The following is a 72,089-nucleotide window of genomic DNA, read 5'->3' as shown; positions in this document are numbered from 1 at the left end:
AAATACAGTGAAGTATTGCATACTTTAAAATATATTTAATAAGTTTTCCAAATTTATTAAATTTGCTGTATTATTTTGGCAATGATACCAATTAGCACGAATGAGAGGACCTTTTTCTTCATTATATAGAATAAAAACCTATATCAAAAGTTTGACATCTTAAAATTGATTGAAATTTTCATTTATGAACGATATTTTGAATAATTTTTTAAATCATTATAAAATGTTTAATTTTATATTTTATTATATAGCTATATAATATGTTTAAACCGTATTATATTTGCCCTTAATATTTTTTATTTTACAATATTTTATTATTTATGTTCAAATTTATCCTACATATATATATATATATAATTGGTTTTAATATATTTTATATGATCGTTATTTAATGCTCCAAAACAAATTACTTCTATATAAAAAAATTATCCCCCCCCCCTCCCCGTAGAAAACTCTTGGCTACGCGCCTGATTTTATCAGTAATTTGACTATTTTACAGTCCAGTTTGTGATCTAATCCAGAAAAAAATTCCTATAATTCCGATATTGTTATATTTATAAACATGCATTGGTTTTTTTAAAAAAAAAAGGTGATGAAAAATCCTACCAATCATACAGGCTCATATAATAAAATAAATGTAAAGTATTCGGACTCAATGTATCTCTCTTCTCCTCCTTCCAGCAGTCAGAATGAGCTAAGGTTTTGGTTTGTCATCATGTCCCAGAGTTATGAATCAAAAGGTTTAGCCTTCATTTCTAGACTTCAAAATTACGCCCTATCAAAGTCGAAATTCAAAATTTATGACCCAGCCATGTAATTAAAAAAAATAAATATATTATTTTATGTATTAAATTTTAATATAATTTAATTTAATAATGTAATCAGGTCATTTGTTTACTCTTTCGAGCCATGGATCATTGTCAAAGAAATCGAAAAGTACCTCGAGGAAGACATAAATTATCAAATGTTTTTGTTAATTCTACCTGATGCCAAGTTATCGATGCTCAGCTCTTTGAAAAATATCACATCTTCCAGTTTAAGTTAATTTATAATAATTATCTATATATAATGATTAAGGTGTCGATTATAAATTTTCTCATTTTTATTTATGCATTCTATTTTTTGATGATTTATTTCAAATTACAAAAATATCTAAATCTCATCAACATGAATGGTAAATTTATTTTTTTTATCTGATGGTCCACATTTAATCATGGACTTTTACACCTCCCAATCCAGTGACAATTTTACCCTTACCCCCCCCCCCCCCTCCTTACCTTAGCAAAAATAAGATACCCAAATTTAGCCCCCCCCCCCAATTTTTTAAAATAATGATAAAGTCATCATCACTATCTACCTCCCTTCATTTTCAATGACCATGTAGCGTGATACCCCCCCCCCCCCTTCCCCACTCCTCGAGTAGAAATTGCATTTAAGATAATAAATAAAAATATATAATATTTAAAAAAAAATAGAGTTATGGGTTATATTATTTTAACAATTTTCAAATATGAAATTTTGTAATTTATATAAATTTTTGAGTAATATCATCTAGATTAATGGAATTTATTATGAAATAGAATAGAATTTACCATACGGACTTCAAACAAAGTATAGGATATTTCTTTAAATAGTAGAGGGTGACCGGTGTTCTAGGGCCACGAGGGTAACATAGTAAACTTAATAATTATACATTGGGAGTCCCCATAATCAAGAGATATTGGCAAAAAAAGTTTTTAATATTTTTTTCGCCTTTTTTAAAAAATTGTATTTCTTTTATAATAAATAAAATCTAAAATTTTGAGACATTTGTCTATACTGCTACTACTACTACATAATAAAAGGGGTCCGAAGTTTCTAGCTCACCTATAAATATTTTGCCTCTCTGCCGGGTATGGGGTTAAATGGAGAATTTGTAATTCTTACATATTTATGACTAATTCCTAAACTATGTTGGTTCTAGCTATCTTAGTTTATTATATATTTATTATATTGCTGGGTGATGAGGCTATCATAGAATATTATTTATAGTTTTAATATAAGTCCACGTTTATATCAAATTGGAAAAATATTGATCAAATGACCTCAACCCATCCTACCCTGGTCATGATATGGAAAATTGTAATTGATTTTGAGTTTTTCGGTGAAATTTATAAAAAAAATGAAATGGTAAAATATATTTCATTTTTTTTTGTTAGGTCCATCTCTTAATTTGTACTCATTCATTTTGCACGTTTGTCTACGACGCATCCTTAAAGAACTCACGTGAATTATGCGTTGCTTCTCTTCGCGTAATCACGCCGGTTTTTATTTCGAGGAAGCCGACAAAACCTTACCCCGAATAAAAATACTAAGAAAGGATTGCATGTTGCTTAATTATATATAAATTGAATATAATATAATATAAAATATAACAAAGTTTAAAAGATTATTATCTATCTCTTTTCCTTGCAATTATTTTATATATTTTCCGATCACATTATTATTACTAAAAAATATATTCTCTGACCTTAAGCTAAATGTTTTTTTTTCATTTTAAAAGACAATTCTTCATCTCTCCTACTTTATTTACTTCCATTAGAAATTTGACATTTATCTACGTAATAATAGCCACCTGAAATTTATAAATTTTATAAAATTAACCTTTTAAGAATCGTATTTTCCTCGTGATAAATTTAATTTAAATTTATCGTAAAAGCAAAATTTTGAAAATAAACTTATACTAACTATTTTAATATTCTGACTAAAATTTATTTTATTTTATTTTTTCTTAAAAAAAAAATAATTTCAATAGTATCATCCCAAATCGTGTTAGAATCGAAAGTGAATATGAATATTTCGCTTCGTAGCTTCGTACCCAACATGATAGAGAAATGTAGAATCAAAATATGTGTAAGTTTATAATATATATAAAAAAAAGAAGGAAGGAAGGAAAGAAAGAAAGATAGATAAATTTTACTATATATTTTTTGCATAACACAACAAATGCTTTTTTTTTAAAATTATTTTATCTGTTCTATCGGTGGACAATGAACTTATTTTCGGAAACTCACATTGAATCGATATTCGGGGAATTTAGGGAGTATAACTATGAATAGTTATAAAACACGCAAGAATTAATTATCTACTGAAATAATACATAAAAATAAAACGTAGTTTAAGTTTAAATCAAAAGATTTCAAGATAACTCTATTGATAAGAGTGCTTGAACGCGCATATAACACTTTCTTTATATATATATTTTTTTTGGGGGGGGGGGGGGGTCAGAAATCTGATCTATGATATTTCTAGATTTTTCCTGAACATTTTCCAAGATATAAGAAAATAATCCCGATATAATAAGTGTCATTGAATAATAGAATTAAAAATTAACAAACTCGGTCCGTTTATTTGGACCACGCTTTACTCCGGTCTTTGTAGGTTAGACTAAAGACCTAACCAGGACTACCTTCATTAATTTATACATTCACGATTAATCACAAAAAAAGGGTAACAAAAAGAACACAAAGGCCGATGTGCTTTCCAGATTACCTTTGAATGAACCAGAAGATCTAATTCGAAAGTGCAAAGTGTACCAAGAGAATATGGTACAAGTGCAAACATTTTTAAATACTCAAAGAGATCAAATAAAATATCTAACCAACCTTGACCCCAGATTAAAAGTAATCAAGCAATACATCGCTGAAGGATGGCCCACGAATCATAATAGCTACCATATAAATATGTATTACACGATGAAGCATGATCTTAGCGTAGATAATGACATTTTATTACTGGGGGAGCGCATAATAATTCCCCACCAATTAAGAGAAATCCTATTGGAGAAAATACATGAGGGGCATCCCGGGTTACCGGGAATGAAAAAAATTGCGCGGACCTATGTGTGGTGGCCAAACATAAATAAGGATCTCGCCATGCTTTGTAAGTGGTGTAGTACTCTTGGAAAACGCGAAATGTTTTTGTCCCACGAACCGGAAATTATTTGGCCCTCAACAAAAATGGTAGGAGAACGAGTTCACTTAAACCTCATTGGACCTTTTTTAGATAAAATATGGCTTATCGCGATTGACTCTTACTCAAGATGGCCAGAGGTAGTTGGCATTTCATCCACTGATTCTCAAGCCATCATCAACGCACTTCGAGACATCTTTGTAAACCTAGGATACCCCAAAACATTAGTCACAGACGATGGACCTCGATTTAAGAGCGTAGAATTTTTGGAATATTGTATCCGACACGGAATAAAACATCTACCAACCTCATCCCACTCTCCTCAAAGCGATGGGTTATCGGAGAGTTTTCTTAGAACCTTCAAGAATGCGCTACAGGACTCGTCTCCTTCCCGCATAAAAGAAGACCTCGTTAATTTCCTTCTAACATATCGCAATACTCCTCACGAGACGACGAATCAAACCCCTTCTAACATATACCTAGGCCGGACGCTAAGGCGACCCTCAATTGAAACCAATTCCTCCCTAACGACCAATGAAAATATTTTTCGGCCACTTTTTGAACATGGCGATCATCAAATATTGTTAACATGCAATACTTCTCATCCCATTACAAGCCAAACCTTTTCTAACAAATACATAGGGACAACGAGAAGACGAACCTTAAATACCTCAATTGAAACTAATTCCTTGCCATCGACCAACCAAAATATTCCTCAGACACTCTTTGAACGTGAATATGATCGTCGCCCCACGACGAGTCAAATCTCTTATAACAAATACAATGGGGAATCGATAAGACAACCTTTAAATACTGGAATTGAATCTAATTCCTTCACAACAACCAACCAAAATATTCCTCAGACACCTTTTGAACGTGGAGATGATCATCGCGCCACGACGAGCCAAATCTCTTATAACAAATACAAATGGGCAACGATAAGACAACCTTTAAATACTGGAATTGAATCTAATTCCTTCACAACGACCAACCAAAATATTCCTCAGACACCTTTTGAACGTGAATATGATCATCGCGACACGGTGAGCCAAATCTCTTATAACAAATACAACGGAGCTACAAGACAACCTTTAAATACTGGAATTGAAACTAATTCCTTCCCAACGACCAACCAAAATATTCCTCAGACACCTTTTGAACGTGAATATGATCATCGCGAAACGGCTAGCCAAATCTCTTATAACAAATACAAGAGGGAAACGTTAAATCAACCTTTAAATACCCGAATTGAAACTAATTCCTTCCCAGCTACCAACCAAAATATTCCTCAGACACCTTTTGAACGTGAATATGATCATCGCGACACGGCGAGCCAAATCTCTTATAACAAATACAACGGAGCTGCAAGACAACCTTTAAATACTGGAATTGAAACTAATTCCTACCCAACGACCAATCAAAATATTCCTCAGACACCTTTTGAACGTGAATATGATCATCGCAAAACGGCTAGCCAAATCTTTTATAACAAATACAACGGGGAAAAGTTAAATCAACCTTTAAATACCCGAATTGAAACTAATTTCTTCCCAACGACCAACCAAACTATTTCGCGGCCACTTTTTGAACGTGGACATGATCGTCACGCTACGGCGAGTCAAATTTCTTATAACAAATACCGAAGGATGTCGCCAAGTCAATCCCTAAAAAGACTTAGACCAATTGAAACCAATCCTGAACGAACGACAAGTAAAAGTATTCCGCAGGCACTTTTTGAACACGAGGACGGTCAAGTATGGGTAACAAGCTATCCTCGTCAAGTCACGCTTAGACGACCTTTGGATACCATAGAAACCAATCCCGCATCAACGAATCACGGAAATATTCCGCGACCAGATTTTGAACACGGAGATGATCAAATTTGGGTAACACATAACACCCCTCATGCCAGGAGTCATACCCCTTCTAACATATACCTAAGGAGAACGAGTAAACGACCTTTGGATACTCTAGGTAATACCAATCCGCCGTCAAGGACAAACGAAAACATTTTACGATCATATTTCGAACACGGAGTTGATCAAATACGGGTAACATGCAATACCACTAATGCTACGACTAGTCAAATACCTTCTAACATATACCCAAGGAGGACGCGTAAAACCAATACCGCACCACAGTCTAACGGAAATATTCCGCGGCACATTTATGAACGCGAAAATGATGGAGTATGGGCGCAAACGACCAGACAAACTCCCAGAAGTTCACATTGGAAAACGGGCCAAGTACAAACCAAGGCGGGAAAAGTAATATTATATGACATAAAGCAGAACCGTCGAATTAGATCAAATTCATCCACACGGAGAATAAAGAGGGGCAGAGATGTTCGATGACTTCCGAGAACGACGACAAAACGGCCAACATTGAATAAACATTTTTGCAACATGATAAAAAAATATATATTTCCTTTCTCATAAAATCTTTTACATAATCTCACTGTTGTTTTGATTTTTTTTTGATATATTGGTAGGCCAAAATTTTAGCTTAATCGGTTAATAGTTTTATTTAAATTTTGAACATAATAATTATTTTTGGATTTAGGAAACTATCGAATTTACCAACACAATCTAAATGAAACTCTTTATTTTTCTTTTCTAACTGAGGACGGGGCATCTTTAATTTTAATTTTTACTATTAACTGTTATAAAAGATGAAATTTTTTTTTTCAAGAAAAATAATAAAATATTATTCAAATTATTTTAGTAACATTAAAAATTAAAATATTATTAATAATATTTACTCTTTTTTATATTATATTTTTGTGTTAATAAAATGAATAAAATTTTTTTTTATCCTTGTAGTTATTTTAGGTTGTTAAATTTCGTCCTTCATCTGTTTCGCATTAAAAAGGACGATATGGAAACCCATACATCCACTGAGAACCACTAACCCGGTTTCTAAATGTGGGTAGAATACCATACCAATGGTAAATTCCACAAGACTCTCGGAGCCTCTAATCAGTCCTCTGAGACCTACTAAAAACACTAAATTACCTATCGATTAATTCATTAGTAATTTATTATTCGAAATGTACTAATTGAAAATATCTATCATATCGGAATATCGAACTGATTGACATTGGCAGACTGCCCTTAAGACCAAGTGGGCATTTTGCCCTACTAGGCTACGAGAAAATCTCGATTTTGAGGCCGATAAGGATAAAATATAATATATGTTTATTGTGGATTGTTTTCTTTTATTATTTTAACACCAAATTCCATTCCATAATGATTTGAAAATAATGTATAAAAATGTTTAAATTAATCGAAATTTAACTTTCGCTTGAAATTTTTTTTATTGAAAAAGAAAAAGAAAGTATAGAAATATCTAATTGATAATCCTCAAGGAAAGCATTAACATTCTAAATGTTAAAATGCTTAATATAATTAAAAATAACAAACAAGATTAGATAAATATCGGATTAGCTCACATGATAATTTTAAGATAATAAAGTTTTTAGTACACGAAAACTTTTTTTACAGAAAATTAGGCACCATTAAAGAACTCGGCAATTTTGGAAAAATTCACAGAATATGGATACGAATTATATCCAAAAAGAAAATCCATACTCAAGAGACCACTTAGAGAAGAGCAAACCCAGAAAAGAAAAACCGCAATTTTCCGATAAAAAAAATCCTAGGGAACGAATTCTCTAGTAACTTTTTTATCAAAGATAACCGTTGATAAAGTTTTTAATGCTTCTTGTTAAAGTTTGGAATTTCACATTTTTAAAAAGGGGAGATGGGTTGAGCAAATGGATAGGAAACAAGACATCTACGTTTATAAATCATGTAAAAGAAAGGATTACAGTGACGGGTACAAGAAGAAGATGAGAAAAAAAAGAAAGCTTAGATGATTATATGGGGAAGAGAAATTAATCCCGATCTCAATAAGTGTGTCATATTGAAATCGTTTGAGGCGAAAACCTCACCAGTATCTCATGTTTGAATATAGAAATCTATGCAAATCTAAAACGTTAAATACGGCTCAAATTGTTATGGAAATTTTTGAAAAGGGTAGAAGTCGCTTATTATATTTTCAAACTAAAATATTGGATATTTTACTAGTTTGGGAAATGTAAAAGAATGGCTACAGATCAGAATTAAAAGAATTGTCGCGATTCATAGCTGACAGATAACATCTGGATAGAAAATGGAGTGACAAAAAAATATAAGTCGAACAAGGAGGTCGTACGGGGACGAATGTAAAGATGGACCTTAGCAAGATGCGGTTGGTCTCTATAGGGCTAAAACATTTCGCTCTACAATTGTTGACATTATAAACAGTTTGTCTCCGGCATTTTGATGAAATAAATTACCAAGGTATTTCTGAACGGGCCTTGGAGAAAGCTTCACGTATGGCAAATTTATCCAGCATCAAATTACGGCATAAATTGTCTTCATTTGCCCGTATTTACAAAATATATAATATTCGAGATTAATGAAAATGCCGACGATATAATTTGTGTTGAGTCTCTTAATAAAAATAAAATTATAATACTAATTCCAAGTGCAATAGCAAGTATAATTAATTATTAATTTAATATCTATAAAATTCTACGGGTACTATTGCCCGTGGAATATTTTTTTAATATTATCATTTACGCAAATGAATTGTGTTTGGTGTAATAACGGGGAATTAAAAATTATATTATAGAAAATAGTCTGAGGGAAAGTATGATGGGACATAATAAACGGAATGATGTCCTTTGAAAGAGAATTGTTGAAGTAGAACTATAAAAAAATTTATTTGAGCCAAAGTTCAAAGTAAATGCTAGAGATTTATTAAAAAATGATATAATGTTTGTTAATGCATTTATTTAAATTCTTCATATGATGAATATACCTGATTTTAAAATGTGCAATGAGTCTTATATTTCCTTTCCAATATGATGTAATGTATTATTTATATTTTATAATGCAATAATATTCTATATATGTGTTACAGGCAGTTCGCATTATCAATCAATAAATAAAGTATCGGCTGATTAATATTTCAGCTAATTGCGTATCACCAGTATATAAATTGAATTGATTAAATAGTTTTATTGTCAAATAGTCTAAATTATTAGCGCGTTTTTTTATATTTAAGAAAATCTGGTTTTGCCCGAAATTCATTCCAGTATGCGTAGAATATCTATCCTATAAATTTCTCAGACGATTATATAAAAAATATTACACATATTAAGTATATAAGTATGTTTTTATTAGAGATCTGCAAAAATTAAGAATTTTTGCGCAGGTTTCTGGTCCCTAAAAATTTTACGAAAAGTTTGCCCCGGCACATTAAATATTTTGCGCGAATTTTCTGGTCATCACATTTTCATTTTTTAATATTTATATTTTATACCCCACTGTCAATTGAGACTCTTATATTTCTTTTCTATGTCAATCTATTTCTACCACAACCGTTTTATAAATCAAATTTGTTTTGATATCTATGTTTGTATATTTGTAACTGATATCATAAATAAGTTGTTGAATTTTTTGTGAATTTACTATAATAAAAGTTGTAGTATTTTAGTTAATACAAAGAAATAAGCATATTGTAATTTATTTTCAAATAATAGTAATCAAAATAATAGCTTAATTCAAAAAAATGTATATCATAATTTTAAAATCCCCGCTGGCTTATTAAAATTTTTACAAAAAATCAGATTTGCGAGGCACTGCCTGATATTTTATTACAAATTATCCGGACCGGCTTAAAAAAAATTTATATGTGAATTGCCTGACCAGGTTTTGGGCATGTTTTTCTAAAAAAAATAGGAAATAATAAAAACCATGAAATAAGAATTAAAGAACCGCAAAATGAAGAATACGGAAACACGAAGCCATTGGGAAAAAAATATCCAGCCACATTATCGCCAGTTCGATCCTGCTGATTGATAAAGGTAACAAACTAATAGTTGCTATAAAGAAATAAATATATTGAAAGAATTGATATAATAAGATTAAATTCCAAATATTAATAATGTTAAAGGCTTTAATTTTGTATATTGATGTGTTCGACAGCCTATCAAAATATGTCATCTTAGTTGCTTATTTTAATAATTTGAAAGAAAAAAAACTGGAACTGAAGGGGAAAAAAGAAATGATTAAATTCGCTAAGCTAAGGAGCAGCGACTTATAAATGACGTAGCTGAGTCATGCGCCAAAAATAATAGGCTTAACTAAAATAATTATATTTAAAAAATGTTTCATTTTCCAATTTTTATTATTTAATTTGTTATAATGTAAAATACGACACAACTACCACGCTCTACATAAAATTCCTCTTCTAGGTTATATATAGAGATTTTAAATTCAGAAATAAAATTTTTTCCTAGCTAAAAACTTTTTTTGTATTTTTAAAAAGCCAAGGCTAGTATCCTGTTGAATAGGTATATTTAGGCATTCGGGACCAACAAATGTTAGTAAAATAATTGTTGTGTTTAATCTCAAAAAGTTTTCAATTACTTTGCATATTTTCAGGATATAAATAGTGACCTTTTTGGGATTTCATTTACGTTAGGACAATTCAATAGAATCATAAAGCTACAAATACATTAAGGATTGGATTGCTATATTTTGTTTTTTTTCAATTACTTTGCATATTTTCAGGATATAAATAGTGACCTTTTTGGGATTTTATTTACGTTAGGACAATTCAATAGAATCATAAAGCTACAAATACATTAAGGATTGGATTGCTATATTTTGTTTTTAATGTAGAACATTTCACTTTATAACCTCCCATTTTCATTTTTTAATTTAACAGATAATCTCATACCTTGGAACAATTAGGTGATAATGATAACATCTGCGCCATCTTTTAAATTAAGTAAAGGTTCTTTATTTTGAATCTGATAGTTTTTTGGTATATTTATATATATATTTATGATGTATTATGGAATGCATATATAATCAATAGTCCTTGATATTATATATATGTAATTAATTTTAAATGTGCTACGCCTTGAATATTTTTCAAATTTGGAAACCAAAAGGGCTCACCAGATGACTTATATTCAACGACACTTGAAAATGCATTTAATGAGTATCGTTTAGGTATTTTATATGTCATTGGGTATTGCATGCACCGTCTACTTGACTGACCAATTATTTACTTATGCACGAATGAGATTATGCCAATGTTTACTTGCTTTAAAATATAAATAAAATTCTTATGTTTTCAAATTTGATTCACTGTTTGATTATTACTGAAATAAAACATTGTTACTTTTTGCTATTTAACTATGCTATTGCAATCAGAATGGCGATGTTATATTATGAGTAGAAGTAGTATATTATTATTGTCGTTTAGGAAATAAATTTACAATCAAGCTCCAATTAAAAATCTTGGGAGTTATAATCTAGGAACTAGTCAAATAGTAAAAGATGGATGTTGCACGATTTAAACGAATTTGCTTAATAATTTCATAAACTATTATGTTTGAATAAATTAATTATAATGTTATTCAATCTTAAAAAAAAGAAATAAATTTTAATTTTATAGCTATGAATTGATATATTAAAAAATTATATTAAAATAAAAATACAATTTCACAATTGTGTTCCCCAAAAGGAACTATAATTATATCTAAAAAAATTTATTTGAATTTTTTGACAATATATATATATAAATTCTTTGGTATCGTTTGTAAAATACCGAATTTTGCTGCCAAAACTTTAAAAAACTTATAGGTTATTGGCGAAAAATAGCCGTTTGAAATTTATCCTCTAAGATATATTTTTAACTAATTTAATAAATTAGAAAAGAAAAAGATTAGAAAAACATTGATAATAGTTTTTTAAAAAATAATAATCATTTTTATACCTTTTTTTCCATTATAATTTAATTAATGTAATATTGAAATGATAGAGCTCCAAAAGTTTATAATTCGGACAACACTGAGGGGTGTTCACAACTGACAAATGATACCGCAATCTTAAGGTATTTATCCTGGAAGAATTTATTATCTCCTTGTGCATTGCTCGCTCTTTTATGTTGCGACACCAGAAGCTACGTTTGATTCTTCTCATGCCCATCAAACTGGGAAAATTTTTTATGGTTTTAATTTAAATGAGAAAGAATCATCCGCCAATTTTTGAGCAGGCTATTAAATGCATGCACAGTGAAACGGACTCCATGCGTAAACACTTGTGGGCGATAAAAAGATAGGTAAAATGTCTATTCCCTATTAATAATGTTTTGATTATATCGGTATTTGCTTAGGTTTATTTAGCATTTTGATGTAGAAACTAGTACCTGGTATAAAAAAAATGGTTAAGCAATATCAAAACGACAAATATAATTTTTCTCATTAAAATTAGGCAAAAAATAGGAATTTAAATTTTCATCTGATGTATATTATGTGTTAAAGTATGGAAATAAAAATAAAGTAAAGAATAAGAGTCAAAATAGGTTTATAAGAATTTGACAAAATATAATAATTGAATTATTCAAATTGAATAAGAAAATAAAAACAATGGAAGGGGGAAAGGGAGAAGAAGGAATGGAAAAATAGAAAAGAGATTAATAATTGACAGATTTTAAGTTTGATAAGAAAGGATTGATAAATTACATCGAAAGGCTTAAGAACAAGGAATTATAATTTGGTTATATTTTATCTATCTGATTTGACCGAATAATGAGTTAAAAACCAACCACTTTAATTATTCGATTGACCAAATTTGCTTGTAATATCAATTGAAAAATGTTCATTTTTGTATTATATATCTATAAATATGTGTAAAATAACCCAAATTTTTTTTTTAAATATCGTGATTTGACCAGTAATCGACCACTTAGTAAATATTTAATTTTTTCTCTTTATATATCATCAAAAGTACGACCATCTGAAAGATGATTGAATAGACTAGCTTTCTTCATCGAGATCTAATCCACAACACAGCAACCTTGAGCGATATTTTGACACTTTTTAAATCATAAAATTTTAAAAATATTATTATTCATGATTTTTAGGGACTTGTAGTCCCAACTCCGTTTTTATAGAATGAGGTTTTATTATTTTTTTAAAATATTTTATATAGTTTGGATATATACACTACCGGTCATATGCCCACCCTGCATTTTCTTAACATTTTTCTTAAAATAAGACAAATAACACACAATATGAGGTTATTCGAATTTATTTATAAGTTTACATATTATTGCATAAAATTACAAAAAATAGCAATTAGTTAAGATCAAATTTTGGTCTCATCAATATTGCTGCAAAAATTTTTGGTAATCTTTCGATGAGGTTTTTTAAATATTCGGAAGTGATATTGTTTCATTCTCTCTGCAATACTTCCTAAAGGTGCGAATGAGAGGTTAGTGGGCTTTTTCGCGCTTGCCGATCAAGGTGATCCCATAAAAGTTCGATTGGATTGAGATCGGGAGACTGGGATGGCCAAGTCATCAACTCGAGAATACCGTGTTGTAGATTTTGTAAATAATCTTTGCATAGCCTGGATGTATGCTTTGGGTCATTATCTTGTTGAAATAAAAAGTTATTCCCGATCAAACACTTTCCTGATGAAATCACATGGTCCTCAAAGATTTGTCAGTATCCCTCCTTGTTAAGGATTCCTTTAATTTTGACAAAATCAGTGGTTGCTCCGGCACCAAAGCAGCCCCACTCCATAACAGACCCTCCCCCCAATTTGACTGTAGGATTTATGCAGTGATTTCTCAGTCGCTTTCCAGCTGATCTGCTGATATATTGTCTTCTTTTAGAACCGAAGATTTCGATTTTTGACTCATCACTCCATAAGACGTGGTACCAGTTGCCAGATGTCCAAAATTGATGTTTTCGTGCCCCGTCTAATAGCCTGAGTTTATTTTTTGTTCAAGAGTGGCTTTTGACCGCTACCCTACCATAAAGTTCAAAGCTCCTAAGGCGCCTTTTCACAGTTGTGACATTTATCGGGTTTTCCCGAGCAGATTAACTCTCCAGCTATCTTTGAGGCGACTCGATTGCGTTTACTGATCCTTGCTATATACCTATCATCGCTTAAAGTCGTTTTGCGGGGTCTTCCAGGCCTCTTTGGATTCGATATTGTATTATTTTTGCGTAATCTTTTAAGTATACGATCGACTGTTTGTCGAGCTAGGGTTAATTCTCTGGCAATTCGGCGATTACTTTTACCACTTATGTGTAAATTAATTATTTTGCATTTAGTTGGAATATAAATTTCTTTTCTTTTAATCATCTTGGTCGAATGTTCGTTAAAATATTTATTAAGACTAAAAGTTTCTTAAACAATGATTTAAAACAAAAAAAAATCTAGGAATTTTTTTTTAAATAATTAAAAATAGGTTTTAATAAGCAGATTAGAATGTGATTAATGACTTTCTTCCAAAAAACATTGGCAACTTAAAATTGTTGCTGAAAAAAACTAATGACCCCTATTTTACAAAATTGGTTATTTTTGACATGTTATTTTCAAAGAATAAAATTTCATAGAAAGATTTATAGAAATTCCGAGTTTTTTATTTCTAAGCATGTCTAGACATCTTAAATGAATTAAAATTCGCTTTTACCCGAATAAGTTAAAAAGTTTTAGGTTATTAATTTTTTTATGTAAAAATGCAGGGTGGGCAGTCATTTATGGCCGGTGGTAGTGTATATATGTTATTTTATAATATAAATAAGGATATAATTTATTATAAAAATTTTTAATATTGTATTGTGATTTACCATACCCGTTTATATATTTTTTAACCGCATTATATTCGCACTTAATATAATATATTTACAATATTTTATTATTTGTGTTCGAAGGTGTCATATTATCAAATATGTTAGATTGGTTCTAATAAATTCATAATGCTAAAAAAAAATTATTTCAATATTAAAAAAATTACCCCCCCCCCCTCCCAAATCCGTCATTAAAATTAAAAATTTTAAAAAAATTTGGCATAATCCTAAAAAGAAAAAAAAGATTAAAAGTGAAAGTACGTAAAATAATAAATAAATAATTTTAAATAAAGCCTTATTTATAAAACAGAAATGAAAATTTTTCAATTGATATTACTACCAAATTTGGCCAATCGAATATTTGATAAATGATCGGTTTTGAGCTCGGAATTCGGTCAAATCATATTTAAAAAAAAATATTTTAGGATAATGCTTATCACGTAAACATACGCGTATAAAACAAAAATGAAGAGATTTTGTTTAATAACGCCAGTAATATGTGCCTTACAAGTAGAGGTGGGACCAATACCAATATAAACCAATATATATTTAAATATTGGTATTGCTTTTACAACCAATACCAATTACCTTTAAATACAATTTTAACCAATACCAATATTAAAAATAACATAATCATTTGGGTTTATCGTGGATAATTATATCGTGGTATTTTTTTTACTTTCATTGCAAAAACTGATTACATCTGTTATTTCTTCCAAATACTACTGTGATATCAATATTTCTGTTATTTATAATTATAGTTTATTTTTATTATGGAAGTAAATTTTTTACATGATATCTATCAATTTTATCTATTTATTTAGGATATTATAATAAATGAAGACCAAATAGAGTTAATAAATATAGATGCTGTTGGTACTAATAATAATAGCGATAAGGAACAAGAAGAATTATCAATATCTAATAAAAGACGAAATTCAGCAAAAATCTGGGAATTTTATACTACTTGTGATAATAAAAAAAAGGCAATTTGTAATAAATGTAAAAAAAAATATCACTTCCCAATTTTGGAACCTCAGGATTATGGACACATCTTAAATCCATCCACCCAACATTATATAAGAAATTTGAGCAAATTAATATTGGCAGTAAAAAAATTAAGACAATAAAATCATTTTTACTTAATAATATAAATAATAAAGCTAATTTAAATAATTTAATTATAAACTTTTTCATTCAAAATAATTTAGCCTTTTCAATAATTGAGGATATCACTTTTAAAAATTTAATAGCATATTGTAACCCTTCACTAACATTAGTTTCTAGAAAAACACTAAAAATAGAAATTATAAAACATTATCATAGTTCTTTTATCAATTTAAAATCTGTACTTTCTAACATTACATCTAAATTTTCCTTAACAATGGACATTTGGTCCTCTCCAAATAAAATACCCTTTATGGGCATATCAATTCATTATATTGATAATGATTTTAAATTAAATAATTATTTTTTAGATTTTATTCCTTTTAAATCAGCACATAATTCTATTAATATTTTTAATTCTATATTAAAAAAGTAAAATTTGAAATTGATTTTTTTTGTATTACATTAGACAATGCAAGTAATAATTTAGCATTACTAAAAATTTTAAAACAAAAAGATAATTTTGATAATGTGTGCAAATGCTTTTGCCATATTATACATTTGGCTGTCATGGCTGCATTGGAACCCTTAAATACAACTTTAAAAAAAATAAGAAATTTTTTAAAAATTTTTAAACTTTCTATAACTAAATTTAATAAACTCGAAAAAATATATCTTGAAAAAAATCCACACTTAAAATTTCCCCACCCAATTTTGGATATACCAACACGTTGGAATTTAACATACCAAATGCTTGAAAGAGCAATATTGCTAAAACCCTATTTGACAAAATATACCAATCATTTACAAAATACCAATCAAGAAAATTATATTAGTGCCTTTAGCCTGGAATAATATAGAAATATACCGAGAATTTCTGGAACCATTTAATTTTGCTACAGAGATGGCCTCATGTGCTAATACTCCAACAATTTCAACAATTATTCCTTTATATTCCAGTATTTTTGAGCATGTGGAGAGTTATAATAATAATCCTAATGCTATTTTAAAGACAGCTTTTTAGCTGCCTTAACAAAACTTAATAAATACTATAATTATAATAAACACCTCTTTATTATTTCAACAATGATTGACCTAAGATTTGAACTATCAAGTCATTTATTAAAGCATAATAATATGGAAACTCTTATTGGATATCTTACTAATGAATACAATATTTATAAAATAAATAATAACAATTCAGCGGAACTTACAAATGAAGCACAAAATAACAAAAAATTATCCTTTTATGACAAAATTTATCAGGTGAAACCTCATAATAATAACAACTTAGAAATAAGTAAATACGTAGATGAAGCCACAATTTCCAATGATACAAATCCATTAGATTGGTGGAAATTAAATAAAAATAGATATCCAGTATTATCAAAAATTGCAGAGATTATCTAGCAATTCCGGCCACCTCATCTAGCTCTGAAAGGGCTTTTTCAGAAGGACGGTATGTTATTACAGACCAACGTTGTTCACTAGATGAGCATATTATACAGGCTTGCCTGTGCCTAAAAAGTTGGATGCGCATGCAAGATTCTTCTTAAATTCATAAAATTATTTCCTCTTCTTATATTAAAATTATATCATTCTTTTACATTATATTTTGTATAAATAGACAGTTATGTTACATTTTTAGTTTACTTATTTAGCTATGTTCTTTGTGATAAATAAAATGGTTCAAAATCAATACGTTTATTATTGTTGATACAAAAAATACATGATTAAATCAAATTTTTTATATTCACATCACCTAATAAATTCCTAGTTTAAAAAAAGAATTTGAATTCAGTAAAATTTTGAGAGTTGGTTCTTAGCTATGGTATCATGATTTTTTTCCCCATGTTTATTTAAAATTAGAAATTAAGGGTTTTATAATCACTATTTCTATTCTTTTAATTAGTAATTTGAATTTAAACCAATACCAATATAAACCAATAGTTACCAATAGCAATACCAATACAAGAAATAGAAAATATTGTTTAAACCAATACCAATATTTTAGACCCAATACCAATACAATATTTTGTTAATATTGGGTTTTTACTATTGGTTCCCAGCCCTACTTACAAGTTTTCTATTATTTTACGATTCTAAACATACTCAGAAATTAAATATCAAAGACACCTATCATTATTTTGTAATTTTTAGATTTTCCACATATATTTAAACTCAAAAATATAAATATTAATTATGGATATATATTTGTTAAATTTTAAAATTGAAATATATATTTTGAGTTGTAATAAGCTAATAAATATTTTTTTTTATTAACCTTTTTTTGCTACATTTCAAAATTTAAAAAAACTCTCTATTGCTAACCTATAAAAACTTTAATAAAATAATGACTGAGCTTATTTTATAAATATTTTTTTGATATTTAATATAAAAATTACAAAATAATATTTAATTCAATCGGGCCATCCTCGATTTCTCCTGAATAAATTTCAAATGACGTCTTCGCTAGACCAAATATCAGACTAAAAAAAATTTTAAATTTTACTAATTTTTTCGAAAACATAAGAATTTATAAAAAATAAATATAAAATAAGCATTATTGCACAGCGGGACATTAAATCCTCGGATACTTTTTTTGTAACTGTCGAAAAGAATATGTGATCATTTTTAAAATTATTGATATTTATGATAAATATATAGAATTTATAAATTTCCAAATATACGAGAATTCAATTAAAGTAGATTAAAAAAAATTAGGAAAAAAACAAAATGGAAAGACAGAAATGATAAAATAAGAAACTTTTTGCTCGCGGAAATATTTAAATAAACATAAATAATACTATTTTTTATATGGGATATATTCATAACATCTTTATAATAACTAAAATAAAATCCTTCCGGATGAAATATGCCTCACCGTGTATTAAAGGTCCTTTTTTATGTGGGACAAATTTCAACCTAATGTGTAATAATTGGTAAAGATTATATAATAAAATTTTGTTTGATTATGATTAATTCCTTTTTAGCAATGTTTTTATTCATAACCCAATTTTCAATTTATAAAAAAAATTTAAAATAATCTTTCTTTGAAATTTATTTTTATGACTAAGTTTTTTTAAGACTTTTTGAATGAATTAAAAAATGCACAATTCCTTTTGGGTAAAACTTAAATTATGATAATTTTTTTAACTTATTTTTTCGTTGTTTATTTTATTTTCTATTAAATTTACCTTTCTTTATAATAGAGTTTCGAAAATGACTTGTGAAATCTTTATTTAATAAATATTTATTTTAATTTAATTATATAAAAGATTAAAAAATATTTATTTTTCTATTTTATAATGCACCTACATGATATAATGAATAAAATACATCTAATAAGAATTTAAATTTTTCTTTAATTTCATATTAGAAATTATTTTCCTCATTTGAAATTTTTAAATCAAAATATAAATCCATTCTTTTTTTTGCGTTTTAAAATAATTTCCGCTATTAGCAAAAAACGAACTTTCTGGCCGGATTTATTTAATCTCATCACTATTTTTTAAACACGTATTGTTTTTTTTCCAATTTTAGAAATGTATCTTGGACAAGTACATTTGGTAACAATAGTTCCTAAACTCGGTAAGATTGAGCTTGAATGGAATATTTAGAATACATTTGGAATCGGCATTATTTGGGTTGGGGGAGGGGGGGGGGTTTAAACAAGCCTCTTTTTGTCCTGCCTATTCTGAAGTCAAAATATATAAAAATCTTCAATTTATACTTTTTATATAGTGCGTGTAATTGTTATAATTGGGTATTGGCTAAATACAGGCTAACTCGGCTCAATCACCAGGCGTTTGCCGAAGAAAATCCGTTAACATTAAGGCGTTTTAATTTATATTAATTTCTTCCAAATATCTTTTTTAAGAATAACCCCAAAGCCACAGTTATAGCTTTCGGCTATAAACATTTGGTCATACCGATTTTTTAGCAGGATTAAAATATAGTAATTACTTATTAATTGCGGGTTAGCGAGAGGAAAATATATTACATAATGTATTATACAATAAACAACACTCTCGTTGGAAAAGTTATAATTACAAATTTGATGAAAATTATTTTATTTCCTTTTTTTTTAAATTTCAGTAGTAATGGAAACTTTTCAACAAATTTAAAACACATGTTTTCAATTATAATGTTAAAAACTCTTAATATCAAAAAATATTCGTAATACTATCATAGCATTCGTATTTTAATTATAATAATTAGTGAGATTAAACAAAAGGCAAGTAATTGAGGAGTTTGCCTCCGATTATATGCATTTTGTTATTTGATTTGAAGAAGTTTAAAATTAAAATTGTCACAAATTTACAAAGGTATTATTAGAAGTTTTAATTTAAGTTAAATTACTGGTAGTTTTTAAAAAATAATTATGTTTTTCTCAACATTTTCTTTCAAGTTTTTAAAAGTAAATTAAATGTGTTATATTTTAATTATTTTTGCAAACAAAATATTTTTTCTGAATGTGATTTATTTTTAAGTTAATCGTCAACATGTTTTCATTAAATCATCACAACGCCGAAAAATAATAATTAATAAACTAACTTCAAAATATAAACATTATTTTAATAATTCTTTTTTAAAATTATAGTGAAAGTTGAATGGAATAAAAAATATTTTCTTTGAAAATTTCTATATAAATAACTAAAAAAAAAAATCTTCAAAATTATAAATAAAACGGAAGAATTTAATATAGTTTGGAAGAGAAAAAATGGCTAGATCAAACAGACTCCGATCAAAAGCACCCCTATTTAAACAAATATTTAAATGATTAAAAAAATGAGATTAATATAGAATAAAATGATAAACGAATCTTTAATTTATAATTTTCTTAGTTTTCGTTTAGTGGAGTTAATAAAAGATTATATATGGCAGCAGAGCAGGTGAATAAATTTACATTGAAATATCACATTATTATATTAAAAATTTTTGAGTCCTGAAATCATAATTATAAAAATTCTCATGGGCTATATTCTATAACCCCAGAAAACACCATTAAGTTACGTTTTACTGTTTCTATACTTATGGTGAATAATTTTTATTTGAACTATTTGGAATAACATTATACATCTGAATCCCGTAACCACGGGTCTGTGTTCAGGGTTCGTGCTCAGAGCTGGCCTGAGCTGAGAACCAAATTGGGTCTTAAATTTTAAGATCAAGCAAATTAACACCAGTACTCATGAACAATAGTATCAATTAAACCATAATAAACCGTCATAATTTTAATCGTATAATCGTTAAAATCAAATCTATAAAAAATATAAAGAAGAACTGTTATGGTTTAAATGATTCTCTATTTCTTTAAAACGGATATATTTTAAATGATATAATTGAAAAATATTTTTTAAAAAGAATAAATTGTGCATACGTTACTTAATTTGATATTTTAAATTCAAGTTTTTATAATTATATTAAATAAATCAAGCTAAGACTACATATAGTAAAACACGATTAGCCTCTGGCGATGCTAAATTATTCGCTACGCAATTTACTTAAGCTAAAAAAAGGTAGAAATAATTGATCGAAAATGGTGAAATCACGACATTGGTTTAAGTATATTTATTAACGCTGAGATGGATCATTTAGTTTTCGCTAACTATTAATTCCTTTTCGCTTGAGCGAATCGCGCATGCTAAAAATTGGGAGTGCGACCTAATTGGAGCTATTGAGCAGTCAAGCTACTTAACGTTTAAATACTAATTTTCCAATATTTGCTGAGCTTACCATGGAAACAGTCTATAGTTTGAATTAGGCCTAACTTTATATTTTTTTTATTGTTTAATTTAAAAAAAAATCAAATCTTGTAAAAACCGGGACAAACCGAAAAGAACCTATATGAATTTATAAATCGGAAATCGATATAATTTTTGTTGCAGCTGGCATTTATATATGTTTTGTATATTGATTTGGGACGATAATTTATTACAATTTTTAATATTACCATTATTATACTATTCCCTGATTTTGTTTAAAACGTAATATATGAAAAGAAAATAAATTGTGTTTTAAATATTACATAATAGGAAGTACTAAAATTTTGTTCAAAATAGCTAGAAGAATTTAAGTCTAAAACTGACTAGAACTGAACCGCTCTACTTAACGGTTCTACACTCTGCTCATAGCTCATTGAACTTGATAAAATTTCTGATCCGAGTTCAAATACATATCAGTTTTGGGTTTTTTTTCTTCTTTTACCATTTATTTAATGTGGGTTAGTGGAGTATGTACGTATTAGTTATGGTCGAAGGTTTTATTCAAAAAGAGGCCCAAAAAAATATGTCACCAAACGAAATGAGATATAGAATTTGATTAAAACATCTTTTTTTTTTATAATTTACTAAAAAAGATATATTATTTCAATTTCCATAGAATTATTAAAATGTTATGTGCGAAAATCAGACAATGTTGAAAATTAATTTTATTTTGAATCATATTACCCTATTACCCATAAAATTAGCTGTGCAAGGAAAATATTGATTTAAATTAAAATAGTAGTCATGGTATTAAATTATTTGAATTTCAAGTGATAAACAAATTATTTGTATAAATGATATATATGTATGTGTAACTGCAAATTTATAAAATAATGAATTTTCTAAATATTATATTACAAAATTACACCCCCTTAACTTTAAAAATAAAGTAATAATAATGGATGAGGAATTCAAGTAATCGTGAGTATCTGTATTTGTACTGCAGAATTATCTTTCCGATTGATCTAAATGATATAGTTTAAATAAAATTTTGAAAAAGTTTGTTTTAAATACATTTATAGTTCAAAATAATAATATATCGAATTTGACTCAAAAACAAATCAGATACAGCGGAAAGATTGTAATCGATTATCTTTATCAGTTTTAGAAATGGAATTAATGAACAAACATAATTTTAATTTTACTTGCATAGATTTTAAGGAATATGTATAAAAATAAATATTTATCTAATACAAAATCTTTCTAAAAAATATGTAGATTTTTAAATAATATCTATATGTTATAAAAAAATTTATGATTTATTGTTAATTCTCCCGCTTTTGGTTTGAATGAATCTGGCAACCCTGCAACATGTTATTTATAATTTGATATAAATTTATAAAATATGTCTGTCATAGAAGAAGGTCAATATAAACCAATTTAACATTAATTGCCAAAAATATTTGTTTTTATGAAAAAATATATATACTGTTATAGTCGCTGTTGACGCTGCATCTGTCAAAAGAATATCGTAATTATAATTATACATGTTGGAAGCTCCTATTCTAGTTACATTCATATTAATTCTGTTAGCTGCATCCTTGAACAGCGTTGCAGGAATGGGAGTAATTTTACCATTGCTTCCTGTTAAACTACCAGCAACCAAAGTTGTTGTAACCACTTTATTTTTTATAATTTATTTTTTTTAAAAAAAAGAGGTTTCCTTAAAATTTTATCTAAAAATAATTTTAATCATGTTAATACTTAATTATTAATATCAATCAAATCTATTTTTAAAGTGAAGAAATCGAGTTTTAATATCATAAATAAATTATTACTCCTTTCAAACTACAAATTAAGGGATAATAACATAATTTATACCCGTATGTGGTATTCACAAATACCGTAGTCGTGACTGTAGCAGTGCACACACCTGTGTCGCGTGTAATAAGAATTACGCTAGGATTGGGATCTAAAAAGATTGAATTCTTTTAAAGAAATTGACTAAATTTTATAAAACTAACTTAAAGGTACAAATCCAGGTCCTCTTGCGTAATATGCATTATTCCTAGTCACATTGTTTATGTTGAAAGAACAGTCCTGAGCTGATAACATATTCATTAAAAACATATGGTACATATTAATATAGATTATTATAATCCCCTCATAAACGTTCCTTCTTATAATATTTTCTCGCTTTTAATACTTTAAATTTAAATCCAATTTTATAAACAAATAATTTAGTTTCTAGATTTCTCATGGAACAATATGAGTGGATTATTTTACTGTATATATTTTATCGTATTGGGATATATAATCTATGGGGGGATAGGTAGTTTCCCAATATAATCATTTACCAGGGCGAATTTTAAATTTCTAAAATCCGATTTAACCGGAAATGTATTTCAGCTTGTGTATAGCACCTATCCTATGAATTTCAGAACAATTTTAGGCATAAATTTTTTTAGATTATTATAAGTTATATAAAGAATCTATATATATAAATTGTGGCAATATCTTTGAAATTCACTATGTAGGTAATCTATAAATGCTGGAAAACATTTTCGATCAAATCAGATTTTTAAAATATAAAAACCGTCATCAGTAGCGTGATTTAAAATCCATGAATTCCATATCCCAATACTACACACATGTATATATACATATTTTTTAAATTACAATTTTATATATTTAATACCTTTGACTAACAAAATTAGAGCTTGAACCACCAACAAGACCGTTATTAATTTAAATTGATAATTCATTTTATTAGAAATAATTCGTGCTAATGTCAAAAATTGTAAATAAAATTTTGAAGAAATAAAATTCGCATAATATATAGTTTTTTTTGTTGGCATCTCCTTATTTATTTGAACAAGTTTTATAAGGTGTTTACAAATCAATTACACATAATAATAAATATTAAACGATATCAATTTTTTTATTTAAAAACGAAACTACTAAAGAAAATGAAGGTTAGCCCCTTTTACCATTAAAATTTCGATATCCTTGTTAAACGGCTCGATTTTGAATAACAGACCCGATTAGGATTTTAGCCCAAATATTATTATGTAAACTTGTAAATTCTGTCCGTATGCAAAAAGTTTGGACTTCGCCAAATCCCGAGGTTTACATCATTTTTATTTGGCGAAAATTTTAATAGAGTCGTTTTTAAAAATCGAAACTACTTCTCGGCTTTATAATTAACCTGCCCATTTCAGACATCTAATAGGAACCCTACGCTCTTAAATATAAGTGAATATTTTATTGTGAAATAAATAGTGTTTTGAGCCGATTTTAAAAACGGCTAACTCAACATATCCATAATAATATTACGCAAGCCTAAAGATTTTGTTCATAGATGGCACTAAGGTCTAGAAATCTATTAGCAAAGTTTCGAGGCTTACTTTTCTGGCTAAATATTGAGTTAACCGCTTTTAAAAACCGACTCAAAACGAGCCGTTTAACAACACTAGAAATGAATGTAACATAACAGATGTTAGAAAAAATAATCTAAAAGGCAATACTAAATGAAACGGGCTATAATTTTTTGGGTATAACATTTGTTGGAAATATAACTAAAAAAATCTTCAAAACTCGATAATAAATAGAAATTGAGAATATTTTAATCTTTATAAGCAGGGTTACCAGATTCATTCAAAAAAAAGAGGGAGAATTTTAACAATAATTCAAAAAAAAATTTTATAACATAATATTAATTTTTTCAGCGGCGATTATTTCTCTATTTAAATAAATATATCCATTACGCAACAATAAAATAAAGGATGATCGTATATTGTTTCTTTTAATAAATAGATATTATTTAAAAATCAGTACATATTTTTCAGAAGATTTTGTGTTAAATAAATTATCATTTTTTTACATATTCCTTAAAATCTATACAAGTAAAAATAAAATTGTTTGATCATTAATTCCACTTCTAAACCTGATGGAGTCAACTATTTACGTTTTCTGCCAGAAATTTTTCATTGAAACTATGCGCTCTTAATCAGCGTTTGTATGTGATATGTTTTCACGAGCTAAATTTGATATTTTGATCTATAAATATATATTATAAAGCAACGAATTCCTGAAATAATTCATCTAATTCGATATCTTTTATATTAAAATTGATTATTATTAATTCACCTTCCTCGAATTATAATTTATTAACCATAATACTTTGATTTTCCCATTTATTATTTGTAAATTTACATTTTTGAAATGATGCGATCTATCATGATCATCACATTTTATAAGATTTTGTCAACCGAGCCATGAAAGTTATTGATAACTTGGGCTTTAAAGTTGTAATGTGATTTATATTTAAATCTCCATTCAAAATCTGATAGACAGTCTATTATATAGCTCTGTTTTTGGTTAGTAACTGGCAATACTGATGAATTTATAATTATTAAGCCCTTCAGAAAATTATTATTGGCGCAACCTAGATATCAATATCGCCAAGAAGGATCAAGGTTTAACTAAGGAGTTTAATGATTAATATATAAATGAATCCTAAGTTCCTTGTGAGCGATTCATATAAAATAAGATTTCAAGGATCCAGTCTTTAAAAGTTAGAAAAAAATGTGAGATATAAATGTTAAATATTACATCCCAGATATTTTATCCATAGCATATATAACGATGTTCTAATTATCTAAAAACCTCATTTAGATCAATTTATATTTTGTAATTATATGTTATAGAGGACGTATGTATATATTAATAGAAACATGAAGTTAAAAAAAATAACGATTGGAGCCAAAATTGGGTTAGATAAAATTGGGTTTTTATTTTAATGTCTTAAAAAAATATATTATAATAAATTATTTAATATTTAATCGAATAATATTATTCAAATTACCTTGAATAATTAAATTGTTCCAATAAATTGAATATTTTATCCATTTGTACAAATAAACCATTTGTTAAAAATATATATATTTATATATACCTCGTGAATCAAAAAATAAAGTCAAGTTTTGAAATAAATTCCACCATTTTTTATTTTTTTAAATTACCAAATTTTGAGAAAAAAAAAATCGACTCTCATATTATTTTTTTTCAAAAATAGAAAGAATGGATTGCATGTCCACGACTATTGTCACTCACTTTTGCAAAATTTATCCCGAAATATAAATTATAATATAAATACACGAGCCGTCTTTTGAGATACATTTATAATTACAATTATAGAATTATCAAAATACATATTTTATCCCCTTTCTTGTATAACACCCTAACAATCTCACCCGTAACCTGCTCGAACGTCAACTTGATTTTCTAGAAAAATTAATGGTCAAACTTCACGAATTTTAGTTAAGTCTGAATTTTAAAGGTTGTAGTGTTAGCCTCACCTTTCCTCTCAAGAAATTTCTAACTAGATTTAGGTTTATCCCAGCAAGGAAACATAAATATCTTCGTTTTTTTTTGTAAATTGTATATAAATTAAAAGTTTAACTATTATTCATTAATAACTTACCTGTTTAAATTTTTTGCTTATTTAATTACAAATCTAAAAGAATCTTGAATATTTTTTAATTAAATTCATTTGCATAGACATATTGGCAAAATCTACCCTTGATAGCTATAATCAACAAAACATACAAATATTCAAAATTAATTAAAACATTAATTCGTTCAAGTTTAATCAATTCTTGGAAACTTCAACTACGTAGTATTTTCCTTCTAGAAAAATTACTAAGATATATTACCCAATGAACAAAAGTTTAGAAATTTTCGTCTAATTTTTTTTTATCTATTCATTGCTCAACGTAACCTATTATTCCCTGTTTTTATCTTATGTATTTATATTATTGCTTTAAAATAAAATCAAAAAAGTAGCATTTTTTAAAGAAAAGGAATGCCATAAGTTACCCTCTTAGAGGTAACGAGTAACGATAACGCGTTTCTTTTTTTTTTGAGTAACGGTAACGCAAAAAGTTACTTGTTACTTTTAATTTTTTCTTAAAAAATATAGGAAATTTTTTTTATTGTATTATAAGATAATTTTTATTTAAAACCGAGTTTATAAGTTATACCAAATTCATTTTTATTATAAATTTTCGTTGTTTAATTTTCTGTCAATATGGTTAATCTAATTAATATTGAATCAATCAATATTATTAATTTATATTATTATTCTCTAATATTATAATAATTTATTTTATACAAGAATATTATGTCAATTGTACATATTTCTTAATATGAAAATAACATGCCCTGGCCCCAATATATAACATTATTTACACAAAATAAGTCTACACTTTAAAATTGTGTCCCAACTCAATTATTTCTTTCTAACCCCATGAATTTAATATTCTTATTAAGGAGAATAACCAATATGACGAATCTTGTAATTAATCCGGATTTTCAGATGACCTGAATCGGGCCTAATTTTTAGCCCACCTGACCCCAAATTTTATAAAAAATATTTCTGTCCAGCCCGATCCAAAACAAATTTTTTTTATTTACCCCTAAGAGACTGATTCAAAATAAAAATTCTTTATCCGCACAACCCGGCCCGAATTTATTTAGAAAAATTTAATTTTTTATTGTAAGAAAAAATATTCTAACAAATAAAAAAATTACCACCTTGTTTCCTACAAGAATTTTGAAATTACTGATATATTTAATAATTTAAGCCCCTACCCATCCTAGTCCGAAATTTTCAAAATAATATTAGGCCTGGCCCAGCAAGACCAAAATTATTTTTTTAAAGAAATCCGGTGAACCCTGAAAACTGGATCGTGATTTGCTGATCTCATATATATTATATGAAAAAAGATGATTATCGAAAAATGTGAACAAATTTTGGTATATAGGCATTTTCTTAAAAATAAACTTTGATGTGACGGTAGATGACATGGAATTAAGTTTCAATATTATCATTTTTGTAAAAAAATAGGTTAATTTATGCCTATTTAATTGAGTTTCACTTAATTGTCTAAAAAAATAACGGTTAGAAACCTATTATATTGAACCTGTTTCAAACGTCTAACATTTATTCAGCATTGTTGGACATAAATTTGTTGCATACATTCACATAAAAAAGCATTTTAAAAAAATCAGCTGTTAATTCAAAATAAAGGTAACAAGGTATAATTACTTGACTAAAATAAAATATAAGTTTTAAATATATATTAAGTTTCTAGTTATTTTACCAATGATAGGCATCATTTTACATTCATTTTAGGTATTATTTTTAAAATAATATTATTATAATTAGGCCCAGACTCGAAAAATTAGACCATTTAAAGTTACAATAATTATTTCTTTCCACCATTCTTATTTTTTCTTAAAATATTTTAAAAGCATTATTAGCATATATACAAACAGTATTACTATACTCATTATTGAATTAGTTATCTTGTATACTATGCAACTTAGTTTTATAATACTCTTATTAAGGTCTTGAAAGTAACATAACTCATAACATAATAGCTATTTATATACTTATCAAATTTATGCTTAGTCAAATATAATATTGAAGCATAACTTTATCTAAAACATCATTTTTATAAATATTTATATTATGATTTATCTAGATTTGTAACTTAAATTAATATAGTTTAAGGATTCAGATGTTTTAAATTTCTTTTTAATGTGATATTTGTTCTTAGAATTATATATATTTATTTACATCAAAGATGTAATTTACAAGTCTGCAATCAGGTTTTAGCTCATCAAGTTAAAAAAAAATTTATACTTTGAATGGGCAGGCTAAAAATATTTTTAAAACAATATGTGAACTAAAACAATTTTAAAATAATGGGTAAGTAGATGTGTGGTTTAAAAGCCTACTAATTGTGGACTTCTAATTTATGATATTAAACTAATATTGTATACCAATTATCTTTTGTAATTTATGGAGCAAGATGATCAACATACTTTTTTTTATATCAACTCTATTGAAATCGATTATTTTGCATTAAGGATATTTTCAAAATCATGAGCGATGTCTTAGATGAAATTAAGCGGGCCACTTGTAATGTCAAAATAGATTCAAACTGTGAGTTATATGGATCCTTCTTTGAAGATATTTTAGCCAAATCAAAGGCAGAAGTAGATTATATATATATATATGTATACATAAATGTAACCTTAAATATGTGATTAAAAATATCTCTTTAAAAGAATTTGTGTAAGAGACTGCATATTTTTTTTTAAAAAAATAGCTTGGACTGCAAAGCATTAGTGTTTATTCAGATCTATAACATATTTTTTTAAAAATTCATTTATTATTTAACATTAATTAATGCATAATTATAATAACACCAAACTAGCCATTGAATTTAATATTTTTATTTTGTAATAGAAGATAATGTAGAATTATATGTTAGCGTCAAATGTGTTTTTTCCATCAATGTGATATTTTTTGAAATATATTGTCACACATTGGAATTCTTTTAAAAATTATTTCATTCTGTAAAAGCCTTATCCAAGGCTGTTTGAGTTTATATACTGGATATATTATGGAAGAAATAGTATAAATATATTAAGTATAATTTATTTGATTTTGATAAGTTAACATTTATTGATTCCATCTAATAGAGCATCTAAGTGGTTGACAATAAGTTAAACATGGTTTTCTTTTAATTTGAGTATCATTATCATTATTGTAGGTGCACAAAAGCACATATCTTCACTTTCTAAAATAGAAAATGTGGTGGCTATTGATCCCATTGATCTAATTATAATATTTTTATTACAATTTATGTTTAAAGAATTGAAATTAAGCTGTTTACATTTCGGAACAAACGATAATGTAGATATACGACTCTTATATTATAGGAATTGATAAATTAAAATATTTTATATTTTGTTAGTGAATAGTAATATGTTTAAATTTTATGTAACGTGCATTCATTAAATTAATTCTGATATATTTAACTTATTTCAAATCATACTTTTTTTTTAATTTTGCTTTTCGTTTTATAACTTAATCTTTTGATATTATATTTTAATTTTTAGTTGTAAAAAAGATGTATTATACGATAAGAAATATAAATAAAGTGAACATTTTTTATTTTAGAATCAAGTGTTCCAAGCGCTCTTCTTCAACGACTGTCCCAAATAGAGGTCTGCATTGGGCGGGGTTTCGGCCCGCCCGCCCACACCCGAACATCTAAGTGGGCGGGTAAAAAAAATTTGAAAATGGGAAGGCGGGCGATTTAAAAAATTTTTAAAACTATGGACGGGCGGGTGGGTGGGCGGGTTAAGAAATTTAAACAATGGGCGGGAAGGAAATTTAAAATTTTTGTTCAAAAACAAACTAAAGAAAGATCGTAATTAATTAAATGATCAATAAAAATATTTATTTTTTATTGTATCAATCGTTTTTTTAAGTGAAGAACACTTTACTAGTTTTTCGACATCTTTATCTAATTTTTCAATGTCTCGTAATGGATTTCATTGTAATACCCGGATGTCCCGTATGCAATATATGCAAAACTCTTTTTTGAAGTGATTACGGAATGATTAATCTGCCATTCAAAAATAAAATACCGTCATCATTTTCTATTTCATCTATTCTTGTTCTAAAAGCTTGTAATTCTGGTGCTTGATATTTTTACCATTCTTGATAGAGTTAATGTGTCATAAGTAAGATTTCTTATATATTTCACTGTTTTATTTTCACTTGTTATTCTATCATCATTTTTCTCTATTGGGTTTCGCGATAAAGCATCTGCAATTATATTATTAACGCCATTCTTGTACATTATATTATAATCATATGCAGATAATTTATAAGCCCAACGTAATAATCTTTGGTATGTTAATAAGCATAAATCTCTGTTATTACCATATATCTTTATTAAAGGTTTGTGGTCTGTTCAAATTATAAATGTTCGTACATACAAATAGTTAAGAGATTTTTTACGCCGTTTATTATTGCTTTTGCTTCTTTGAATAATTCTTTTCAGCGTCTTGTAAAGTTCTTGGTGTAGGCTATTGGAAATTCGATACCATCATCATATTTTTGCATGAATACAGCTCCAAATCCTTGGTTTGATTCATCTGTTTCTAATATTAACTCGAGATCTGGTTTATAAAACTGTATAGTATTTTGTTCTGTTACTATTCCGAATAGCATCAAACGATTACTAAAATAGAACGGTATTTTATTTTGGAATGGCAGAATAATCTTCGTACTCACTTCAAAAAAGAGTTTTAAACGGGACATCCGGGTGTCACCTGAGGAAGCCGATTCTACTTTGGTGGAAACGACAAGAGATTTGCCAAAGCTATCAAGATTAGCAAGAAAAATATTGACAATTCCTGCGATTTAGCTTGCTGGAAGGTTTTTAGAACAAAGAAGAACGTGTTTGAATCCAGAAAATGTCGCTTCATTATTATTTTTACATTATAATTACTTATAAAATCAATTTTATATTTATTTCATAAATATTATATTTGATCAAATAAATTATTCATAATTTAAATTGAATGTTTTTTTATACTTAAATTAATTTCCTAAATTATAAACTTTTTGTAGAGATGTAATGCTGAAATATTTTTATTAGATGCTTAAAAAATTGAAAGAATGGCCATTATTAAATTTTAAAAGTGGACTTGGGTTAAAAATTTTTATAAATAATGGGCAGGAGGGTAAAACATTTTAGACTAATGGACGGGCGGATCGGGCGAGTTATATATATTTTTATAAACTGGGCGGGTTGGGAGTTCGGGTTAAATTTTTTTTAAAACATTGGGTGAGCGGGCCTTTGGTCCAAAAACCCGCCCAATGCAGTCCCAAATTTATTTGCTTTTGGAAAGTTATATCTTGATCAGAGTTTTAAATAAATAATTCCTGTTATGAATATTTTTAAAAATGGCGATTCCGGTTTCCTAAAAAATATTAAATAGTGGATTTCTTTTCCACTTTTAAAATTTATAACAAAAAATGGTTCGATTTTTATTCACAGATTTGTTCTGGTAGGTATATTCTATTTGGGACTTCGTGCAACATTGAAAAATAACTGAGTCCTTCTTTAATCAAGTATACCCGTCACTTCTTTCTCCCCCCCCCCCCCCCCATTGAATGTATGCTTTACCACAGATTAAATTGCCTTGAACACTAAATCTCTCTGTTTGTATTTTACTACTCATTTATATTAGTATAATATAAATATACCAAAAATTTTCAATTCAAAAGTAACGAGTATCGCTAGATATTCTTTTTAAAAGTAACGAATAACGCATAAGGCAACAACTCTTTTTTTTAACGGTTTATCACACTAATCTTAACATTTCTTTTTAAAATAATTCAATATCTATATTGTTTTTTTATGTGTTAAAGAAGAGGCCAGAATTTTCTACTGTTTATGAAGGCGTGAATGAATCAGTTGGAGATGAGGATTCAAGCTTAATTAGCCCGCCTTCGCAAATGCTCAACGATAACGAGCTGGAGTCTTGGTTCGTTATCATGTCCCATAGCTATAAATCTAATGGTTTAGCCTTCATTTTAAGACTTCAACGTTACGCTCTCGCGATGTCAAGATTTAGGATTTACGATCCAGCCATGTAATTTTTTTTCCAAAAAACATACAGTTAAATACAGAGTTTAACACCTTGACTAAAACAATATTCCGAAGTTCCTTACTTAAAAATTTATTTTAACAGATGTTACTCAGTTTTTTTAGATTCAACGCGGTTCCGAGGGTGTGCTATTTAATCGATAAAAAAAAGACTTATTACAATACGTAAATTAGAATTAATTTGCATTTTAAAAAAAAATATTTAGGTCATTTATAGACTCATTCGATGATGCTGTTATCATGGGAGAAATCAAAAAATACACCGAAAGAGAGGATGCTATAGATTATCAAATGTTCATGGTTATCTTACCCAACGATATGTTAGCGATGTATAGCTCTTTTAAAAACATTACATCTACCACTTTGAGTTTTAATTTTAATTATTTTATATAATATTATCAATGATATATATACTCTTAAAAATTTTATACGAAATCTGATTAAACGTTATGCATAAAAATATTGTAAATTATTTATATTATTTCTGGGGAACCCTTGTGATAAAAATTTAAGAATATTCTATTTAATCTTTTTTCGGCCTAGTTAAAGAAATATTTCTAGAGATGGCTACTTGTAATATATATATTAAATGTTAATAGATTCTAGGGCTGTGCCGATATTATATATCGGATCGGATTGACACCTATTTAACGTTTTCAGAAAGGATCGGGCCAAAATAAATCTATTCGTTATATTCTATTGTTTTTGATTATTTTATGATTGTATACATAATTATTTTTATTTTATAAAATAATTTAATAATAAATTAATGAAAAGGAACTTTATATAAAAAAATGGTTAAAAACACGAAAAGTATTTTAAAATATATAACGACTCACATTCAGCTAGTGTTGTTAAGCAAGCGCCTCGATTTGATTAATTTTTTTTAAAAAAACGGATTTAAAATTTTGGTCGGGAGAAATTATTCAAGTTTATTGATTAAGCCCACAGATGGCTGAAAGATTTAAACTTGTATTGGCCAAATTTTGAGGCGGCTTTGGTAATAACATTTTGGCTAAAATTCTTAAATGGAGTTGTTTAGCAACATTACATTCCTGGTAAACATTTGCAAATATTTTAAATGAGATTATTTAACCTTTGGAGAATTATAAAATATATATATATTTCATTCGTGAAAGTTAGTTGGTTTTTAAATGAACATCAACATAAATATCAGATCGATGAATTATTTGTGATTCGGCACAACCCTAAAATTCATTATTAATTAATTAGGCTATCAAAGAAGTTTGATATTATTACGCTGTGCCGCTTGAATTAATATTAGAACGAATAATATAAGGACTATTTTATTTTGCAAACCAAATTAATAAAATATAATTTTACAACAACAAAATATATAATTAGTTAAGAAAGAAAAAAAAAATCAATTTTATAATATTTCGCTTCCCTTTTATAGGGAAGCGCATAAAATACAATTTCATTATGATTCAACAAAACTTAATTTCTATATCTAAAAATAAAATAAAACAAAATATTAAAATACGGTCTAATAATGAACCGGCACAATTTATTTATTAATGTTCACGCAATAAATATTATCAAATATGTCACTCATTTATGACATTTCCCCCCTTTATCGGACCTCGTTGGCTCCAACAACTGCCTATATTCCTCTTCTCCTACCCGTAACACTGGCGTGTCCGGCGCCATTCGTTGATATAATTGTATTTCTCTGTTATCGGAAGATGCGGACGTTGGCTCCGACTCCTTCCAGGTTCGCCCCCCATAGTATCAAACCGTTCCTTGGGACACCACCGTCGGATATGTCCCGCCATTCCACAACCATAACATATCACCCTGTCTCTTTCTTCACGTACCGTTTCCCTTGAGTGCTCTGATGGTCTTCTCTTCCCCTCCATTGATCTCGTGCCTTCCTGGGCTAAAGCCCTCCATTCACTAGCAAGCGGTTCCATATCCGCACTAATTATCGTATTTCGCATCAAATGAGTACCCAGGTCTACATATCTATATCACATAATCATTTACCTTCTCATATTATTATTTTTTTTTTCTGCTTTCCCCCTTTTCTTCCCTCCCCTTTCCTCATCACTCTCCTTGCATATATATATATAACGACTTACTTATTAATAATCGGCATACCGAATAAAATGATATTTTCCTCTACCGAATAAAATTATGAATTTTATGTTTTCTTCTTCTCTTTCTTATTCAAAATTTTCCTTTTCTCAACACTCTCTTACTCGTAAATCATTTCCTTTATATTTCAATACCCCATCTCCCTAACTCTATTTCTTTTTTCCTCTCTTTCTCTCTCTATTTTCGTTAACAGAAAAACTTTTATTAATTTTATTATATTTTTTTATCATTTAACCTTAACTCCTACTATTTTTCTCTTAAGAAAAATTAAAAACAACAAACAACCATTACTCCCTTTATTAACATATTATTATTATTTTTTTTTCCTTTTAATTCACTCTTCCCTGCCAACAAAATACAACATTATAATATAAAAAAAAACATTATAATACAAATCACTCAACCCTAACCCCGTTATTTTTTTTTTTACTATTACTTTTTATAAAAAAAACATTATAATACAAATCACTCAACCCTAACCCCGTTATTTTTTTTTTACTATTACTTTTTGTTTCTTTTTTTTTTTTAAATTCATTCTTACTTTACTCAATACTTCTCCTTATTACATCATCCCATCCACCTATTCCCATTATTCATACCCATTCTATTCCTGCCTCCGCCCCTCCGTTTACCACAAGAACCTTCAACTATTTTCGCTTCAATATTATTCCGCCGCTTATTCCTTCTTCGTTACCGGTTTATTCCACCAAATATATTTCGAAAATTTATTTTACTTAATATACACTTTCAAAACCCTTTTCCCTTTACATTATTTTATTTAACCTAAACTTCCAAAAAATATTTTTTTTTAATAATTTTATTTCTCCTTAATTTATTTAATTCAACATATTTTAAACATTTCTCTAATATTTATTTCAGCTCCACCCAAATTTCACAAAAAAAAACAATTTTCCTTTTACCATTTTACTCTGATACATTATAATTTTTCTTTACAATTTGACTCGATCATACTTTGACTTATATTCCCACCTTATATATATATATACCCCTCTTTATATCATCCCCTTTCCCTTCCGCCTTCCGGAACGATCACCTACACCACCCCCGTGACCTTGACCTATATATATTTTTTTAACTTCGGACCTCTCGTTGACCTCTTGCCCCTGTCACTTTCGCCCCGCTTCCGTTCCTCTGCGTATCTGATCTTCATGTCTCACACCAACCTTGCCATCCTGAAAACGGACCCGACTTAACTTTTTTCCTACCTTTTCCATCACAACTCCGGCTCGCCATTTCTCCTTTTCACCATATACCCTCGCCCACACCGACTGTCCCACCATAAACTTTGCTGGTCCCTCCTCCTCCCGTTCTCTCCTCGGACCCTCATAATCCGGCCTCAGAGCATCTAACCCAATCCTCGTTCTGCGCCCTAAAAACTTCTCTGCTGGAGACAAATCCTCTCCCCTCCTACTATTATTATAATACATCACCGACGTCCATACTTCTCCTTTCCCATACTTTGCCTTTCGTAAGTTTGGAGTGGCTAAATCAATCGTGTCGGACGGTGGACCAGCGTTTAGTAGTGCAGAGTTTGCGAAAGAGAATGTCGAGAGGAAATTTGGAATGGATGGAGGGCCGAGATAATATTGGAGTAGACGATGGAAGATCCATGTTTTGGGTGGAAAGCGAAGAGGATGCGAGAGAATATATGTTGGGGAGAGGTCCGATTTATGTAGATGGAGAAATAGGAAATGTCCAAGACAGTAGATATGGAGTATTGAGGCCGCTGATTAGTGAAAAGAAGGGAGAGAATTTTGTAGAACAAGGAGTTGCGAAAAATTTGCGGGGGTGTGGAGAGGGAATAAAGGATGTCCAAAAGGAGGTGGAGAAGTTAGTGGAGAGGTATGGAGAAATATTTGAGGAGGAGTTGGGTTGTTTGAAGGGTTATGAGGTGGAGATTCGGATGAAGGAGAGATGTGTGCCGAAGTATTGTGCTGTACGTCGTGTACCTTTTGAATGGAGGCGGGAGTTAGAGCAAGAGTTGGATAGATGGGTAAAGGAAGATATTGTATGTCCGGTTGAATATAGCGAGTGGGCGACACCTTTAGTACCGGTGAAAAAGGCTAATGGGAAGTTGAGATTATGTGCAGATTTCCGAGTAACATTGAATCCGTGGGTAGTTGAAGTAAAATATCCGTTACCGAGGATAGAGGAGATATTGGCGAATTTGAAGGGGAGTTTATATTTTTCGAAGGTGGATTTTTCTAATGCGTATTTGCAGTTGAAGGTAAGGAAGGAGATGCAGAAGTTGCTGACCATAACTACGCCCAAGGGACTATTTGCGTTTAAGAGATTGCCGTTTGGGTTGAGTGTTTCGGCACCCATATTTCAGAGGACAATGGCGGCCGTTTTTCAGGGTTTGGAGGGAGTGTTTTACTATATGGACGATGTTTTGATAACAGGTATTACGCAGGAGGAGCATAATAGGAGGCTGGAGGAGGTATTTTGGAGAATCAAGGAGAAAGGATTGCGTGCTAAGATAGGTGAACAGTACGAGCCCAAGACAGTCCATGTGATACACCGTGTATCTCATTGGGCATCCACCAGACAAGTACTTACGCAGCTAGGTCTGCAGCATGTTGCACTGTCAACTCCGCTACTAAACACCGGAAGAAAGCGTGTGCAACAAAGTGGCGTGCTGTGCCAGCTGGGTTGCTGTTTATCCTGAGTGATAGATCAGCAGTGGGCGTGATCCCAGTCTCTCTTCCGGTGTTTAGTAGCGGAGTTGACAGTGCAACATGCTGCAGACCTAGCTGCGTAAGTACTTGTCTGGTGGATGCCCAATGAGATACACGGTGTATCACATGGACTGTCTTGGGCTCGTACTGTTCACCTATCTTAGCTCGCATCACTTTCCTTATATAACCAGCCGTTGATCCCTGCCCTGTATGGTGGTTCTCTTTGTAAAAGTTAACTTTAGCTGCGCTAATCAGAACCACACACAGCTGAAGGTTTTCCTTACTCATTGACTCCGCTATTATGCTGTTCTCTTCGTTTGTGTAAGCTGCCATCTTCGTTCTGGTCACTATCCTCCAGTCTCCATCTGGCACGGTTGTTTCGCCTTTGTAGCATATGAGCTTACAGCTGAAGCAGACATATACCGATCCCAGTAATATCTTCTTGTCGATCCTCGACATAGTGGCGAATGACGTGTGCTTCACTATGTCGTAGACAGCATAGTTGACCATGCTGTTAAACCTGCGATATGGCACAAATGAGTCTGCGACGTCCGTCTTTCCCTTCACGGCGAGGTGAACAACTGCTAATTTCTCTGATTCGCTTAGTGCTGTCTCCGTACCTGCTGCTAGTCCACCTTCGTACATTCCATTAAATGGAAGCAGCACCAACAACGAACACTAAGACTTCGTTAAAAGTGAAACGTGGAGAGATAAAACTATAACAGTTAAATAAAATAATCCCAAAATTCCAAAAAGTCAAGCTCAAAAAGACAAAAAAGCAGAGAAAAGGGAAGAGAAAAGAATCGAAAAGAAGCTAGAGAAAAAAATAATGACTACCTTATTAAACATAGATATGTTTGAGGATAAGGAAACGGTCTATAACCAGGATGGCTTTGAAGCTGTGGTTGGCCTGCCTCCATTTAATGGAATGTACGAAGGTGGACTAGCAGCAGGTACGGAGACAGCACTAAGCGAATCAGAGAAATTAGCAGTTGTTCACCTCGCCGTGAAGGGAAAGACGGACGTCGCAGACTCATTTGTGCCATATCGCAGGTTTAACAGCATGGTCAACTATGCTGTCTACGACATAGTGAAGCACACGTCATTCGCCACTATGTCGAGGATCGACAAGAAGATATTGCTGGGATCGGTATATGTCTGCTTCAGCTGTAAGCTCATATGCTACAAAGGCGAAACAACCGTGCCAGATGGAGACTGGAGGATAGTGACCAGAACGAAGATGGCAGCTTACACAAACGAAGAGAACAGCATAATAGCGGAGTCAATGAGTAAGGAAAACCTCCAGCTGTGTGTGGTTCTGATTAGCGCAGCTAAAGTTAACTTTTACAAAGAGAACCACCATACAGGGCAGGGATCAACGGCTGGTTATATAAGGAAAGTGATGCGAGCTAAGATAGGTGAACAGTACGAGCCCAAGACAGTCCATGTGATACACCGTGTATCTCATTGGGCATCCACCAGACAAGTACTTACGCAGCTAGGTCTGCAGCATGTTGCACTGTCAACTCCGCTACTAAACACCGGAAGAGAGACTGGGATCACGCCCACTGCTGATCTATCACTCAGGATAAACAGCAACCCAGCTGGCACAGCACGCCACTTTGTTGCACACGCTTTCTTTAAGCGCATGGTTAAATCGAATGCAGTTGTGCTAGTGCCAAACCTCGGCGACTTTAAAACTTTGAAACAAAAAGTGGATACAATAAGTGAGACACCTGCTATCTACCACATCGGTGCTGCTTATCTATGTGAGGGTGTACCAGCCTTGGCGAGAAAAATGCCATTCGACGACAACGAAGCCACGCAGTACATTGGTCGAACCGGCACCTATGGTGAAATTGTAATGAAGAACAGCACGCTCATGCAGTCGCCTCATTACAAGGGCAACTTATACCAATCAGCTGAGGATTATAGCGCTGATTATAGCAAGGCCCTAAAGAGATACATCGAGTATCGTGAAAATGAGGCATTTTCGATGGACAGGATATCGGGTATTGCCAGTGGGGTTTTGGCATACAAGGAGATCGCAGAGCTCTACAAAGTAAAGGTGAGCGATGAGGTCGTGACTCTCATGCAGGAGATAGAGTCTGGCACATATGTTCCGCCTGTTGCTGCTCCAAGTACCTCTAAATAAAGAGATGTGGAGAACAACTATAAAAAAAAGACAAAAAAAACAAAAAAAACAAAAAAAGAAAAATGAAAAAACCAAAAAAACTATAAAAAAATAAAATATAAAATGTAACAAAAAAACCAAAAAAAGTATGAATGAACCCCATTTAATCACATGTATGAACGATTTTTGTTAAATAAGAATGGCTGCAATAGTTAATCACGGTATGAATGAAAAAAAGAAAAAAAAAATCAATTTTATAATATTTCGCTTCCCTTTTATAGGGAAGCGCATAAAATACAATTTCATTATGATTCAACAAAACTTAATTTCTATATCTAAAAATAAAATAAAACAAAATATTAAAATACGGTCTAATAATGAACCGGCACAATTTATTTATTAATGTTCACGCAATAAATATTATCAAATATGTCACTCATTTATGACAGATATGGCGGAAAAAAATTTTCGGGGAAGTTACCAATCACAAGTCCTCTAAATTTTGAGTGACAAAATAATAAATGGAATATAATTCCTGTTTATTTTGTTAGATTTCCTTTTGTGTAATATTAAATCTTCATTTAATAAAATTCACCATAGTATAAAAAGAAGAAAAAAACAGGCACGATTATAGATTATAATATAATATTTTTTTAAAATATATATTATATATATTTATTAGTACCTTCCCAAGTCGTGCTTGAATCGACAATAAATGCAAAATTTCCGCTTCATAGTATTTTGTTTAAAATAATAGACAAAACTCGAATAGCTACATATGTAAGTATAATAAAATATACTAAATACAACCATATAGAATATTACAAAAGTTTTAATATATATTTCGCTTCAAATAATTAGTACATGCCAATCATGTTTTTTTTATTTTCAAAATAAAATTAACCCGTTGCTAGTACTGTTAAAAGACTCAATCTCGTCAATTTTAAATTAAAATTTTACCCAAAAGTGGTGAGAAAGAAAGCTTGATGATAGAAAGCGTTGAAAGGAATTTGGGGTTCATTTATGCAAGCTTCAAAAAAGTAACAGATGTCCAAACCTTCCAGCCATTTTGTGAGAAAAATCTTCGAGCTTGAATAATTTTTTTTTTGATAAAATAAATAAACGCCATTTAATTACCATATTTTAATCGAATCCGAACAAATAATGGAATGGGTAAAGTAAAAAAAAGTCTAATTTATTTTTATTAATTATAAGTCATTTTGTTTTCTATATATAAATTAATTTTAAAAGATGATAAAATTAAAAATATGCCCACTTTTTAAAGTAAACAATTTCCCCAATTTATCAAGGCATTTTCTCATATTAGTTAATATAAATTTGATGGGACTCTACATTTTCAGGTTTGACTATATGTTTTTAATCACGGTTCTTTCGGAGTGACTGGTTCTTCTGTTTGTAAATAGCTAAGAGGGGGACTTGTGTTCTTGCACTATCGAGAAAATATATCTAGTGTCTGGCCAATTTTTATCTTGGTTAGATAAATGACTGAATTTTTTAATACAATTATACACGAATTTTTATAATTGTATTAGAGATTTTATAAAATAATTTATAAATTGATTTGATATTTATTTATGAAAATTTTTTTTTACAAGAATAATTGCTTGGCGGATTTAAGAGATCTCTACCCGCAAGATCCCCTGAATTTCCACGATGGCGAAAAAAAATTGGGCGTCATAAAAACTCCTCATATCCTGAAACATTTTTGTCGGAACGGTACTGGTGAAGTTCTGGGAGTTCTAAATTTACAGTTTTATACTTTCTATTGCGTAATAAATTTATTACCGAACTAATATAGGTTACCTCGAGCCAGGGGCGTCGCTAGCCTTTACAATCTCAGGGGGCACAACTAGCCCCCATACTTCCCAATTTGCGGGGCTTCGCCCCGCTTTTGCCCGGCCTTCGGCCTTTATATTAATATATAATACATTTTTAAGATTTTCTAACTTGGAACAATTATTCTGAATTTCATATTTTATCATTTATCATATTATGCATACAAAACAAACTAGCATATAAATGATTAAAACAATAGAAGACATTTCTAAATATAATATTTTTTAATACAAAATCTATTTATTTCAGTATAAAATATTTTCGCTGATATAAAAATATTTTGCGTCTAAAGAATTACAAGTGATAAAAAAGGTTAATTAATTCATACATATGCCTCAATTGATAATGGTTTTTAAAAACCACATAAGGCAATGTAATTCTTAGAAACTTACATTGACAAAAAGTCATGTAACTAATATTATAACTCTCTATCATAATTTTTTATAGAATGGACCAATAAGGAAAAATTTATAGGCCTAACCAAATTAACAATTCTTGAAGAAGAGAATATAAACGGCCAATCCAAATCATTAAACTATATGGTGGTTAGAGCTTCCTCTTAGATGGCATGATGGAAGCTAGATAAGTAATCGAGAAAAGATATTATATTTCTAAAAGATTATCTTCCATTTTTAATGATATATAAACGATTACACAGTTGACCATTATTGCTTATCTAAAATATACTCTCAGCAGCTATAGTAGTAATCTTAAATTACATAGCCACACAAATAATGCTGGTTAATTTGCAGTCAAGATGATATGAGGAAATCAATTAAGATTTTATATATTGTCGCTCCAGTTGGTATATTATAAATTAAAATAATAGTAGTTTGTAATAATATCAAAAATATACTCGTATAAAAAATTTAACTCAAAACTGTTTTTCAAAGAAGAAAAAAAATACTTTCATAAAAACATATAAAAAAAGAGAAGAAAAGATTTCCAATTTATTACATCCATTTTAGGATGAATAAGATGTTCAATTTTTAAATAGTTGGCTTTATAGATTTGACTACAAATACTTATATTTATTATCAAAAGCATTGATTATTAAAATTTATTAAAATATTAACTGTAATACATTATATAACTGTAAAATACGTCTGAAGTGGCATTTTACCTAATATTTTATAATCAATTATATATAATTGAGGATTATAAACTATATGTCTACTTACTTTTTATAAAGAAATCTCTTATACTTATTGGACCTTGAAAATATTTTTAGGAAGAGGCATGATTATTAAATTTAAAACTGAATAATATAGTTGATTAGTAATTTTGAACTCGGCTAATTACAATATTAAATTTGTTAATTTTCAATTCAAAAATGATTATATTAATTTAATTAGGGTTATATAATAATTTAAATGATAAAAGTCAGTTAAACTTCAACTGTTAATGCTAAATTAATATTTAGTGAGGGATATTGATATTATATTTTTAACACAAAATTTGGTTGCAAGCTGACATAGTGAAAATATAATTTATATGTATTAAACTAAATAATTAGAATAGTTACATTTAATAAAAATTTAGAAAGTCTTATTAATTTTTAAATAATAAAATTAAATCTATATTTTACTTAATAGAATTATAAATGAAATCGTTCAGGAGCAGGGTTGCCATGCCTCCCCCCATCAGTGGGAGTCTCCCACAATTTTTTAGTTTACCCACATACATCTCACTCCCACAAAACTCCCACAATTCGAAATCTCCCACAATCTCCCACAAAAATCTCCCACAATTTTTTAATTTCTCCCACAATTTTTTTTTAGCATTTTAATGTTTTTAATATATAAATAATAATTTTGAGAAACAGTATTTGATTATTTTTATATTTTTAAAATAAATTTTAAATATTTATTCGAAAAATATGTCTAGTTCTTTTATTTTATTTTTCCGCTAATTTTAAATTCTCCATCCAATCCAATCCATTCGACATTTTCAAAATTTGAAGTTAGAATAGTATGTATAATTATTATAAATATATTTTAAATTTCTAGATTCTATAATTGCAGTGCTCCACTCAACATTTTCATAGAAGAATAGAACTTTTAGAAGTGGATTTCTGCAGCATAATTTAGTGAGCCTTTATTAAATTATATTCTTCTGATTGCAACTGCATATTAACAGCATATAGTAGATTTCCTATATGTAAAATTCCTAAATATACTTCTGCCATTTATTTTTGAAATTTTTTTTCAAATAGGACAGCTTTTATAATCTATTTATTTTTTAAAGGTTTGTAAAATTTTAAAATTCTACGATGGCGCGTATTAGGAGGAACCTGTCAACCAACATTATGCTGACTCAATTCTGTAAATACACTATGGTTTTTGCCAAATTCACTGAGGAATTATCAGATCAGAAAGCTGCCATGCAATTCATTGGTAATGCCAAATCTGCCATATTTACCATTATATATGGTTAGCGATGTCTTTGGATATTTCATATCATGAGAAATTTTTTTAATAGTTTTATTGAAATGACATTAATTTTGTTGAAATAGGGGAGGATCAAGGGAAATGTTTTGATATCTCCTTATTAGATGCATCTGTTAGAATTGCATATGTTTGCACATCTTTCAAATCGTCAAGAATTGACCTTCTGGATTTATATTCTAAAACATTGTTGATAGCCTTGCTCATTTTGTGTTCTACAAAGTATACTTTTCATTTATATTAGTTGTTAAATATTATGGGGAAAGATTCTACCAACATTGAGATGTTGAGTAACTCTCTGAATGTTGTACTGCATGATAGGTATTTACCATTTCCGCAACTGTAGTTGCATCTATATTATTTCTAATTTTTGAAGAATATTTTTGTTTTGCAATAGATGTTGATAGAATGCCCTGTACTGATTTATGCTTTGAAGATTTTTGATACCTCAAAATATCATATTCCCTTCCCCCATTGTATTAACTAAATACTGTAGAACAACTTCCCCGCACTGATTATAAATATTTTTTACATTGTAAATTTAAAATTGTTTGTTTTTTTATAAAATCTTATTTATACATTTATTTTTTTACATTGTAAAATTACAATTTTTTTATAAAATTTTATCTTGTTTACATTCTTTTGTAATTAAAAAAGATCGTTGGTTATTATTTTTAAACAAAATTAATATATTATAATAAATATGTTATTTTAATAATAAAGATAGTACTCTAAGAAATTTTGTGTCGTACAGTAATTACCTATTTTGAAAAATAGTTGCGTATTTTATTTTGGAAAATAGTTGGATATTTTATTTTGAAAAATAGTTGGCTATTTTATTTTGAAAAATAGTTGGCTATTTTATTCTAAAGAGTTACCTATTTTATTTTGAAAAAGAGTTGGAAATTTTATTTTGAAAAATAGTTGGCTATTTTATTTTGAAAAATAGTTGGCTCTTTTATTTTGAAAAATAGTTGGCTATTTTATTTTGAAAAATAGTTGGCTATTTTATTTTGAAAAATAGTTGGCTATTTTATTTTGAAAAATAGTTGGCTATTTTATTTTGAAAAATAGTTGGCTATTTTATTTTGAAAAATAGTTGGCTATTTTATTTTGAAAAATAGTTGGCTATTTTATTTTGGAAAAAGTTAGCTATTTTATTTTATAAATAGTTGGCTATTTTATTTTGAAAAATAGTTGGCTATTTTATTTTGAAAAATAGTTGGCTATTTTATTTTGAAAAATAGTTGGCTATTTTATTTTGAAAAATAGTTGGCTATTTTATTTTGAAAAATAGTTGGCTATTTTATTTTGAAAAATAGTTGGCTATTTTATTTTGGAAAAAGTTAGCTATTTTATTTTATAAATAGTTGGCTATTTTATTTTGAAAAATAGTTGGCTATTTTATTTTGAAAAATAGTTGGCTATTTTATTTTGGAAAAAGTTAGCTATTTTATTTTATAAATAGTTGGCTATTTTATTTTGAAAAATAATTACCTATTTTATTTTAGATTAGATTTTATATTTATAAAAAATAATAAGCGGATAACTAAGTCAATTCTAAATCCCGGACGCAGGCCGGGCCTTTGCGGGGCTTCGGCCCGCAAAAAAATTTTTTTTTAGCAATTTCTCCCACAATTTATATATTTCTCCCACAAAATACGTAATTTCTCCCACAATTTGAAAATTTTGACCTGGCAACCCTGTTCAGGAGGCAATCAAAAAAATTTATTTTTAGTTCAAAGGGATATTAAGGAGCCATAAAAAAATTTTTTACTTCAGGGGGCTATTCAAATTTTTTAGGGGGCTCGAGATTGCCTTGAGCATTTTCGTCACTTATTATAACTAGTTATCTATGAAAGCTTCTTATTTCCAATGTTTATTAAAATGAAATATGATATTATTTTCATTATATATTATAATAAATGTATAATGTATAATATACAGATACACTGATACTTAGGTAGAAATGGGAAAACTCATATCTTTCATTTTAAAATTATAAAAGATTTCAAAAGAAGGTTTAGGAAATTCGGAATTAATTAAAAGCAATGGCTTCATTAGGGGGGAGGGGGGTTATGAAATTCTGGTGACCAGCAAGGATATTTTTTTAGATAAAATTTCTTTTACAAATTTAAATAGAATTTCCACTTATTTGATCATCAAAAAAAATGTGCTCCTCAAGCGTAAGGAGCTAGCGATGCCATTGATTCTAGTGTACATAATGATCACCACTGTCTCTCTACATTGAATTTAATAATTTTTATGTATCACCAGTGGCGTAGCTAGGAATTTTCCTTAAAGGGGTCCATACATATAAAAGGGGGCTTCGCCCCAGACCCCTTTTAAGCTTTTGCCGGCCTTCGGCCGGGTTTATCTTACAAATCATAACCATATCTTCGATAATATATTATAAATATATTTTTTAAATGCATCAATAATATGTTATTATAATTTAGTATATTATTCTCAATGACTTTATAATAATACTATCCAGAATAATTTCAATAGTAATATAATATCCTTCCTCAAATATCAAAACCAGAAAAATATAATTCATATAAAATCACTTTTAAGTCTTTTGAACGTATAATCTCAAAAAAAAATTTGCTCTGAAGGGGCCAAACCCGAAAACCACCCCCGTAGCTACGCCACTGTGTATCACTTTATAATATATATATAGATTTAGATTTTATATTTTTGTATTCTTATGTTCTCTTAGAAATTCGCCTGTCCTTCTAAACTACACAATATGTTCTTTCGTCAATTGGCCAACCTATTATGCCGGCGATAAAATTGAATTTTCTATCAAATTTAACCGTGCCAAGACCCATTTCGCTGCATGCAATTTCTTTTTTTCCACCGATAATTTCAAAAACTCTATAAGATATCAAGTTTATCTTCATTTTTTTTCATCATCTGAAAATTATATTCGCATTCTTGTTTTTATATACTAATTCTTTTTAATATATATATATTTATATTATTGATTTATTATTTGAATATTATTTAAAAATAATTAATAGAATTCCATTATAAGTATTTTTTTTTATAAAATTAAAGGAGATAAAAAAAATCCGGGTATTGTTTTATTAGGAGTGATTATCTTTAATTTTAACGCAATTTGACGAAACTTAATAATTTTTAAACTAAAAGAGGGAAAGTAAAATCAATATTCTCATACCTCTAGCTCTTAAGAACATTGTGTTTGAAAATATCAGAGACCTGTATTTTAATTTTTTTTAAAATATACCCGGGTCGGGCCTATGATAATTTATTTTTAAAAAAAATTAGAGCCAGGCCGAGCGGAAAATATAAAACCCGGACCGGTTTGTAAAATATTTAAAAAAAAATCCGGGCCGGACCCTGCAAATGATATCTCTGCAAGCCTCCGAAAAATATTAATGCGAGTGCTTCCGTGGGGTGCGTATCACATTTTAAACTACTTGTATCTCAAACATGAATTTAATTTTTCGCAACGATATTTTTAAAATATATTTTGAAATATTCATCTATCTAATATGATAATTATTTTTTAAAAAAAACTTCATCCATTAAAAGCAATTTTATAAGAGTTATTAGAGAGTTAGTCAAAAACAAAATGCAATGGGATTTCTAGCCCAAAATTTCCATTTATATTTACATTTAGAGCGTTTAAAAAAAATTTTTGGGCCCGAACCAACTGGATTAAAAATCCTTGATATCACAAAGCAGCACTCATCAAAAGTAAACTACATTTTGAAACGTGGTGTGGTCAAATGAGCTACCAAAAAATTTTGATCTTTATATTTACAGAAATTTAAATAATAAACGTTTGTCAAAACTGTGAATCCCATAAATGTTCTCAGGGCTAGGGATCATTTTCGAAGAAATATTCTGTTTTTTTATGCAGCGAGATAAGGGGCAAGCAGAAGCAAGAAATAAAAGCAAATTTTTTTTTTTGAAAAGAAACATTTTACTCCGATTATCTTCTATTAATAAAATATTTAATGTTATTTTAATGACAGGGCTTCATTCACAGTTACGATAAATCAAGGCATGGCGGTGAGTTTCAAGTTGACTCTCCTGGAGATTATTACAAAAAGCTCGTGATATTTAAATTGAACGAATTTGTTTCACCCGTGAAAGAAAAATATATTCATGTTGAGCCTTCCACTTTATACGGATTTGAGATTGTTTCTATGCCTCAAGATTACTTGAGGGCTATAAGAATTGGTTAAATGATTTAAAATATATTTATATTTCGTTTATATGCAAAATAATGTTTACTGTACCCTAATTTTTGCTACATACAGATTGTAGTATTACTAAAATAATTTTTTTCATTTATTATTAAAGTTTCTATTTTTTGAATTTATTTTAAGTTAGAAATAAATAAAAATCATTATATAAATATTGATCTATAAGCATGTTTTAAAACCGGTTCGATATATTCTACTTTGCATTTGTCTTGATATAAATAAAAAACATCATCTTTAAATTTAGACTCTACCCCAAATAAACTTTATTTGCATCATTTCTTCTATAATGTGATTTGATTAGATAAGAAATGATTTTATATGGGCTTTTACCTTTTCTTTCATTTCTTCTTCTATAATTTTTTTCGGGAACTTGCCTTTTCTATATGGTAAAGGGGTATTTTGAAAAGATATTTCTTTTTTTTTATCAAGAATAAAAATTTCCAAAAAAACATATTTTTAAATCCACAAAAAGAATAAAACTTGGAGATAGAATAATTTGACAATTTATCCTTTTTTGGATATAAAATAATATAATACTAAGCATATCAAGCCAATTTAATTGGTGATAAAATGATCATATGGTTATTTTTTATCAATCCTATTAGTTGGATGGATATAGAATAATATAATCCTTAAAATAAAACACTAAAAAAGCACATAGTACAATTTAATCCTGGGGATCCCCCGAAATCTAGATTCATTTTTAGCTCATTTTGATTGCTAGTTGGACCTTAAAATATACATTTTGCGAAAAAAAATCAAATTTTTTAAAAAGTGGACGCAGGCGACAAATTGTCATAATAATTATTTTTTAATAAACTTTTTTGAAGAAAGTAAAAATATATTAACATAGTTTTCTTAACTTGGTCAAAAACTAATTTAAAATTTCCCTAGGAATTTTCTTGGTTGAATTTTCAAAAAAAAAGCAGAAATATTTTTTTCAAAGAAGATAGATTTTCGACAAATTTTCCCTAAAAATTCAAAATATTTCAAGATAAAACAACAATTCTTTTCTATAAATTAAATACTCTATTTATTTTTATGTCTTTAAATTGTTGATTTTGAGAAATCAAACTCTGAAAAGTTAGGTGAATTTTACATATTCTCATAGTTTTTTAAAAAAAAATAAATCTATCAAGTCATGCGGGAATTTTGATATCTATATTATAATATAAAATAATAATAATAATTTATGAAATTCATAAAATTAAATATTGACTAAATGTATGGCGCCATCTTGTGGATACTTTTTACGATATTTTTTAAACTTTCTTTGAAAACCTTTTTATTATACTATTAGAAAATTATATCAACGATTAATTTATATATTCATAAAAATCTCTTTCGTTTTCTATTTCATATTATCTCATATTTCAAGGATTAAATTAAAGAAAATAAGATATTTATACATTTCTCAACCTTGTTATTAATTATATAGAATTATTATATATAAGTTAAGAACATAAAAAAATATAAAATCATTTGTATTAACATTTTTAAAATGGTATATTATTATTTATAAATAACTTTAGCAAGTTATCAATAAAATTAATTTTTTATAGACAAATAATTTTGGTGATATATGTTTTAAAAAAATGTCAATTTTAGTACACTTTTTACTGAGGTACGAATAGAACATATTTAGTGTTTAATAAGAGGTGATGTTGTTTTGTCATTACATTTTTTTAATCTCTTTATTTCAATAGTTGCTGATATAATATGCTCTTCACCTTTACACCGTCTTTATTGATATCAATATCATCTCTTTTTTGTGAGGAAATTTTGCCAACATCAATCATAACTATTTCATTGAGATTCAAAAAATACGGCAAATAAAAAATTTAATATTGCTTCAATCACTTCAGAGGTTTTTAAATTTATTCTTTTTATAACCATATCACCTGTCCGATTGGCAGTTTATCATATAGAAATGACAATTGTCAGGTTCATCAAATCTATTTTTATATAAAATAAATATATTTTCTCCTATTCTTTCCTTCCTGACGCTTTAATGGATAAATAAAATTTTTGCACCAACTAATATAAAAAATATAACGTGTTTAAATCATAGTTTCATTTTTTTCAATATAATGTTGTTTTCAAAATGATTTTTAACTCACTTTTTAAAGATCTTATATATAATTAAATCTCTTATCATTTCTGTACATAAAAATTTTTTAAGACGAAACAACAATTTTTTTAATATAAATATAACTATTTTTTAAAAATTAAATTGTTAATTTGAAGAAATCTGTGAAACTCTAAAAAATCTACTAAATTTTACATATTTTATAGTTTTTAAATAAATATAACCTCTGCAAGTCTCTGAACTATATCCTAATATAAAATATTAGAAATTAATATAATTAAACATTAAATTAATGTATGACGCCCCCTACTGGATACATACTATATCATTTACCAAACACATTTTAAAACCTTTTATTATACTACAAGAAAATGATATTGCCGATTACTTAATATATTCATAAATATCTTTTTCTTATTCATATTATCACATTTTTTGAGGATTTAATTAAAGAAAAACAAGATACTTATCTATTTCCCAACTTTGTTATAAATTATATGATACTATTGTATATTTTCAATAATATATAAATTATCAATAGTTTCGGATTATTTAAAATAACATTTACCTGAAAACTCTATATTTATCTTATATACAAAATGTGTTTGTTTTCTAATTTCATAATTTTCATCATATTTTTTATTATTTATAAATGTTATAATAGTGTTGTTAAACGGCTCGTTGAGCCGATTTTTAAAAACGGCTAACTCAATATTTTAGCCAGAAAAATGTGGACTAAGCCTCGAGATTTCGATAGTATATATCTTAAAATGTCCTCAAGATCATCAAATTTAAAAAACAAGGAATTTACTCTGTAATATTTAATATCCGAAAAACCAATAGTCATAAGGTAACTTTATAATTATTGTATTGATTATAAGTTTCAAATAATTTTATTTATAATTCTTTTGTATATATTCTTTTAAATAATTATAACTTCTAATATTATGCAATTTAATTAACCTCGATAATATAATATTAAATAAAGGAAAATTATAATATTGTATAATAAATAAAATATTCAAATAGCGTTGCATATAAACTTTCAAATAGACTTGATATCTTTTATATTAAATATTTAGCATCATCACATAATTTTCATGGGTTAATATGCAAAATATATATTTAAATGTTTTTTTAACTTGTTTAATTTTGCATAAGAAAATAATGTTAATTCTTTAGTTTATTTTTTATATTCAATCCGTAAGTGAGTCAATGATTGGTATGGGCGGCCAAGACCTGCCTCTAGCAATCGAAAAAGCTCAAGGCGTAATATATGTGACTATTTCTTTTAAATTTGACATCTATTAAATTACCTTTTTATATATTTTACTTTAATTTTATTATATATTTTACTTTAATTTTATTATATATTTTACTTTAATTTTATTATATATTTTTATATTCTAATTTTTTTTCGACTCTGGGGTAATAAAGAAAAGCGGTTTTTGGGCATCATGTAAAAATGTGCGCCATACATACACGTTTTAATTTTTTAAAATAAATCTTTATGTTCGGATGTTAAGTGGAATAACTTCGAGAGTCTCATTTATAGAGTTAAGATATATTGACGAAAATTTTTATAATTGGACAATTAGATAGTTATTGATAATAATTCAAATTTTACAGGTCATCTATCTGATTTTTCTAAGGATCATGATATTTAACATATGTTAACGTCGGTTTATTATCAACAGACATGAAAGAATGGTGAAACCATTCAAAATGCACATAAGAAAAAAATTTGGAAAATAAGAATATAGATTTCGTATATTGCACTTGAAAAATTCTTATTTAATTATAGAAATGCACCTGACGCTATAACAGGAATTACAACTAATAAACGAATGTTTAATCACAATATAAGAGCTCGATGGGATTTATTAAAATCTTTAGACAAAATTGTAGATATAAATAATTTCACTTTATCACAAAATTGAGCTGTGAAAATATTAAGGGAGATTTGATAGATACAAAATACAAGAAGATAAATGGAATAAATGAGTTATGAAAAGAGAGTAATTTAATATTTCAAATTAAAACAGATAGAGGCTTAATAAGATAACATTTAGAAATAATACACGAAAATCATTACTTAAAATAACAATATTTAAAAAAAAATAACAATAACTAAGATTTATTTTAAAGAGGAAAGAGGTACCACAAATAAAAATGTTGTAGAAAAAAATATTATAACACCAATTTCCAGACCTTTTAGAATAAAACAAAAACCGACATACTTAAAAGATTACATAACATAAAACGCCAAATTTATAAGAAAAATTTAATTAATAAAACACCAAAAAATATATAAAACTCATATATGTCATTCATATTGATTTATCATTCTTATTTGGATATCTGTAATTTATTCAATAATTTAATATTTACGATATATATTCCAATTCAATTTATTTAATCTAATATTCGAACATTCAATTTATTTTATATCAATTATTCCGGTTCTTATTTCAATTATTCTTTTCTTGATACATTAATAAAAATGATAGAGTATTAACCATAATTATAACTTCGAGAACGACAAGCAAGCTAAATTAAAGGAACGATAATTGATAACAATTTGAGAACATAAATGAGACAACAAAATGCGATAAAGATAACAAGTTTATATAAGATCAAACCTATTAGGACAATGAAAAAAAATAAACAAGACAATACAAATCAATCCAAACAGAATTAAAAAATATGAGTAACAAAAAAGAAGAGAGATGTTTAAATATTATTATTTTTTAAATATTTAAAAAGATCACTTTAAATATTTTGAATATTAAAATTTTTATTATTTTGAATAATTAATATTTATATTGTTTATGACAGGGCATCATTAACAGTTTCTATAACCAAGGCATGTCTGTTAGTTTTAAGTTATGACACCTGGAAATTATTATAGCCTCATGATCGAATTTGTTTTACTCGTGGAAGAATAAAATATTTTTGTTGAATCTTGCATTTTATACGAATTCTAAATTTTTTATATTTTCCCAGATTACTTAAGGGCTATAATATACTTATATTTGTTTTAGATGGAAAATTAAAATGTTTATTGTAGACCCTAATTTTTGCTTCCTAGAGATTTTATTATTATTTATTATAAATTATCTTTTAAAATTTATTATGTATTTTCATATTTTGAATTTTCTTTTTTATAAAAATTTTGCATACATAATAAATGATATAACATCATATCTTGTAGAACATAGAATTTCTGAATTTTAAACAATTAATAATTATTGTAAAATAGATTAAATTAAAGTTAGTATTGTCAAGAAAAACATTTATTTGGATTTGTCCATATTTGACTTATCAAATGCACAACCCTGATTATTTTACTTCACTTTAAATTAATATTTTAAATATTATATGTATATGTATGCCATGCTATCCAAAATGGCGTTCTCAGCTGTTTTTCATTGATTTATGCGTTTAATGAATGTCTTCTTAATATGACATAGATTCGGCCATACCAGTTTTTTTTTAAAAATGTTTTTAATTTTAAAAGATTCCACGAAAATAAATCCCCTGGGAAAAAATTACCCTGGAAAATAATTCAACGGATAAAAAAAAATCCCAGGAAAATACTTCCGAAAAAAATTATCGCAGAAAAAATTTCCCAGTAATAAATTCACCACCATTTCTATTTTAAATTTCTATTTTAAAATATATGTGAGACCTGTATGCCCGACCAAGATACACGTACAGGGTTATATATATATTTTTTAAAAAAACCTGGCAGGGCCGGGCCGTATATTTTAAATCGCCATTATTAGCTACAAAAATTAAGAATATATTTAAAAAATCCAGGCCGGGCAAATAATCCCTCTGTAGGTCTCTGGAATATATAAAGCGAAAAATAAAATATGGGATTCTCCTAATTTATATTATTTTTAAATTATTCATTAAAAATATTTCTTGATTATGTATTATTAGATCCGATTATTTTAATCTAATTGGCGAAATATATATTATAAATATAAATATGTTATATTATGATTTTAATGAAGATGAAATAGAGAAGTCATAATTATTATTTTTAAACTTTATTTTTAAGAAAATAAGTTAAAATAAAAATTTATTAACATTGTTTTTGTATATATCATGATTTCAATGAAGGCGAACAGGGGCTTAGAGTTTTTGACAGGGGGTTAATTTTAAATATAATAATATCCAGAAAGTATAATTGTATATCTTGGTTGAAAAATAATATGAAACTTATCTAAAATATATTAAAGAAGATAGGTTTTAGATCAAATTTTACAAAAGAACTTTTATATATAATTAAATCTTTTGTCATTTCTGCGCATAAAAAATGTTTCAAGATGAAACATTTTTCTATAAATACACCATATTTTTTATATCTTAGTTGATTTTTAGTAGTTTGTGAATATCTGAAAATTCTAGTGAACTTATACTCTCATAAGTTTAAAAAAAAAATATCAAGTCATGCTGGATGACTAATATCTCTATATCAATATTATAAAATGATTATAGAAATTCATATATTTAAACATTGAATATATATGACGCCATCTAGTGAATTCATTTTCTAAAATTTTTCAAACCTTTTTTAAAAACATTTTGAAAACATTTTTGAAATCTGTTGCAATTCCGTATAATTGTAATATATTAATCGAAGGATTTAAGTGAGACTAACTAAGGCAAATTACCGAGCTTATTATATGACTTTCACGAGAGATTTCAACTTTTACACCAAAAAGATTTTATTCACGAGAGATTTCAATAATTTACACTCAAAATTTTCCAAATCAAAAAACACTACTTTATTTAAAAATTTTTGTGTATTTATATAAATTTTTAACATGCAAAAAAAAAATTGAAAGTAAATTAAAGTTCATCATATATAATAATATATTCCAAAAACTTAAATATTCAAATATGTCTAAATATTAAATAACAATCGTCGAAAACTCGATTAACAATATTTAAAACGAAAATAATTATTTAACAACATAATTCTAGTTCAAATATTCAAATTACCGCGTAATTATAAAAAATAACAAAATCTTTTTTGAAAACATTTTTTTATATTATTAGAAATTGATATTGTTAATTTGAGTTAATTTTTTTTTATTTTCAAGTCAAAAAATTCTATTTACAAAAAAATATATATCTTCTAGATATTTAGTTAAAGAGTTTTGAAAGTATAGGAAATAACTATCTTTTCTAATGTGCAAATTAAATTGAGTACATTAATTAATTACGCGAATGTACGAAATAAAATTTTTCTTATAATACTATTTAATGACCAAATATATAATTAAACAATATTTTATTTATATATCTAGTATATAACAGATATCGATGGATTAAAATCTCTTTCGTTTTCATTGCTTATTCATATTATCTCATGTTTCTAAAAAAAAATATATATATAAATAAAATTAACAAATCATAAAATAACACAATGTTTTGTCAATAGGTTAAATTATGCTATTTTATTTAACATTTAACAATTGTTTAATTTGCTATTATTTTTAACAAGCAATGTAAGTCCCTTTAATATAAAAGACATAAATAAAATAAAAGTACAAATATATTTTAATGTAATGTTAGTTAACTTATCTAAATTGAAGATTTATAGTAAGATATTTCATTATTTCAGCATTTAAAAAACATTTATAAGAATATTGAAATTATATGTTTTTAAAAGCAAGTATTATTGTAAAAACTAATTAATAAATAATATATATAAGAATTAACTTGTTGATTTAGCCAAAAATAGTTTAGTGTAATAACTGTTTTAAGATTATTTCTATCTAATTAATCACAATTTGGCTAATAAATTGAGTTTATAAAGTAAAAACAATAATCTTGGTAGGTATTAATTGATATGAAGATAAAGTCGTTTTAATTGTATAAAAAAAATTTAATTTGAAAGAAAATCTCGAATTTAAATTTCCCTCAAAGAATATTTAAATTTCAAATTTAAGTCAATAATTTAAAATTAATCATTTATAAAACCGTTATGAACCTCTACAAAAATATTTATAGCAGTTCGGTTAACTCCTTTTATATATCTTTACAATGGTTCGGATATGGTTCAGAAAATTGTAAATGTTCGGTTTAAGGTTCTGAAAATTGTAACGGTTCGTTCCGGTTTCGCGGTTCAGTTCAAAACCTGTGTATCATTGTAAAGTGAACTCTATTTTGCTTCATGAAGTAATCACTTTAATATGTTTTATAGCTATTTTTATTAATAAAATTATGCAGTTATTAAGATAATTTAAAAGGATAGTATGTTTAAAAAAATAAAGACATCATAATAAGAAAGTTTCCATGTAAAATAAAATAGCCAGAAATAAATATAAAAACTTGTCATGAATGCAATAAAACTTTTACAGTGATATTCTTTCCCCGTATTTTTTTTAAATATCAAATATCGTATATCGTTCAAGATTATAGAAGCGAATGATATCAAGTTCATCACGTTTTTTTACGCAATACTTTCATGACAAAATCACAGCAAATTTATACGATAAGGCAGGTAAAAAAAGGCTAATATTTATAACTTTCATCTTTAGAAATTGTTTCAAATGAAAAAATGTACTAATTTGCATGTAGAGTTCTTGCGATTTTTAGTTAAAGAAGAAAAATTTTCTATCAAATTTATCTTAAAATTTCAAATATTTTTTAAAAGATTTTTAATATATAATTAAATCTTTCAAGATGAAACAAAAAATTTTTTCAAGTCATGCAGAACATACATATCTATAGCATAATATAGAATAATAATTTTAAAAATTATAATATATGACGCCATCTAGTGGATACATTTATAATATTCTTTAAACCTTTTTTTGAAAAGAATTATACTATTAGAAAATAATATTGCGATTACTTACTATATTCATAAAAATTCGCATTCTTATTCATATTATCTCATATTTTGAGGATTTTATTAAAGAAAAACAAGATACTGTTCTATTTCTCAACCTTGTAATTAATTAAATAAAGCTATTATATATATATTAAAACAATTTAATTAACTTGTATAACTTGGACTTCATGTTATTCTTTATTGCAATCTAATAAACATTTATATAAATTAAATTTTTGTACAAAAAAATAAATAATAAAATTAAAATACAAATACAAATACAAATATACATTTTTCAATGATGATATTCAATAATACACAAAATAAATTTATACTAATTGATATTTTCACATATTTAAAGCCACATATTTTCTTTCCTAAAACAAATAAAGAGCATCAGAATGGTTATTAACTTTTTTATACACATATCGATGTATAGCTATTTTTGTTAATATGGTTATGCAATTGTTTTGATATTCCTAAAAGGACAGCACGTTTTAAATAAAAAAAAATAAAGACACCATAATAAGAATTTTATGTGAATAAAGATAACCAGAAAAAGAAATAATAACATGCCCAAATATATATATCAAATGAATAAAACATTTACAGTAAAACTCTTTTCCCATATTTATTTTTTTTAGAAATATAGGCTATCGTTCAAAATTTAGAAGCCAATGATAACATAGTTCATCGCGAATTTTTTTGCGCGATACTTTTATGATAAAAATAATATCAAAGTTTTAGTTTCCACAAATCGCAAACTCTTTAGAGCGAATAGAGCTAATTATCGCGGTATTTTATTTTACGAAACTTTTACCACAAGTTCCCGGGTTATACGACAGATCAAGTAAAAAAAGGTTCAAATATCTATAACTTTTTCATCTTTAGAAATTGTTCTCTTTCTAATTTTATGTAAAATATGGGACATATTTCTCAAATGTCAAATATACTTAGATATAGTCTTGTTTTTAGTATCTTATCTAACAGAATTAGAATCATCATATAAATTCCAACTCATTACCCTCTATGGTTATATGGTAAGTGGACTAATTACAAATTTGTTAAGGAATTTCTCACGGCAATGGCCATATATTATTTTTCTGCTTGTAAATTTACCCTTTACGGATTATATTTGTAATGATCGTTCCAGAGGTGAACTGATTGGTTAACGTTAATCCTAAAATGCTGATGTGTCTCGGGCCGACTCATTATCCAATCATGATAGGAGACACTGCTGCCACGGAGTGGAAGATGATGCAAGATCATCATTAAAATAGAAATTAGAGTGGAAAGGATATAAGAGGAAATACGAGTGGAATTATCGCAGGGCATATGGTTTTATTTAGCTATTATAGATGGTTTAGACATCCTTTTTTCAGTTAAAAATATTTATGGAGTAAGAAAAAATTATGAGAAGAGCAGCAGAAAAGGTTAAAATGCCTTATTTCAATACCTTATTTCCCATAACTAAGATTTGATACTGAAAGAGAAAAAAAAAATTTCGTTATTTTTTTCGTATTTTTGGTTGTTTGAAAAAAAAACATTTTTTTAAAAATTTTTTTATTGTTTTCCCATCCCTAGGTCAGGTCTAAAAATTTGATCATTTTAATAGGTTAAGGCTAAGATTTCTATAAGATTATAATAAATTTATAAGTGTAGAATATCATAATTTTTAAAAAATTACCCCTTCTTAATTAAATTGGGTATCTTTATCCGGGGGTATTTTTGTACAGTGATTTATTTTGTCCGGGATTCGAATTATACAAAGGTTCATCCACACTTGTGATTATGCAGATTATATTTTTCAATGCTGCCAAAAAAAAAATTTGTAACTCAACTTAAAAAAATACACTTTCACTATCCTATTCTTAGTTCTTACTTAAAAATAAAATTTATTAGGATCAATCAGAGATAGTGTTGTTGAACTGCTCAATTTGAACCTATTAAAAACGGCTAACTCAATAATATATCCAGAAAAATATTAGGAAAGCCTGAAGATTTTGCTCATAGTTGGCACAAAGATTTGAACATCTATTGGGCGAAATCTCATGGCTTTTGGTAATATTTTTCTGGCTAAAATATTGAGTCAGCTGTTTTTAAAAATCGTCTCAAATCAAGAAGTCCAGGATATCATCGCAATTGAAATTTTATAAGAATAAAAAATAATATAAATAATAAATATGTAAACATGTCCAAAATATAATTTCTATAAAAATTTTAAAAAATTTCGTTAAAATTTTAAAAATTGAAAGTTTTGAAAAACATTTCGAATAGAATTACTAACCCTTATTAAAGCCTGTAAAAAGATAAAGAAATTAATGATTAATTATAATTTTCAAAAAAAAAACAACAATTAATTATTAACTATGGTGGTCTCGGACAAAATTATTTAATGGTAATAAAAAAAATGTAAGAAAATATTGCCAAAAAATTATTCTTTTTTTTTAAAAAAAGTGTTAAAAAAATAATTATTTTTGAGTGTGAAATCAGAAATCTTATATATCATTCATTCAATTTTTTAAATTAGATTTAGCAGATATATACCAAGTTAGGAATAATTCCCCAATATCGAACTCCAATTTTTGAATAATTCTTGTATAATTTAGGAAGCTAAAATCAAACTAGAGATAAATTCATGATGGCCAAAAATAAGGTAATTTTTTTTATTTTTTTAAAAATGTGATTTTTATCTATGATTAAATATGTACGACAACAATTTTCCAAGCATTTATTGAAAAATAAATATGATTTAATAAAAAGACAGGACAAAAAATAACTTTCTTTAACTATTTACTCGTAAAAGTAGTTAATTTTTTTTTATGTGGGCATCATATATTATATTATAAATTTTTCCAATTTGAAAGTGATGATTAAACTTTCGTTTTTTAAAAAGTTTTTTTAAAGATATAATTTATTTATTCGATTTTACCGTTAAGTGGGTTTGGTTACCTAATAAAATAACTATTTCTTCTCGTTTTAAATAAAAACTAATCCTTATATTTGCTGCGAGGTCCTAAGTTAACCGCTTACACGATCCACGAGCTTAGTATTAGGTCTTAACCTGAACCATGTAGACCGGTAGCGAAGCAGCCCTAAGTATCTATTAGATTTCACCAAAACGTAGTTGCATGAAGCGTGTAACCAATGGGTGGAAAGGGGGAAATCACCACCCAGCAAATTTGCCTGTTCCCGTATTATTTTAAGCTAATAAACATATCACACCCCCTCTCACCTCCCATTCTCTCTAAGAAATGTATACAATATATCATTATAAGAATTTGAATAAAAAAATTAATAACTTTAAAATAAAAGCACTAAAATTAAAAATTTTTAGAAAAAAAAGTGAAAACCCAAAATTATTTTTAAATAGCCAAAGGCCTATAATAAGTGAACTTAAAGATCTCCAGCATAATTTATGGGGAATAAATTTACCTAGCATTTCCCCCCTCCTTTTATAGAAAAATCCTAGATACGCAAGTGAGTTGGATTGATGTCTAATATAATTTATATTTCTCAAACCCTAGCTAAGAATTGAAAATAATTGAATTTTTTTATATTTTAATTTGTTATTTGTAAAAATGATTTTAAAAAAATTGTCGCAGTCCCGACGAGCGAACCTTTTATAAAACCGATTCTAAAAACCAAACCGCACGGTTCGATCTAGATCGATATAACCGGACCGCTACTTATCATGAATTTTTATCTATTTTATAGTCTATTTATTACAAAATTAATATGAAGAAAAATAAATATGTTTCACCTCTTGAATTCTTTTTTTTTGTAAAGGTTTCTCATTAGAAAAAAGGAAGGAAGGAAGGAAAGAAGGAAGAAGATCATTATTGTGATATTCAATCAGACAAGATAGGGGGGGGGGGAGAAAATGAAGAAAATATACATTTGTATATTTTTGGTCTCAGACCACCGCCGGGCTCGCTGACTCTACAAGACTATAGTCTGTGTCACGTTCCAAAAAATGTAACAATTTTATAAACCAACTAGTGGTTTAAATCTAGAAAAAAGGATAATTCCTCTATCGTTTCACTATATTATAACATCACGCATTTATAATTTATTTTTTCAAAAAAATAGAGGGAAAAATTTACCATTTATAAGGACTCAAAAGATGAAAAGGAGGCCAAGTATATAGAAGCAATATATCTAGCTTCTCCTCTTCCCAGCCATAACGAGTTGAGATTTTGGTTTGTCATCATGTCCCAGAACTATAAATCCGAAGGTTTAGCCTTCATTTCTAGGCTTCAAGATTATGCCATATCAAAGTCGAAATTCAAAATTTACGACCCAGCCATGTAATTTTAAAAAAAATTAATATTTTTTTAAAATATAATTTAATAATTATGATTAGATCATTTGTTTACTCTTTTGAAACATGGAACGTTATCAAAGAAATCGAAACATACCTTGAGGAAGATATAAATTATAAAATGTATCTAATAATTCTACCTGATGTCATGCTTTCGATGTTTAGCCCTTTGAAAATTCTCACCTCTTCCACTTTAAGTTAATTTTTTAAAATATCTTATTTATAGAAAATATAGGAAAATCCAAATCAAAACTACCCCCCCCCCCTCCATTTCCCCATCTCAATTATATTCAATGTAACGACATCATAACTATCCCCTCCTTACAATTTCTATGGTTCAGTTTCATACCCCCTTCCCCCTTTTTTAAAACACTAATAAAATAAATATGAGTTTTTCAAATGTTTGTTGTAAATTTGTTTGAAATTTATAGGTTGGGTATTCTAACACATATTGAAATGCATTTTCGTCAAAATCAGATTTTTAAATTTTAACAAAAAGCCTTCATTTAAGGATTTAATATGCAAAAAATAACAAAAAAATTGAACAACCCATCAAACTATCTCCCTACCGAAGTTTGATATTACAATACTGACTATCGATTAAATTTGACATTAACACTGAGACTTTAGTTAGAATATTTATATAAATTCCAGGTTATTATGGTGGTAGGGATTTTTTTTTATATAGGATTAAAAATTCAGTTAAATTTATATTTTTAATGAAAAAAATGAAATTCACCACGAAAATATAAAGGTTAGTAATTCAAAACAAATTTTTTTTTTTAAAAAAAACAACATATTATATATAGCACCATCCCAAATCGTGTTAGAATCGAAAATAAGTGCAAATATTCCACTTTACACAATTTTGCCTAAAATAATCGATAAAGCTCGAATAACTACGTATGTAAGTAATTTGAAATACACCTACAAAAATATATAGTTCGCTCTAAATTAGTGTTGTTGACGGGCCCATTTAAAAAAAAACGGCTAACTCAATGTGTTATCTGGATAAAATATAACCCAAGCCTTGTGCTCATAGATTGGCACAAAGGTTTGAACATCTATTAGCAATATCTTCAAGGCTTGCCTCACATTTTTTTCTAGATAATATATTGAGTTAGCCCTTTTTAAAAATCGGTTCAAATTAAGCGACTTAACAACACTACTTCGAATAATGAATGCATGCCTCTAATATAGTTTTTTAAACGAATTCGACCCGTCGTATATTTCTTTAGTCAGAATAGTCGTGGAGATTTCTGCATCAGACCTTCTTTTTCAAGACCGGTCCGGCAATTTTTTTAAAAAAATTTGCAGATCTCTGATTGAAATTTAATTTATCTGCGCCACTATCGTAATTTTCGGGAATTAAGGATTATCATCTCATATGTGTAAGTGTAGGAAAGCAGCTTCGATATCTTCTCTCAGAGTATGGCCCCAAAACAAATGGAGTCATTTTTGAATATAGATTAGACTCCAATTTCTGTCCATTTTTTAAAAAAATCAAATTTGAAACAAATAATGGAACGAAAATAATTTTTTGTTTTATTTTTCCGGCTTATTTCTGATGACTTGAAAAGTTTTACCATACATTCACAGTTGACGAAAATTCGCTACTGAGAATACAAAAATACAGCGTAATTCGTAAAGTTCGGCGTTAATTCGCGCTGACTATGAATGAGGGGTGACTTATTCCAAGTAATCTTCTAGACATCTGAATTAAAAATTAGTTATTGTTTAAAGCTCATCGTTTATCGAAAAAACTTTTCGTTAAATGGAATTTGACCATTTAAATACTAAGTCGGGTCTAAATAAGCTTTGGGTCTAGGGACTCTAATCTAGACAGAATGCTCTATCGATTTAACATAGATCTTAAATCTTCAATAATATATTTGTGGTGCCTATTTGTCGGAAATGAAGCTCTCATTAAAAACCTTGTATCGTGTTATTCATACACAATACTGTATAACATTCAAATTATGAAAATTACACAGAATCAACTAGATTGAGCAGTGTTAAGTTTGATTGAGGGTTGTCTAAGTTATTACACTTTTTCGCAAAATCGGTAGAATCTAAGTGGTCATCTCTATCAAATTTCCGGAAACCAATTTCCGAGTTCTTTTTAACTAATGATGTTTCGTAATTATTGAATTAATTATAAGGTAGAATCAATACTGTTTGGCGTTGCAGATTGATATTAGGTGGATATTTTTTTCCCTCCCATCGTTGATTGAGACTTTGATAATGACTGGCATTTTTTTTAGGGAGGGAGTATGTTAAATCTCTGTATTGACAGTTTGCCTGTGAAGAACTTTAGATGACCTAATTTTTTTAAAACAGGTCTCATAGGATTTAATTTTTGGTCACTTAAAATTCACATATCATACCTCAATAAATTTGTATTAACATAGACTACTTAAAGATTTAAAATTTGATCACTAAAATTTGCCACCACCTTGAAATTTACTGTCAGGTCAGAATTTGGTGGATAATTAAATATTTTATAATTTATAATCGTTACCTTTATTGAGGAAATGAAAATCTAATTCGAAGTAACCATATTTCGTAATTTTAATGGCCTCCTTGTTATTATACCACAGTAAAAAATGGATATGAATATGGATAAAAAATATTATTTGAATTTGATTTATTTTTAGCGAATCTGTTATTTTACTATTCTTTAAAAGTGTAAAATTGTTATTCCTTTTGAGATTTTCGTATAATTAAGAATATATTAAATTATTCAATTTGTTTAAAAGAATTGAATACCGATAATTTATTATTCCACTCATTTTCGAATAGGACTATCACACCGATAAAAAAGCAGTTTTAGGCTAATATAAGTTTGTTCTAATCCACAGTTCATTTTTTAGGAGTCTCTGGCTTTTTTCGTTTCTAAGTAGCTAAGCAGGGTAATGGTTATTCTTCTTTTGAGAAAATATATCTAAGGTCTAACCAACCTTTATATTTTTAATGCTATATCCAAATTTTTATAATTGTTCCTTATCAGAAACTTTTTATCTTGCCAAATCATTTATAAAATGGTTTATATTTTTAATTCTATAAAATAAATAACAAAAGTAATTCCATGGCAGATTTAAGAGATCTCTACCCGTATGATCCTTTGAATTTCCATGATGGCGAAACTAAATCAGGCATCATAAAATCTCCTCACATTCTAAAACATTGTTGTCGTTACGGTACTGGTGATGTTCTGGGAGTACTAAACATAGAGTTTTATATATTACATTATAAATTTATCACTAAAGTACTCTAGGATACTGTTGTAGTCTTGTATTTTTGTTATATATTTATATATATAAATCAAGAGAGATCTTTTTAAGTTAGTTTATGTTAGTGGAGGATTATGGGAGAGAAATGATACATGTTTGAGGAAGCTTTGTCTTCAGCTTTTGTTGATGTGTATTTTTATGTGTAAAATATAGAAGAATTATGTTAACAAAGTTCGTAATTTAACAGATACCTCGAACATTTTTTAGTTATCTATGAAAACTTCTATTTCTATTAAAATTGAATATAATATTGGTGCATTTAAAAAAAAGTTGATTAATATTTTTCATTTTAATTAATTTTAGGGCTGTGCTAATTTACAATTTTTTTAGATCAGATCCGAATTTTCCCAATAATTACTACAAAGCAGATCTGATACATAGATTTATTTACTATATAGTAAATAAATATTTTTTTTATTCATAAAGAACTAATTAATCTCAAATGATTAAGTCTATTTTGCTTCAATAATTAAATCTCAGTTAAGATAGGGCAATACTTAGGGCTCTTTATAGTGTTCTTTTGAAAAAGAGCTAAATCAAAATTTTAGCGAAAATATTATTACCTAAATCTCGAAATTTCGCCATAATTTTTGCCATATGTGGGCAAAATATCTAAACTTGGATAATTTGCTATGAATAAAAATCTTGAGTTAGCCGTTCCTAAAAATCGGGAATCCGCAGTTTAACAACACTTGCGGAATGCGACTTTGGCATTTAAATCCTTTTTTTGTTGCAGATAGCTAACTATATTTTTTAAAATAATTCGATTTTATTTAAATAAAAAAACATTACAAGGGTGGGGGGGGGGGGTCACAAATGGATTCTAGAGTACTGGCTAAATATTTAGTAAGCATTAGCAAATATGTTTTTTTGGGTTAATTTAACAAAAAAAATTAAATATGCTTCTCAAGCTTGAAAAGCTAGCGTTGCAATATAATTATGGTGTGTACATAAAATGATCACCACTGTCGCTCTATATCGAAAATTATAATTCTATGTATCTCTTTATAGTATATATAGACTTCACCATAATAGATTAAATATTTTTGCATTCTTATATTCTCCTAGAAATTCGCCTGTCCATCTAAACTACTCAAAATACTCCTTCGACAATTGGCCAACCTACTATGCCGGCGATAAAATCCAATTTTCCATCAAATTTAACAGGGCTAAGACGCATTTTGCTGCATGCAAATTCATGTTCTCCATCGATAATTTCAAAGACTCTATAAGATATCAAGTTTTATATATTCTCTTTTCGTCATCTTAAAATTATATTTGTTTTCTCGTTTTTATATACTACTAATTGTTTTTTTTCAAAAAAAAACATTATTAATTTAATATGTGAATGTGTTAAGGAAAATGAATTATAATTAATAGAATTCCAATCTTAGTATTTAAAAAAAAACGAAAGGAGAATAAAAACTGGGTTTTGTTTTTATTAGGGGGATGTTATCTTTTTTATAATTTTAATGTTAAAATCTTATATTGTTAATTTAAAAAATTCTAAACATCTAACTTAAAAATTGTTAAATGTAGGGCAGTTTTTGTGAACTTATTAAAATGATTTTAAAATTTATATATGCTAATCATTTATTTTTGGTTCAGTTTAATTTTTACAAGATATTAATGAAGTGCATATTATAAATGAAATTAAATTTATAAATATCTCTTTTTTAATTGTGAAATCATTGCTATTTAAAAAAATTGTTCTCTTTTTATAGATTTAAGATTAAAGATAAAGTCATATTTGATAAGCATTTTACCCTTAATAAAATAGAAAAAAAAATCAATATGTTCATATTGCAAAGTAAAAATGTCTGGTAATCACTTGTCAAATTTCGAAAGACACCTGGAAAGAAATCACAACAATGAATATTTAAATTATTTCAATGAAAAAACCAAATATCAGGAATTGTTATTGGCAAAAAAACCTAAAATTAATATAGAAACCTTTTTTCCAAAATAGCATATAAGTATAAATATATCATCTAATGATTTGATGAGTTCTATACTAGAACTTGTTACTGTAAATGGCCGGCCTTTATCAATTATTGAAGATTCGGGATTTCAAAGAATTATAAATCCACTCCTATCTGGGCTCAATTTAGTTATAAACAAAGAAAATTTATCCAGAACTATTAATAAAACAGCCCAATCAATTAGAGACAAAATATCAAGAGAGGTAGAAGGAAAATTAATAAGTTTAAAAGTTGATGCAGTTCAACGACTAGATAGGTCAATTCTTGGTGTAAATATTCAATTTATATCAAAGTCCATTATAAATTTGAGGACTCTTGGAATTGTAGAGCTGAAAGAGAGATGTACAGGAGAATATATAAAAGAGAATATATTAAAAACTTTACTAAAATATAAAATTAATATTCAACAAATATACACAATTACTTCTGATAATGGTTGTAATTTTTTAAGAGCTATAAAGCTCCTGCAACCTGAAACTGATTATGATATAAGGAGTGAATCAGCAGATGAGGAAAATATGGATGTAAATGTATATAAATATGATATTGATGATATACAAAATACTTTTTTATCAACTATTATATCCTATCCGATTTATAGTGTACGGTGTGCACACACTTCAGCTGGCACTTCAAGATGCTATAAAATTATCACCTATTGTGGAAACCATTGCAAAAGCTAGGAGCCTAAATTTAAAATTAAGACATCCCACTTACCAAAAGTTATTAAAAAATATGAAACTCCCTAAGCCTGTGTTAGATTGCCACAGATGGAATTCAACCCATGATATGTTAGAAAGGCTGATTTTACTAAAACCCAATATCGAAGATTTTTTTACAGAGCAATCTGATTATTTATTGACTGAAGATTGGAAAGAGATAATAACGATTGTTGAAATTTTAAAACCGCTAAAAATCGCAACCAAACAATTCCAATCTGAACAGTTAACACTGACAGATTTTTATGCAGCATGGTTAAGATGCTGCATCGAACTGGAAAAAAATCCAAACCATTTTGCTCAATTACTATATTCTTGTCTTAAGAACAGAGAAGAAAGGTTTATAAAGAACGAAATTCTCTTAGCTGCCATATACCTGGGCCCAAGATACAAGGTTAATTAAAAGCTTAGTAAATTAATTATTTTAGATTTATATTAAAATTGTTATTTTATGAAATATTTAAATACAAACAATATAAATCCTTAAATATTACAGGTATTACTTAGTGATGATGATAAGATTTGTGCGAAAAAACATCTTGTCAATTTATGGAGACGAATTAAAAGCTTAACAACGCCAATTTTATCTGATGATATTAGTTCCGATGAAGTTATTGAACAAGAAGATGATTTAGAGAAATTGATAAACTTAAAGAAAGGCAGGAGAAAATACTTAAAAGAGGGCCAACGATTGCTGAGAAAAGTATTGGAACAATAATTACTGGATTTAGCGATTATATAAGATTAGATAAGAAGGAAAATATTTTGCATTTTTGGGAGTCTGCTAAGCTGGAAGTCGAAACTTAAAAAGGAGGAAAGTAAAATCAACATTTTAAATCTTTAGCTCTTGAAAAACATTCGTTAAAAAATACGCGAGAGCATTTGAGGGGTGAGTGTGAATTAATAATTTAAACCATTCTATCTCAAGTATTAATTTATTTTTCATCATGATATATATTTAAGAATAAACCTATTTAAGAAATTTTAATTTATCTATTAAAAAAAATTTACCTTATCAACAAATAAGGATAACATAGAATATATGATTATCTTTATTTTTTATCATTAATAACTCATTTGAAACGATATTATTTCTAGTCCCAAAATTCCCATTTATATAGGAATTATATTAAAAATTTGGAACTGTTCAAAATTTATTAAAAATCCTGGATATCTCAAAAAGCACTCATTAAAAGTAAACTAAATTTTGCATGCATGTTGTATAGAATTGTAAGTAATAGAACTTTTTAGAAAAAATATATTTCTGTATGAACCTTCATTTTCCCATATATATTTTAAGGAGGAATATTCCTTGTATTAAACCGGATTTTGTTGACTCGATAGACACAAGTCACTGATTATTTTATACACCGAAATTGATAATTAGCAAAAAAATTCTTTTTTTAAAAAGATTCATTATACTCTCATTATATTCTATAATAATTATATTTAATATTATTGTAATGATAGGGCGTTATTAACTATTTTGGATTCCCGACAAGGCACCACGGCGAATTAAAAGTTACAACACCTGGAGATTATTACAATAGACTTGTGATATTTAAATTAAACGAATTTGTTTTTCACGTGCAAGAATGGGATATTTTCGTTGATTATCGTACTTTATATGGATTCGAAATTCTTTCTATGAAAAATTACTTGAGGGCTATAAGAATTCATAAAATAATTTAAAAAAATATTTATTGTAAAATTTAAATATTAATTGTACCTCACATTTTTTTCAATAAGTTCTAATAAAGATTTTTTTCTAAAATTTATTAATAAAATTGCTGTATAAGTTCTAATTTTGTCGTTTGCTAATGTTATTAAGAGGAATTTAATACTATGACCACTACTTATAGATTCTGAAACCCTGTTCTCTTCGTAAGACCTTTATTCTTGTTTTATCATGTATGGATTAGAAACAGACAGGCTTGTTAATGGGTATTTAATTTATACAGGATTTTGTTATCGATCACGATAATTTTATTCATCTTAGATAAATCATCGGCTGATCTATTATCTATTTTTTATTCTTTCGATGAATCAATCATTCAGTACTGTATTCTTTCATATCACCAATAAAATAAAAATGTTCAAATATAATTTAAAAAAATTCTTTATTTAAATTATAGATGGCGTGATCTTCCTATACCTAAAAATATATGAAAACAGTTTTTTTTAATGCTCACATGTATAATTATTTAAAAAAATGGATATAGAAAATGTAAATTAAAAATGAATTTTTAAAAGGATCAAAAGTATCATCGTTTATTTAATAAAAGAATTATTATGATCTTCATTTTATAAAAACAATCATTAATTAGAGCAATTTGCCAAAATAGGAATAGAGCACAAAGATTGTGGACCAATTTTTCGCGATCTTTAGAAAAACTCCGATTTTAGATATTAATCTAGATAATAGAAAAATATTAATGACATCAAAAAATATATTCCAAAGTCCTGTAAATTCACATTAAATCGGACTCGGGTTTAATATATTTTCAATTTGGGGCAAAAAATAATCTTAAAAATAAATAATGCATTCTTTTCGTTTATTATAAACGATAATTAGAATTTATCTGAGATTAGTAATTAGAGAAAAAGTAATTTTTATCTAACTATAAAATTAGTTAATTTTTAAATTATAAATTCTAGTTCTGGGTTTAAACTTAAAAAAAAAAGACGATGGTTTCTAAGGTCAGATCTAAAAATAGGGAACAAGCCATAAAAAGAATCAATTTGCAGGACTTTTCCAGGATGTGTGGAATACCGACATAGTGAATTTAGTCATGATCTATTATAAAATTTTAAATATATAATAAAATACCACAGAAAAATTAAAAGTATTTCAAGAGTTCATCACAAAATTATCGGAAATTTTCAGGTAGAGATTTGAAACTTTGTAGTATAACTTTTGTAATAACTATTCATACAAATAGATAAATTTTATTTTTCCTTCTACAACATTTAACTTGTTTAACTTTGCGTTTAAAACACTTTAAAAAGCTGCAATTTAAAAAGAGAGGTAAGTTTCGTTCTAGATTATAAATCTCACATAGAGCTTAAATTGCTTTATTTTCTAGATCATTTGAGCATGTGATTTTTATTATTTTGCTTAAACATAAAATAAGGAATATTTTTAAATTTATTAAAATGATATTAAATTATATCCTATTGTCATATATTTTTAAGCGCCTCGGGAATTTAAGAAAATTTTTAAAAATACTATTTCAACCATGCGTTATTATAAAATTTGAACATTTATAATTATTAAATATAAAATGATTAATGAAAGTTTTAATTTATATTTGAACTTATAACTTTCTTTCAATTGCAGAGTGAAAGATGTGTGCCAAGATGACCTCTGATTCTTGAAATCCTCTTATTCATAATTATTAACTGTCGTATTTGTAAATACGTGAATGTTTTATATTTTTTTTTAACGCGGAATGCCAATCAACCTAGATTAGATGTAATACATATATGTAAAATGATTATCATTATTATTTTTTTTTCATGAAATTTATTTCTTTTTCTATAAAAATTACGGATTTTCATTGTGATAAAATTGTTTTTTATTTCGGGAATTATTAATAAAGAAAATCATTCTTCGCGAGTTATATTTCTTGTCTGCTTGGTGATTTTTGTAGTTTCGGGAATTTGTTGAGTTGTTTTTGTTTTTCTCTTAGTTTGTGTTTAGGTTTTTTTTAGTGTGTAAGTTAGATTTCGAATAAAGTTTTAAGTTTTTTTTTTTATTAACCATATGTTTAACAGTATAAATCCGATAGATGAAAATAAAATTTCTGATATTGTATTTTGATGTAAAATTAATTGTTTAAATTTAAAAAGAAGTCATTTACGTTCAACTATGATTTATAAAAAAGAAACACGACACGTTTATTCAAAAATGTTTTTAAATGTAGTTAATATGAAAAAAATTCCTAATAAATAAAGACTACACATTATATTCTTTGGATTTATATTTAATAAAAATTAGCGATAAATAAATTTTCTATACTAAAAAAGATTTTGTCAGTATTTGTAGACGAATTAAATTTTAAGTACGTTATTTTTTTTACAACTCAATTTATGAAATATCATTTTTTTAAATAAGGCGCTCGTATGTTCCAATATGAACTTCGTTTTATTGATTGTAAACATATCCAAAAAAGTAAATACTTTAAAAAATTTATATATAATAATATAAAAATCATTTTTCAAATTAATAAAATGATTGGTTTATTTATATACAAATCGAAATAATTATTGGTATTCAAAACAATTTTTTAATTTATGTTTTATAGTAAATT

General features: G+C 27.5%; 3 protein-coding genes across 4 annotated transcripts in view; all 3 read left to right on the top strand.

Annotated features, from left to right (window-relative positions):
* LOC135923529 (uncharacterized) overlaps positions 1 to 6,576 on the top strand; it is a 13,015-nt gene extending 6,439 nt beyond the window's left edge. The window contains exons 4-7 of one of the 2 annotated variants that reach the window (XM_065458329.1): positions 590 to 813; positions 886 to 1,034; positions 2,795 to 2,892; positions 3,489 to 6,576. In XM_065458329.1, coding sequence (XP_065314401.1) covers positions 590 to 813; positions 886 to 1,034; positions 2,795 to 2,892; positions 3,489 to 6,305 — 3,288 coding nt within the window. In that variant the 3' untranslated portion in view covers positions 6,306 to 6,576. Of the gene's footprint in view, positions 1 to 589; positions 814 to 885; positions 1,041 to 2,794; positions 2,893 to 3,488 lie in introns of both variants that reach the window. The other variant, XM_065458328.1, reaches the window with a different exon arrangement.
* A 21,933-nt stretch (positions 6,577 to 28,509) lies between these two features.
* LOC135924041 (uncharacterized) lies at positions 28,510 to 48,492 on the top strand. Its single transcript, XM_065459088.1, has 8 exons — positions 28,510 to 28,575; positions 29,413 to 29,541; positions 32,780 to 33,003; positions 33,224 to 33,384; positions 40,651 to 40,748; positions 41,585 to 41,739; positions 46,995 to 47,166; positions 48,280 to 48,492. Exons 2-8 carry the CDS (start codon positions 29,428 to 29,430, stop codon positions 48,490 to 48,492), a joined length of 1,137 nt encoding a protein of 378 aa, XP_065315160.1. The 5' UTR covers positions 28,510 to 28,575; positions 29,413 to 29,427.
* Positions 48,493 to 59,992: 11,500 nt separating this feature from the next.
* On the top strand, positions 59,993 to 65,059 carry LOC135924040 (uncharacterized). Its single transcript, XM_065459087.1, has 5 exons — positions 59,993 to 60,114; positions 61,551 to 61,768; positions 61,825 to 61,979; positions 62,592 to 62,689; positions 64,862 to 65,059. The coding sequence occupies exons 1-5, from the start codon at positions 60,097 to 60,099 to the stop codon at positions 65,057 to 65,059; spliced, it is 687 nt and encodes a 228-aa protein (XP_065315159.1). The 5' UTR covers positions 59,993 to 60,096.
* Positions 65,060 to 72,089: the final 7,030 nt, after the last annotated feature.

This window comes from Gordionus sp. m RMFG-2023, chromosome 2 (assembly GCF_954871325.1).
Source record: "Gordionus sp. m RMFG-2023 chromosome 2, tfGorSpeb1-WG-v2, whole genome shotgun sequence".
Classification (NCBI taxonomy): Eukaryota; Metazoa; Nematomorpha; class Gordioida; order Chordodea; family Parachordodidae; genus Gordionus; species Gordionus sp. m RMFG-2023.
The sequence above is the reverse complement of the archived record's forward strand: the minus strand, read 5'-3'. Positions and strand labels throughout refer to the sequence as shown.

What these genes read in the sequence shown, in the direction of transcription:
- LOC135924041 (XM_065459088.1), top strand. Translation starts at nt 29,428, where the DNA reads ATGAGCGATGTCTTAGATGAAATTAAGCGGGCCACTTGTAATGTCAAA. An exon ending in AGGATTTACGATCCAGCCAT is followed by an intron (nt 33,004 to 33,223) that starts GTAATTTTTTTT and finishes AAAAATATTTAG; the next exon opens with GTCATTTATAGACTCATTCG. An exon ending in AAACTCGAATAGCTACATAT is followed by an intron (nt 40,749 to 41,584) that starts GTAAGTATAATA and finishes TTTTTTTACAAG; the next exon opens with AATAATTGCTTGGCGGATTT.
- LOC135924040 (XM_065459087.1), top strand. An exon ending in AAAATTTACGACCCAGCCAT is followed by an intron (nt 61,769 to 61,824) that starts GTAATTTTAAAA and finishes AATTATGATTAG; the next exon opens with ATCATTTGTTTACTCTTTTG. An exon ending in TCTCACCTCTTCCACTTTAA is followed by an intron (nt 61,980 to 62,591) that starts GTTAATTTTTTA and finishes TATTATATATAG; the next exon opens with CACCATCCCAAATCGTGTTA.